General features: G+C 34.4%; 5 protein-coding genes across 7 annotated transcripts; all 5 read left to right on the top strand.

Moving 5' to 3' along the window:
- The first annotated feature begins 30,065 nt into the window (after positions 1 to 30,065).
- On the top strand, positions 30,066 to 45,666 carry LOC139890027 (uncharacterized). The gene is made up of 4 exons (XM_071872933.1): positions 30,066 to 30,091; positions 43,199 to 44,318; positions 44,486 to 44,819; positions 45,272 to 45,666. The coding sequence occupies exons 1-4, from the start codon at positions 30,066 to 30,068 to the stop codon at positions 45,664 to 45,666; spliced, it is 1,875 nt and encodes a 624-aa protein (XP_071729034.1).
- Positions 45,663 to 46,943, top strand: LOC139890026 (uncharacterized). Its single transcript, XM_071872932.1, has 2 exons — positions 45,663 to 46,092; positions 46,825 to 46,943. Exons 1-2 carry the CDS (start codon positions 45,663 to 45,665, stop codon positions 46,941 to 46,943), a joined length of 549 nt encoding a protein of 182 aa, XP_071729033.1.
- Positions 46,944 to 47,923: 980 nt separating this feature from the next.
- Positions 47,924 to 51,959, top strand: LOC139893515 (proline transporter 2-like). Its single transcript, XM_071876682.1, has 7 exons — positions 47,924 to 48,366; positions 49,120 to 49,344; positions 49,489 to 49,583; positions 49,703 to 49,892; positions 50,042 to 50,166; positions 50,661 to 50,876; positions 51,461 to 51,959. Exons 1-7 carry the CDS (start codon positions 48,258 to 48,260, stop codon positions 51,836 to 51,838), a joined length of 1,338 nt encoding a protein of 445 aa, XP_071732783.1. The 5' UTR covers positions 47,924 to 48,257; the 3' UTR covers positions 51,839 to 51,959.
- A 1,257-nt stretch (positions 51,960 to 53,216) lies between these two features.
- Positions 53,217 to 54,284, top strand: LOC139890025 (uncharacterized). Its single transcript, XM_071872931.1, has one exon. It carries the CDS (start codon positions 53,217 to 53,219, stop codon positions 54,282 to 54,284), a length of 1,068 nt encoding a protein of 355 aa, XP_071729032.1.
- Positions 54,285 to 55,864: 1,580 nt separating this feature from the next.
- Positions 55,865 to 60,768, top strand: LOC139893514 (syntaxin-81-like). 3 transcript variants are annotated; one of them, XM_071876679.1, is made up of 8 exons: positions 55,865 to 55,948; positions 58,215 to 58,316; positions 58,694 to 58,777; positions 58,897 to 59,001; positions 59,539 to 59,682; positions 59,884 to 60,144; positions 60,223 to 60,354; positions 60,490 to 60,768. In XM_071876679.1, the coding sequence occupies exons 2-8, from the start codon at positions 58,239 to 58,241 to the stop codon at positions 60,631 to 60,633; spliced, it is 948 nt and encodes a 315-aa protein (XP_071732780.1). In that variant the 5' UTR covers positions 55,865 to 55,948; positions 58,215 to 58,238; the 3' UTR covers positions 60,634 to 60,768. The 3 variants fall into 3 exon arrangements, with proteins under 3 accessions (XP_071732780.1, XP_071732782.1, XP_071732781.1); XM_071876681.1 differs by lacking the exon at positions 55,865 to 55,948 and adding an exon at positions 56,010 to 56,028; XM_071876680.1 differs by lacking the exon at positions 55,865 to 55,948 and adding an exon at positions 57,050 to 57,621.
- The last annotated feature ends 11,321 nt before the right edge of the window (positions 60,769 to 72,089 follow it).

The raw sequence follows: 72,089 nt of genomic DNA, 5'->3' as shown, positions 1-72,089 counted from the left end.
AAACATTGAAAAAGACTTCGACAAGTTGGGAATTAATCTCCATACTCCTTTGTGAAGATTGTGGAAAATGGGGATGATACTTTGTTTTGGAAAGATATTTAGCTTGATAATCAAATGTTGTGCGAGAAATTTAGGAGCCTTTTCAGTTTGGATATCAACAAGAATGTGCGGGTTTCGGATCAGATCATTCAGTCTGATATGTGATACAACTATCAAAAGGACTGGTTGAGACTCCCTAGCAGACGAACACACGTCAACTTCAACGCTCTTCTAAACATGTTGGCAAAATTTCGTTCTGCAGACAAAGAATAAGATGGTTGGTCATGTGTGTTTAATCCTAATGGAATCTTTACTTCACGTTCTCTTTTCGCGCTGTCCAACGATAAGGTACCGCCTTCGCCTCACCTTAATTTGGTCACTCTACGCCATTTACTTTTGTCGTCAACAGTCGAGCTTTTTAGTTGGCGGACAAGATTGGGAAGGCTTCTAGTGAAGGTGGAACTCGACAAACGAGGTATTAATTTAGACTAGGTACTTTGTCCGGATTGCAACAATGACATTGAGTCAATGTGCCACATGATTCTTTCTTGTCCAAAAGTGAAAGATGTATGGATTCTTGCAGGTGGAATACAAGCTTACCCATGTACATGAGTCGAGATAATCTTTTCTTGGGTAAAACCTCAGCATCGGACCCGATATCATACTCAAAAACTTGGAAAGTAATTGAATGTGTATATGATTATTTGATTTGGAGGAATCGCAACCTCATGATTTTCGAAAAGAAAGGTTGGAATGTTCCAATGAATTCAAATGAAATATAAGTCAAGAGCTTTCAATGAATCAATCATTCGAAGAAAATCTCGATGGATTGGAATACTTAAATGTCGAACCCAAGTACTTACGACGACCTTTGTTAAAGTTTTAGATCTTGAATTTCGTGTCTTTTAGGAGTCCAGTAGCTGCAGTTCAAATGTTCTTTTCAATTTTTTTTCCACAAGACCTGGACCAATTTTTACTTCTGTTCGAAATGTATTTGGCCTCATGCATATCTCAATGCATGTATGATGTATTTGTTGGGAAATTACGGCCTCACTAATTCCCAACACCCAGCCCAATGATAATAGTAAAGAAATAAGAATAATCCACAACATAAGAATTTAATGTGGAAACTCCAAAACAGGAGAAAAACCACGGGCCTCCAAAGAGAGAAATACACTATATCACAAATTGTTACAATGACATAGACAACTCTCTTAAGCCAACTACACTCTTCAAAGTATTTAACTAATACAACTCTCAAACAAGGGTAAGAAAGAAAGAAATAATCAAATACTTAAAGTGTATTGATTTGGTGCAAGTTGGAATGATGCCCATGACCTCCTTTTATAACCAAGTCATCCACCTCCAACTTCTTCCTCCCACCGATGTGGGATAACATCCTTCACAAAGTAACCATATCAATTTTTCTATTAAAAACAAAACCAACAAATCTCCACCTTTTTGATAGAAAAAGATAACCATACTTAAGGAAACCGACGCAGATGCTTCCTCGACGACAACTTCAAGATCCTCATCTTCATGCCGTTGACATTATCTCCCAGGAGACAAAACTTGCATCCTTATCGAACATTGTCTAAACCGACAATCATTGTCATAACAGACAATCATAACTCTAAACAGAATTATCATACTCCACCGTAAGAGTATAACCACTTAGAAGATCCCATTCTAAGAATTTCACCTCGGCACATGTTGAATAACCAGCTGAACATTTACGGTGCAACTTTCCCGTTTGGCTTTCCCTAAAGTTCCATCAGCTTCAACATCAATTTCCACCACACAACCTGCACCAATGTCAAACCAGTGCCCATGTGCAATTGTGGAACCGTAAACGAACATCCCTTTCCATGGTGGCGCGGACACACCATGAGGATGACGTGACTTCAGAGGAATTCGCCACTCTCCGTAACCACGGAGACATCATTAGCGCCTTTGGAGCCATTTGCCGAATTAGCTCCACCTGGAAAATTAACCCTTACATGCTCAGTTTTTCCGCACCTCCAGCATACCAGATTCTTTCCGTAGTTTCTTTTCCGCCTATCCGAACACAACAGTACTGTACTTTCTGATGACGAGACCCCGTTACCTTCCAGTCTTTTCTCCTCAGATGGGAGCTTGCTAGTAACGCCTTCAAACTTCAGAGTTTCTTTCCCATACATCAAAATAGGTTTCATGTGCTCATAGGATGATGACAAAGATAATATCAGCCTCAAAGCTTTATCTTCATCTTCCATTTTAACTCCAATAGCCTCCAATTCCGAAACAATACCATTAAGAATACTCAGATGATCTGAAATCTTTGAACCCCCATCCATACGCAAAGTATGAAACTGTTCCTTAAGATACAACCGATTTGAGATGCCCTTGCCCTGGTACAACTGCTCCAACTTATCCCAAAGTTCCTTAGCCGTTGATAACCCGTGCACATTTGCAAGCACGTTCTTTGCAAGACACAAACGAATCGCACTTGCTGCCCTCAAATCCATATCATCCCATTCTTCTTCATCGAACATCTTGCTAGAATCACTGCCGGGAACAAGGGTGGGTTTACCCTTCAAAGCTTTGTGTAAACCGGACTGAATCAACACATCCTTGACTTGAACCTGCCACAAGCCAAAATTGATCCTCCCATCAAATTTCTCTACATCAAACCTCATTGGACTGAACTTCGACATCGTATCCGTATCTATGAACAACACTTTCTCTGATTTTGCCCACGTTTCAACTGGCCGACAGATGTAGTGGAGTGGCGCACAGGATCCGTTAAATTGGAAAATCCAACACCCGGTCCACTACAAATTCTAGACACCACTTACTCCGAATCAGAAAAATATTGTCAAACCAGATACCCTATACGATCAATAGAACTCATTTCTGATGTGGACGATCCACTCCCGTGGCAACCACAGAGCATACTCCGACTCCTATAACCGAGACCCCCCGTCAAACCTGACACTTTGATACCAGTTGTTGGGAAATTACGGCCTCACTAATTCCCAACACCCAGCCCAATGATAACAGTAAAGAAATAAGAACAATCCACAACACAAGAATTTAATGTGGAAACTCCAAAACAGGAGAAAAACCACGGGCCTCCAAAGAGAGAAATACACTATATCACAAATTGTTACAATGACATAGACAACTCTCTTAAGCCAACTACACTCTCCAAAGTATTTAACTAATACAACTCTCAAACAAGGGTAAGAAAGAAAGAAATAATCAAATACTTAAAGTGTATTGATTTGGTGCAAGTTGGAATGATGCCCATGACCTCCTTTTATAACCAAGTCATCCACCTCCAACTTCTTCCTCCCACTGATGTGGGATAACATCCTTCACAAAGTAACCATATCAATTTTTCTATTAAAAATAAAACCAACAAATCTCCACCTTTTTGATAGAAAAAGATAACCATACTTAAGGATAACCGACGCAGATGCTTCCTCGATGACAACTTCAAGATCCTCATCTTCATGCCGTTGACATTATCTCCCAAGAGACAAAACTTGCATCCTTATTGAACATTGTCTAAACCGACAATCATTGTCATAACAGACAATCATAACTCTAAACAGAATTATCATACTCCACCGTAAGAGTATAACCACTTAGAAGATCCCATTTTAAGAATTTCACCTCGGCACATGTTGAATAACCAGCTGAACATTTACGGTGCAACTTCCCCGTTTGGCTTTCCCGGAAGTTCCATCAGCTTCAACATCAGTTTCCACCACACAACCTACACCAATGTCAAACCAGTACCCATGTGCAATTGTGGAACCGCAAACGAACATCCCTTTCCATGGAGGCGCGGACACACCATGAGGATGACGTGACTTCAGAGGAATTCGTCACTCTCCGTAACCACGGAGACATCATTAGCGCCTTTGGAGCCAATTGCCGAATTAGCTCCACCTGGACAATTAACCCTTACATGCCCAGTTTTCCCCACCTCCAGCATACCATATTCTTTCTGGAGTTTCTCTTCTGCCTATTCGAACACAACAGTACCGTACTTTCTGATGATGAGACCCCGTTACCTTCCAGTCTTTTCTCCTCAGATAGGAGCTTGCTAGTAACGTCTTCAAACTTCAGAGTTTCTTTCCCATACATCAAAATAGGTTTCATGTGCTCATAGGATGATGACAAAGATAATATCAGCCTCAAAGCTTTATCTTCATCTTCCATTTTAATAAAGTACCATTGATCATCGGTACACAGAAAACTTGCCCTACAATCCGCATCATAATCGTCTTTATAAAAGAACACAGACGTGAATTCACACGGAACTTTTTCCTTCAGAAAGGATAGCAAGTCTTGTAAACCAACATCACGAATGTCGATACCTTCAAACGAAATACTGTCGCCCCACTTATATTCCTTCATTTGATTACGGAAATCACCTCCGTAATGAACGTCGAATGAAACAATCATTGTAGGAAGTGTTAACATCTTGCAGTTTGGGAGTGTTTAATTTTGATTTTGAGAAAGGTGGAAATATAAAAGAAATATATGTTTGAGTGTATAAAATGAAGTATATGGTTGGTGTTTTTATAGTGTAAAAGTGACCGTTGGGATAGCCGTTGGAATTTTTTTTATTTTACTAACGGCTAAAAATTTGGGCAAGTTTCTGGGCGAAGATGGACGATGCCCGTTGGGGCCTCTCTCATGATATTTTCATTCGTGCTCTTCGAATAATCGAATTATTTTTTTTTTTCATATTACTCAATGATGATAAAACTCTATTTATCAACTCAATTTTCGTCATGAAAACATTTTTATTGTTAACCATGACGACCTCACTCAAATTTCGGGACGAAATTTCTTTAACGGGTAGGTACTGTGACGACCTGGAAATTTCCGACCAAATTTAAACTTAATCTGTATATATTTCTGACACGATAAGCAAAGTCTGTAATGTTGAAATCTCAAAAACTTTAAATTGTATTCCTGTATTCATTTACCCTTTGACTATTCCCGATGATTCACGAACAATTAATTGTAATTAGATTTGTGTGTATTTAAATATATATGTATATATAAATATAACAACTTAGAAATTAACTTTAAATTTAATATGAAATAAGAATGCTACTTAACTGCTAAAAATAAATATGTAAAATAAAATAATATAGGATGTAATGATAAATATTAGTACATATAAAGTATAGATATGAAATTTGACACATTCAATTTTTTTTATATTAATATCATTATTATTATTTATTTTGATAATCAATATTATTATTAATATTATTAGTATACCTAAACTTACTAAAATTCTTATAATTATTGTTATTGTTATAAAACAACTTATTACCACTATCCTTAATATTACTATTATTATTATTATTAATATCATTATTAATATTATTATTAATAAATATTATATTATTATACTTAATATTAAAATTGTTATTTCACAGATTTATAATTACTGATTATTAATAATAATTATAAATATAGATTAATAATGGAAATCAGTTACCCATCATATTCTACTTTTAAATTGTTGTATGATGGTATGATCGAATATCTTCCTGTCTATAAATCTTAACTACAAGACAACTGAAATTCACAAGACAAATCTAAGTCGACTTTTACATTCAATCATGGACCTGACTTGATATTTTTCTTCGTTTATCAATCTATCATATTTATTCTATCTTTCAACTTTCTCTATATTTTTTTTTATATACATACATAAGATGGCAGAGAGATAGAAAAGTATACAATAACCACCCTGAATATTCATGATTCAACTTCAATTCTCTTGAACAACCATTCTAACACCCGATAACCCTCCTCCAACGATTATCATCACCACTACCATGCTTGCTAGTCAGTTTTTGTTGGAAGCACAATCAAATCTTCACCTCCCTTCATTGTTTTCCTTTCCGTCTAATTTCCGTTTTGAAAACAAAAACAAACTACCATGATAATCACCTACATACTACTATATTAAAACCACAACACCACCTCTCTCTTTCTCTTAAAATGCATCGCGAAATTACCACTGTACCTATTATATTTTTTTTCTTTCTTTTTACGTGACCACACCAACACCCCATCTATGATCATCACCAAAACAACCATAAACCGTTTCCTTTACCACCTATATTGCTCAGGATTGCTATTACATTTTACTGCTGCAACCACGCTGCTACTGCAGCTACTTCACTTGTTTCTAACAGATTTAATTGTAGCTAACCACTGCTAGTACTGTTACGATTGTTACTACTTATGTTCCTGTCACAATCATGGTAATACCACCGGAACACCTTGTGCCTTCCTTCACTCGTTATCTAGGTTCTCTTTTACGTTTAATCAGACATATATACATGCTATTGCAAACCTTCTTCAATTAATATTCTATTATTGAATGAGTTGTGGATTGAATTATGAATTCATAGTGGATACTTTTTGTGTCTCCTTTTCCCTTGAATGGCCAACAACTTTAGAATAAGATAATCCCATTTTTTTTAACACACGATGGTTACAGCTGGATCTATGGACCACTATTTTTTTTTTTACCATGAGCTGGAAATTGTTTTTTTTTGCCGACACTTACCAATCAAGAGATACCCCACCTGCCAATTATTCTCGCTAGTGGGTTAAAAGAGAAAGTGTTAATATAATATTGGATCGTGCAGAGAACTAAAAACAAGAGTGATGTAATCGGACCCTTTAATTAAACACGACACATTATTTTATCATACGCTATAGTGATCTTTTGCTTGATAAATCACGGGGATGAGAGTAATGAGATATGTAAGGTTATAATGTGATGCCTGATATTGAACGATGAAGACGAGGCTACATCTGTCTTGTTTAATATTTAAACCGTTCCGTTCCTTCTGCTTTTCAGTTAAGATTCCGTTTAACACCAACAAGAAAACCCACGTAGAAAATTGCTTTTGTTCGGATGTTTTTAAAAGAAACATATATGCACGATGGGCTGTTGTTTCTGCTGTGTTCAAATCTCAGCCCATTTATCAAGTTTGGCCCAACTTACATAAGCTACTTATGATTATTGAGGGTGACAAGAATAATGAGTGATGATGTAAGGGAAAACGTTGATAATGATGAAAGTATTATGATTAAGATGGGATGATATAATGGGTATGATGATGATGATTAATTTATGCAGATGATGTATTAATATGATACATGAAATCATAAGTGAAGGTGATGTATATGATAATGATTATGATATATATCGTATATGATTTAGGATGGTTATTGATGTTAATGATAAAAATGAGTCTCGATGATATAAAGAAAATGATAATGATGATAACTGATGATGAGATTATGATGGTACGAGATGATGATGACGATGGTATATATGTTAAGAGAATGATGATGACGATATGCATACCATATGACGTATGATGATTTCGTGAAACATGAGGTTATGATTTATGTTGATGAACCAAGGACGTTTAGGTTATTACTGGGTTAGCGGGACATCGCGGGTTCAAACCCGGACTTGGGCATTTTTTTTTAAAGGGCTACTTCATTGAGGTAGTTTACTTATTACTCATTTTTATTATTATTATTATTATTATTATTATTGTTATTATTAGTTATTATTGATATTAGATTATTACTGATATGAAGAACATAATTATTAGTATTGTTAATACAATTAATATTATTATCATTATTGTTAGTATTAATAATATCACTATTATTATTATCAATTCTATTAAAATTATTATCATTAGTATTAAAATGATTAATAAAATTATTGTTATTATTATTACTAACATTGATAGTAGAATTAACATTATTATTATTATCACTTAGGTTATTATTATTAGTATCATTATTGAAATTATTATTAATACCATTTATATTAAAAATTGTCATTATCAAAAGTATCATTTTTATTTTCACTATTATTGTTATTATTACAAATGAATATTATTTTTCAAAAAAATTACATTACAAATATGTTAATATTATATATTACTAAATTTTTATGACATTAAGTAAGATATCTATAAAATATATTAATTAATATAAATATATATTCTTATCATATATAAACCTTGAAATAAATTTCTATTTGTAATATATAATGATAAATGATAAATATTATATTATTAAATTACTTTAATAAGTATTTACTATATTAATATTAATAAATGTAATGTAGAAATAAATATTAACTACCTAAAATACATAGGATAAATATAACTTAATTAGTAATATGATATGTAAATCATTAATATATCAACTTGTTAGTTGTTATTATATGTTTTAATATATATAGCTGATATAGGTTCGTGAATCCAAGGCCAACCCTATACTTGTTCATTGACGACATATGTATTTTTACTACAAAATACAGTATGGTGAGTTTTATTTACCTTTTTACCCTTTATATTTTTGGGCTGAGAATACATGCGCAACTTTTATAACTGTTTTACGAAATAGACACAAGTAATCGAAATTACGTTCTATGGTTGAATGATCGAAACTGAATATGCCCCTTTTTATTAAGTCTGGTAATCTAAGAATTAGGGAACAGACACCCTAATTGACGCGAACTCTAAAGATAGATCTATCGGGCCCAACAAGCCCATCCAAAGTACCGGATGCTTTAGTACTTCGAAATTTATATCATGTCCGAAGGAGGATCCCGGAATGATGGGGATATTCTTATATGTATATTGTGAATGTCGGTTACCAGGTGTTCAATCCATATGAATGATTTTTATCTCCATGTATGGGATGTGTATTGAAATATGAAATCTTGTGGTCTATTAAAATATTGAAATGATTGTTATGATAAACTAATGAACTCACCAACCTTTGGTTGACACTTTAAAGCATGTTTACTCTCAGGTACGAAAGAAATCTTCCGCTGTGTAATTGCTCATTTTAAAGATATTACTTGGAGTCATTCATGACATATTTCAAAAAACGTTGCATTCGAGTCGTTGAGATCATCAAGATTATTATTAAATCAGTTATAGTTAGATATATTATAAAATAGTATGCATGCCGTCAACTGACGTTGTAATGAAAGTTTGTCTTTTCAAAAACGAATGCAATGTTTGTAAAATGTATCATATAGAGGTCAAATACCTCGCGATGTAATCAACTGTTGTGAATCGTTTATAATCAATATGGACTTCGTTCGGATGGATTAGGATGGGTCTTCACAGTTGGTATCAGAGCGGTGGTCTTAGCGAACCAGGTCTGCATTAGTGTGTATAACTGATAAGACATTAGAATGCATTAGTGAGTCTGGACTTCGACCATGTCTGCATGTCAAAAGTTTTGCTTATCATTTCGTGTCAAAAATTTCCTGCTTATCATTCTTAGTCTAGACACATCTTACTGCAATGATTGCATGAATTGTGTATAGATAAATTCATATCTTAGCGTATCTGTTATTGTTACCTTTGTCTGACAGCTTCCGTAGATTCCTCCGTAACTTATGGAATTTTAGTATTATATATGCATATGTAAATTATGTATTGCAGGGTACTAATCTATATCCTATAATCTATTTCTTATCGAAAAGTCCTTCATCTGATCGTACGAGATGAATCCCTCAACCAGTTCGAATTCCTAGGATTCCGACAGCTATTCCGATATGGAATTTCACCTATCAGCGTCACCGGAATGACTCAACCAATCAATCATCCCCAATTCATCTGATGGGTTCGTAGTCGACTTAATCAATGGAGACGCGAAAAAGGCGATCCCTTCCATCAACCGAATTTACCTCTTGGCGATGAACCTGAAGCACTTATCAGCAAACCAGTCCGAAACACCATTTTCACCCTCAATTTCCGAGTATCTCGTCACAATTATATTCTATCCACAATTCTAAACCTTATTCATCCATTCTTCCGACCGACAATCATCCCGGAGGAATACAAGAAGTCAGCGAACTTCGTGCTCGAGTTGTAGCCTTGGAAAATATGGTGCAAAATTTACCAGCTTCAGCAAGATCATCGGCACCAACAGTACCATCAGTAACAGCACCAGTACCATCAACAATCCATGCCTCAACATCTCATTCTGTACCTCGAGTATAATCATCGTTCTACATGACGTTCTACATCATTTATCTTCGTTCGACATGGCGATTATGTATTCTCTAATGTTTTAGAGATTATATGTTCTTGTTCTAACGGTAAATCAAATGAGTCTATTATCATATTGACTCATTAAATCCATAATTACGTTTGAAGAAAATATATATGTATATATGTTTTCATAAAGATTGTAATTAAAATTTTTATTGTACAAACGGTTAATGATGAAAATATTTTAACGGGTAGGTAATACCCGAGGAATATTTAGATTTCGCATTAATAAGTTACACTGTACATTCTTCGAATCTGATTCAACAGTCATTTACTATCCTACTCACAACCACCGATATACGTATCCGTTTATCGCAGAATAACCATTTTCACTCAATTTCATATTTGGATTTTGACCTATCAGAATCCAACAAGTGGCATAATGAAGAAAACATTTGACGAAATAAAAATATGATAGAAACAAACAAATTAACTATGATAAATTTTGTTAAGAATCCACGCTAACAAAATTCTAGCTAACTGTTCCTAGCTAACTGTGGACTAATTAACTGAGGACTATCAACAGTGGACAATTAAAATGAATTAAAATATTGATTATAACATATGAAACTAAACAATACTTCAAATTTGCCACTTGATTTCACCTTAAACCCCAATTGTATCTTGACGATTACAATCTGCGTTCAAACCTTTCATGTTTCTTGAAAACACCTCAATCGATAGGATGAATCAACTGCACTTCATTTACGGAAGAAAAGATTTATGCATCTAGTTATGCACCTGAGGAACTCTCAGCAACTGAGTAAAAGTTTAACACGTAGCCGCGTCAGATCCTTTGGCATTTATTAGCAAAAATAACTTTGCGATCCCTTTTCAAAGTAGCAAATTTTGTCACAGCTCCAGCTAGTACATCGACCTTCCATTCGAATAAGTCTTATTATAACTTTGATATATAAGTTTACCTTTCATCATCGTTACTAGGGAACCGTTTATATTCCACCACATTATCAGTAAACTTACCAGCAACCTCATTGCTCCTTGGCTTAAACCTCTCCGATAAATCACTATATTTATCCATTGAAACCCTATCATATACTCATCCACATCTTGTAACGAGAACTGCCATAACAATTACCAGGAATCAGCAATCAGTACTTTGAAAACTCACAGCTTATCTACATCAACAGTTATATGTATGACATTTATCTCTTAGAATTATGATCTCTCGTTCTGAAATTCTGAAAAGCACTCAGTCACAAATCAATACTCTGAATGTAAAAAAAAATAAAAAAGAAAAAAAAAGAAAAAAAAAGCTGAATGAAGCAACAGAAATCATAGACAACCGTAAACGACCTTAATCATCGAAAGTTTGATGATAAAGAATAGTATGTTTGAAAAGCTCAGAAAAGTTGGAACTGGAAAACGGATTGAGCTAACCATGGAGGAAACCAAGGACAAATACAAGGACTAAACCCTATATTCAAAGGATTCAGGTAATTCTGGATCCGTTGAAATCTTTAGAGAATATATCTTGCTCCGAAGTCATGTTAAAATCTTGCGAAAAATCTTTCTCCATCAACCATCGAACTTAGAAATTCCAAAATATCATCACCAATATCTTCGATATTTCTGAGGATATTTTCCTAAATATTCACGTTCGAAATTATATACCTCCTCGTGCTTCCTGTGTATCATTATATTGGAAACATTCAATAGAAAATTTAGTACTGAAAAGCGGAGTATGCGAAACTATGAAAGAAGCTGTGGACAAATCACAAAGAATAAGTTTGACTTCAAAGAATCTAAATGATTCAATGTCTGCTTAAGTCTTTAGCGAATATTTTGCTCATTACTCTAAACCCTTACGGACAATAGTCTCCATCATCCTCTGATCTTAGATATTCAAAGATATTATCGTATCTTTCATTATAAATATCCTCAATATTTCTGAATATATTTTTATAACTAATACTATCTGAAATCATTTATCTCTTCGTGCCATCAGTGTTACATCATATAGAAACTGTTAGTTTCTATATTCTGTAAACTTTCGAGCTTAAAATATGAATGTTATTGAAGTAATGTTGGGAACTGATGCATGAGTTAGTATAATATAATGACACTTGATCAACGTGATTATATTATAGTAAGTCATGTTGAGTTCTAATGGGACATGATGGTTCACAGTGGATCATACCACCATCATGTATCATGTTACATAACTCTTTCATTCTAATTAACTTCGGAACATATCAAGAAAGTATATTCTTGATAGCTCTATTCTTAATGATTCTGGTAATTTGACGAATCAAATCGTGATATTACGTTCTTTCTTGATTATAACATTAAATTTATTCGAAACTCCATACTTACAAATTCTAGACCATTACTCGTTTTACTAGAGATCGAGAGGAGATTAAAAAGACGAAGAACTCCGAAACATAAAGGAAGATATAAAACTCGGCAAAAAACACTGAAATTACAATAATTAAAAATTAAAACATCACGACAATTAAAAATTAAAAGATTATAATCAAACTACTCACCGTCGTCAATTGTCATCTGCAAAGTAGCGTTCACCAGTCATTTCACCATCCGTGAGGTACTCTGGAGACATCGGTATTTCTCTTGATGCCTCAACTGCTGCTTCAACTGATTCATCGAAGTAACGATAACCCAACGTCTCTTCATCTTCAAGAACCGCATACAAAGAAATGCGTTTACCGCGATCTTCAATGGTATCTTTAATAAAGTACCATTGATCATCGGTACACAGAAAACTTGCCCTACAATCCGCATCATAATCGTCTTTATAAAAGAACACAGACGTGAATTCACACGGAACTTTTTCCTTCAGAAAGGATAGCAAGTCTTGTAAACCAACATCACGAATGTCGATACCTTCAAACGAAATACTGTCGCCCCACTTATATTCCTTCATTTGATTACGGAAATCACCTCCGTAATGAACGTCGAATGAAACAATCATTGTAGGAAGTGTTAACATCTTGCAGTTTGGGAGTGTTTAATTTTGATTTTGAGAAAGGTGGAAATATAAAAGAAATATATGTTTGAGTGTATAAAATGAAGTATATGGTTGGTGTTTTTATAGTGTAAAAGTGACCGTTGGGATAGCCGTTGAAATTTTTTTTATTTTACTAACGGCTAAAAATTTGGGCAAGTTTCTGGGCGAAGATGGACGATGCCCGTTGGGGCCTCTCTCATGATAGTTTCATTCATGCTCTTCGAATAATCGAATTATTATTTTTTTTTTCATATTACTCAATGATGATAAAACTCTATTTATCAACTCAATTTTCGTCATGAAAACATTTTTATTGTTAACCATGACGACCTCACTCAAATTTCGGGACGAAATTTCTTTAACGGGTAGGTACTGTGACGACCTGGAAATTTCTGACCAAATTTAAACTTAATCTGTATATATTTCTGACACGATAAGCAAAGTCTGTAATGTTGAAATCTCAAAAACTTTAAATTGTATTCCTGTATTCATTTACCCTTTGACTATTCCCGATGATTCACGAACAATTAATTGTAATTAGATTTGTGTGTATTTAAATATATATGTATATATAAATATAACAACTTAGAAATTAACTTTAAATTTAATATGAAATAAGAATGCTACTTAACTGCTAAAAATAAATATGTAAAATAAAATAATATAGGATGTAATGATAAATATTAGTACATATAAAGTATAGATATGAAATTTGACACATTCAATTTTTTTTATATTAATATCATTATTATTATTTATTTTGATAATCAATATTATTATTAATATTATTAGTATACCTAAACTTACTAAAATTCTTATAATTATTGTTATTGTTATAAAACAACTTATTACCACTATCCTTAATATTACTATTATTATTATTATTAATATCATTATTAATATTATTATTAATAAATATTATATTATTATACTTAATATTAAAATTGTTATTTCACAGATTTATAATTACTGATTATTAATAATAATTATAAATATAGATTAATAATGGAAATCAGTTACCCATCATATTCTACTTTTAAATTGTTGTATGATGGTATGATCGAATATCTTCCTGTCTACAAATCTTAACTACAAGACAACTGAAATTCACAAGACAAATCTAAGTCGACTTTTACATTCAATCATGGACCTGACTTGATATTTTTCTTCGTTTATCAATCTATCATATTTATTCTATCTTTCAACTTTCTCTATATTTTTTTTTATATACATACATAAGATGGCAGAGAGATAGAAAAGTATACAATAACCACCCTGAATATTCATAATTCAACTTCAATTCTCTTGAACAACCATTCTAACACCCGATAACCCTCCTCCAACGATTATCATCACCACTACCATGCTTGCTAGTCAGTTTCTGTTGGAAGCACAATCGAATCTTCACCTCCCTTCATTGTTTTCCTTTCCGTCTAATTTTCGTTTTGAAAACAAAAACAAACTACCATGATAATCACCTACATACTACTATATTAAAACCACAACACCACCTCTCTCTTTCTCTTAAAATGCATCGCGAAATTACCACTGTACCTATTATATTTTTTTTTCTTTCTTTTTACGTGACCACACCAACACCCCATCTATGATCATCACCAAAACAACCATAAACCGTTTCCTTTACCACCTATATTGCTCAGGATTGCTATTACATTTTACTGCTGCAACCACGCTGCTACAGCAGCTACTTCACTTGTTTCTAACAGATTTAATTGTAGCTAACCACTGCTAGTACTGTTACGATTGTTACTGCTTATGTTCCTGTCACAATCATGGTAATACCATCGGAACACCTTGTGCCTTCCTTCACTCGTTATCTAGGTTCTCTTTTACGTTTAATCAGACATATATACATGCTATTGCAAACCTTCTTCAATTAATATTCTATTATTGAATGAGTTGTGGATTGAATTATGAATTCATAGTGGATACTTTTTGTGTCTCCTTTTCCCTTGAATGGCCAACAACTTTAGAATAAGATAATCCCATTTTTTTTTAACACACGATGGTTACAGCTGGATCTATGGACCACTATTTTTTTTTTACCATGAGCTGGAAATTGTTTTTTTTGCCGACACTTACCAATCAAGAGATACCCCACCTGCCAATTATTCTCGCTAGTGGGTTACAAGAGAAAGTGTTAATATAATATTGGATCGTGCAGAGAACTAAAAACAAGAGTGATGTAATCGGACCCTTTAATTAAACACGACACATTATTTTATCATATGCTATAGTGATCTTTTGCTTGATAAATCACGGGGATGAGAGTAATGAGATATGTAAGGTTATAATGTGATGCCTGATATTGAACGATGAAGACGAGGCTACATCTGTCTTGTTTAATATTTAAACCGTTCCGTTCCTTCTGCTTTTCAGTTAAGATTCCGTTTAGCACCAACAAGAAAACCCACGTAGAAAATTGCTTTTGTTCGGATGTTTTTAAAAGAAACATATATGCACGATGGGCTGTTGTTTCTGCTGTGTTCAAATCTCAGCCCATTTATCAAGTTTGGCCCAACTTACATAAGCCACTTATGATTATTGAGGGTGACGAGAATAATGAGTGATGATGTAAGGGAAAACGTTGATAATGATGAAAGTATTATGATTAAGATGGGATGATATAATGGGTATGATGATGATGATGATTAATTTATGCAGATGATGTATTAATATGATACATGAAATCATAAGTGAAGGTGATGTATATGATAATGATTATGATATATATCGTATATGATTTAGGATGGTTATTGATGTTAATGATAAAAATGAGTCTCGATGATATAAAGAAAATGATAATGATGATAACTGATGATGAGATTATGATGGTACGAGATGATGATGACGATGGTATATATGTTAAGAGAATGATGATGACGATATGCATACCATATGACGTATGATGATTTCGTGAAATATGAGGTTATGATTTATGTTGATGAACCAAGGACGTTTAGGTTATTACTGGGTTAGCGGGACGTCGCGGGTTCAAACCCGGACTTGGGCATTTTTTTTTTAAAGGGCTACTTCATTGAGGTAGTTTACTTATTACTCATTTTTATTATTATTATTATTATTATTATTATTATTATTATTATTAGTTATTATTGATATTAGATTATTACTGATATGAAGAACATAATTATTAGTATTGTTAATACAATTAATATTATTATCATTATTGTTAGTATTAATAATATCACTATTATTATTATCAATTCTATTAAAATTATTATCATTAGTATTAAAATGATTAATAAAATTATTGTTATTATTATTACTAACATTGATAGTAGAATTAACATTATTGTTATTATCACTTAGGTTATTATTATTAGTATCATTATTGAAATTATTATTAATACCATTTATATTAAAAATTGTCATTATCAAAAGTATCATTTTTATTTTCACTATTATTGTTATTATTACAAATGAATATTATTTTTCAAAAAAAATACATTACAAATATGTTAATATTATATATTACTAAATTTTTATGACATTAAGTAAGATATCTATAAAATATATTAATTAATATAAATATATATTCTTATCATATATAAACCTTGAAATAAATTTCTATTTGTAATATATTATGATAAATGATAAATATTATATTATTAAATTACTTTAATAAGTATTTACTATATTAATATTAATAAATGTAATGTAGAAATAAATATTAACTACCTAAAATACATAGGATAAATATAACTTAATTAGTAATATGATATGTAAATCATTAATATATCAACTTGTTAGTTGTTATTATATGTTTTAATATATATAACTGATATAGGTTCGTGAATCCAAGGCCAACCCTATACTTGTTCATTGACGACATATGTATTTATACTACAAAATACAGTATGGTGAGTTTCATTTACCTTTTTACCCTTTATATTTTTGGGCTGAGAATACATGCGCAACTTTTATAACTGTTTTACGAAATAGACACAAGTAATCGAAATTACGTTCTATGGTTGAATGATCGAAACTGAATATGCCCCTTTTTATTAAGTCTGGTAATCTAAGAATTAGGGAACAGACACCCTAATTGACGCGAACTCTAAAGATAGATCTATCGGGCCCAACAAGCCCCATCCAAAGTACCGGATGCTTTAGTACTTCGAAATTTATATCATGTCCGAAGGAGGATCCCGGAATGATGGGGATATTCTTATATGTATATTGTGAATGTCGGTTACCAGGTGTTCAATCCATATGAATGATTTTTATCTCCATGTATGGGATGTGTATTGAAATATGAAATCTTGTGGTCTATTAAAATATTGAAATGATTGTTATGATAAACTAATGAACTCACCAACCTTTGGTTGACACTTTAAAGCATGTTTACTCTCAGGTACGAAAGAAATCTTCCGCTGTGTAATTGCTCATTTTAAAGATATTACTTGGAGTCATTCATGACATATTTCAAAAAACGTTGCATTCGAGTCGTTGAGATCATCAAGATTATTATTAAATCAGTTATAGTTAGATATATTATAAAATGGTATGCATGCCGTCAACTGACGTTGTAATGAAAGTTTGTCTTTTCAAAAACGAATGCAATGTTTGTAAAATGTATCATATAGAGGTCAAATACCTCGCGATGTAATCAATTGTTGTGAATCGTTTATAATCAATATGGACTTCGTCCGGATGGATTAGGACGGGTCTTCACACCCGTGGTAACCACAGAGCATACTCCGACTCTTATAACTGAGACCCCCCGTCAAACCTGACGCTCTGATACCAGTTGTTGGGAAATTACGGCCTCACTAATTCCTAACACCCAGCCCAATGATAACAGTAAAGAAATAAGAACAATCCACAACACAAGAATTTAACGTGGAAACTCCAAAACAGGAGAAAAACCACGGGCCTCCAAAGAGAGAAATACACTATATCACAAATTGTTACAATGACGTAGACAACTCTCTTAAGCCAACTACACTCTCCAAAGTATTTAACTAATACAACTCTCAAACAAGGGTAAGAAAGAAAGAAATAATCAAATACTTAAAGTGTATTGATTTGGTGCAAGTTGGAATGATGCTCATGACCTCCTATTATAATCAAGTCATCCACCTTCAACTTCTTCCTCCCACCGATATGGAATAACATCCTTCACAAAGTAATCATATCAATTTTTCTATTAAAAACAAAACCAACAGTATTATAGGCTTTTGTCTTGATCATAAAATAAGTCTTTTGCTTTTAAAGAAAAATGACACTTATATTATAACGAAATAATAACGCTCATATACAATACATAATTTTAATTTAAAAGCTATTTAAAAGAGAATGCATATATCATTTTTTTTTTCTTGGTAAAAATTTAATGGATGTGTGGGAACGTATTTATGAGTGGTGGGGTTTTGGCGGTGTCTCAAATTTCAGTATTGGAGATTCATTTCGAAGGAATGCCCCTCCGAGGCTATCAACTTCAGGAAGCCAATCATGGCAAGCAGTTGAATGGACGAGTACGTATTTTATTTGGCAAAATCGTAATCATAAGGTTTTTTCCAACAAATCGTGGAATGGGGGGAATGCTTTAATGGAAATTCAATTAAAGTATTTCGAGTGGATTTCGAAAAGCTACAAGAAAGGGAAGATTGATTGGCCCCAAAGGCTTTCGAATCCTACAAGCTGTCCAACAGAGTCTACTCCATAAGTGATCTGCGAGTTGCTTTGTCTGCAAGCTGCTTCAACTGGTTCTGCTACATAAGTGAGCTGCGAGTTGCTCTCTCTGCAACTGGAGTGTGACAAAATTCGAACTAAATGATCAGATGATGTAGTCATGTATTCATGGTGTTTTTGAGGTGGTTTCTCGTGTTTATGGTCAACATGTCGTACTCTAGAGTATTTCACGAACTCTCTCTGTATTGTTTCGAGTTTTAATGAAATGGCTTTTCGAGAAAAATAAATTTATCATATTTAACACACTTTAAAAGTTAGAATTAGATATTTTATAAAATAATACGAAGTAAACATAAACATATACACATAATTACGAACCGGTTTATAGATATAGAACATACTTACTTAAAATTACTATAAATTATATTCAAGATTTTTTAATAACAATCTTACACTCTAATAGTAACAACTAGTGTTCGAACCCTCGCATCGCGCCGGGGGTTCGATTTTCAATGTATTTTATTGCGTTTAGTTTGTAAAATTATTTTGTGGCTAACGATGATGTCGTTGAAGCGCAACTTGAGTCGAACTAAAAGGTATAATCCATGAAAGATTTAAATGTTATTTTAAATTAACAATATATGGGTATCTCCGCGTTTCGCTATGGAATTGTCGACTTTTAAAAATTTAACGCAAAATCAACGTGTATGAAAAGTACCTCAAGTATTTAGCGTTTTTTTAAAAATCGTCCGTTTTGTGTATAGTTAGTGATATTGTGTTCCTAAAATCATTTCGAGTTTAACAATGGTGTCGGAAAAATTTAACTTGTTGCGAGCAAGAAGATATGGCCCGTTTGAATATTTGGGTGGAGATTATTTAAGATTTTTTTTGAAAATGAGTATTTGACACTTTACCCCCCTGTTTGGGGGGTCGATTTTAATATTTGAACAAAGTATGGGGAATTTTTTTTGAAAAAAAAAAGTGAGAAAAAAAGTGAAAAAACGAAAACGCACCTAGTTACTATTCATCATTTTTGTCTATTACATAGTATATATAAATTTACTAATTTTTAATAACTACTTCATTTACTACCTTAATATATTACTCCGTAATTATTTTTATTTTAATTTTTAAAAGAAAAACCCTCATAAATATAATGTAACTAGTGGAAATGTTTCAATAGGAAATTCCCAAGAATCTAACCACTAAATCACTTATTGAGTTATTCTGAAATTATACATGCGCTATAATTTTGGTATTTGATACTTCGTATTATTTTGAGTAGGCTTAATTATCAAGGTTACCAGTTTAACATTTTTTAATTTCTTTTTTTATATAAAAATCAGATATTCCCTCCGTCCAATCTTAGGTGTTAACTGTTGATTTTTCAAAGTTTTTATTTGTCAAATTTGACTGTAAATATTTTTATTTGTGCTATATAATATTTGATGAAAATTATATGACTGAATTGAGTTTTAAATGTATTTTCATTCCATATAATTTTCATCATATATTATATAACATAGATAAAAAATATTAATGGTCAAACTTGAAAAAGAAAGACTCTGAAAAGTCAACAGTAGACACTTAAGATAAGACGGATGAAGTACTAAAATTAAAAGGGTGATGATTCGTACACCACCTATTTTTAGTCATACACCACCAAACATGTTTTACAGTGTTGTACTGTACAATTCTGTAAAGCACGTTAGGTGGTGCACGGTTAAAAAAGGTGGGGTACCAATCACTCCCCAAATTAAAATCGAACAAAAAGATCTAATTGTGTTAAACATGAATTACGTAATCGTACTCGTATTCACTACTCAACATTCATTATTTCATTCACTAATTTTGTCGTGACCAATAAAAAAGGATAAGGGAAAAAAAAACATGATCTCTTGCTTGAAACCTTGAAACACTGAAGCGAAACAGTTGAACTTTTGGCAACCAATCACAAAACATCAACGACCATTTCGTATCCCCTCAATTCCCTACCCTCTTCCTTTTTTTCCCAACAGATTATCTATAATCTATAATAAACATATAAAAGTTAACTCCTACATCCATTAATTACTCCTCCGTCCCTATATTATTGTCCACTATTTCATTTTGGGATGTCCCAAATTAATTGTCCACTTCCATAAATAGAAAGGAAAGAAGATATTTCATTGGTGGATCTGGAGAGAGAACATATTTCATTGGTGGAGAAATAAAGTTAGTGGGATTTCCTAAAACTGTGTGTTTTTTGTCTGGTGACAATAAATATGGGACGGAGGGAGTAGGTTATAACCAATGATCTTGACTAAGGTTAGTTTGTTAACCATCCATGAATAAACATGCTATTTATTGGTAAAGAAAAAAAAAACCCACACAAAGGCGCCTGTTAATTATAGTTCATTTTTTGCTATTTATTGGGAAAGGAAAAAAAAAAACCCACACAAAGGCACCTGGTGTTTAAGTTTGTCAAACATACGATATAATATCTGTAAACCTAAAAAACCACATCGGACCAAACAACCGGTGTCTTATTTCATCCGGCTCATCTCCACCGCTTCCTCACAACGTCGCACATGCAACATCCGGCATCCAACTGACGGTCGTTTAATCACACCTTCTGATCCTGCTGAGCATCAGATCTTTGATTCAACACCGTTGGTGTCGCACAAACTCCCATCGTTTGGAATTCATGGCCTTTCACATGCACATCCAAAACCAAACGGTTAGTTTCATCAATCTGAATTTTAAAACATTAAGTTCACCTGCAATCGAATTCAATTGAGACCCAAATTATGTCAACATTTATTAATTGTGTTTAATTGTGTTTAATTGGGTTAGTCGAATGAACTGAAGGAGTTTCACCAAATTCAACAACGATTCAGTTACAATTTAAATTCAATTACATTTAATCATGTTTGTAACTTCATGAATTAATTGAATTTACAGTGTTTTAGGCCCCTATATATTGTGGGTATATGGTTTATGGTTATGCATCACTCCCCAAAAAACAACAAGTATTACAATGGCCCAAAGTTCACAATCATCCAATGCAGCTGGAAACATGAGTTACGTGTACCTCAACCAACTTGAGGTTGGAAAGCAAGCTGTTGTCAAGGTAATGATATGCAGAATGTGGGATACCCACACACCATATGGGAAGTATTTAAGCTCAGATTTCATCGCATCTGATGAAAAGGTATACCATTATTGTTTAAAATTGATATTATTTTTCACACCTCATCATACACTTATGTGTTTTCAAGATTTTTTTGTGATATCATTCGTGTGTGATTAAAATAGTCAATGTTGTTGGTTGTGTAGATCGTTTGTCTTTTTATCTGCTCATGATGTATACTATTGTCTTTTTTGTTTGTAGATGGTTTTTAAATATTGTGCAACACACTTAGTACTGTGTCATTGTTAGGGTTTTTTCCTGTTTAATCCATTGCCATTTCATTCTTATACATTCACACTCTACTATGTATAAACACATATTTATCTATATGCATACATTATATATGATGGTTGTTTCTGGTTTTCCTTTAGAAGTAAATGTTTACGTATCTGAATATTAATAGTAGTCCCTCTGAATGTATGCTTTGCATAACAACGCATCAGTGACTTATGTGTTTTCAAGATTCTTTTGTCATATCATTCATGTGTCATTAAAATAGTCAATTTTGTTGTTTGTTTATATCTCTTGACTTCTTATGCGTAACAATGCCATGTCGAACATGTTATCTAATTTATTTAATCTATGTTGGAACTCCAGATTAGTTATATTATATTCTATCTCCTCATGATGTATACTATTGTGTTTTTTGTTTGTAGATGATTTTTGAAAATTGTAGCACCCACTTAATACTCTGTCATTGTTATTGGTTTTTCCTGTTTAATCCATTGCCATTGCATTCTTATACATTCACACTCTACTCTGTATAAACACATATTTATGTATATGCATCCATTATATATGATGGTTATATGTATGTGTGCTGCGCATAACAACGCCATGGTGAACCTGTTATTTAAAGTATTAAATTTAAATAGAAAGTATTGAATTCCTTTTGGAGTCATTTGTTAAGAATTCACACATACATGGAGTTTTCCTATTAGGCTGTTTACGTATTTGAATACTGATACTTTAGTCTACAAATGGATGTGTATGGAAGTTAGTTATTTAATTTTACAAACTTATAGACCTCCTTTTGCGGTCCTTTATTTCACACTTGCAGATAAGTACATGTATCGTATAACATTGTTTAAGCATCTGAATTGTAGTGTCTGACAATTTGTCATTTACCATGTACAACAGGGTAACGTGATACAACGAACCGCTAAGCATAACATCGCCCACCATTTCATCACCCGGCTGAAGGAAGGATCTGTGTACTTACTGAAGGACTTTGAAGTGGTGGCGAACCGAGACGAGTACCGTATCCTAAGGGCCAACAATGTCATCATCCAGTTGCAAGGTTCAACTTACTTTGACAGGCAAGCAATCGCTGCGACGGATGGTTATATCCGCCACCCGTTTGATTGCATAGAGATCGAAGACTTGGTCCCGACAGAGCGCAAATACTTAATCGGTATAATTTAAATTCTCCATATCCACCACTTAATCTCCGTAAACTTACTTTAGCCGACACACTAACTGGTAAACGTATAATGTAGATGTGGTCGGACGAGTTACGAACGTCGGCTCAGTCAAGCCACAGCGCAACGGTTTCTCAACAATGGAGTTTGAACTTGCGAACGAAAGGTTGATTCTACAATTAACCCCATTTCTGGAATGTTTTGACCCCGCGTTTGTATATTACTTACTAATTACAGCTGTAACCACGTTTCTTTTACAGGGGCCATAAGATCCCTATGACACTTTGGGGTGGTCTGGGTCAATCGTTGCTCAATAAGCTACCTGAATCACCTGCGTTGCGGTGCATCATTCTAACATCGGTGTCCGTCCGAAAAAACTACTTTGGTAAGACCCACGCTCTTTGGATACCTAGGTGTTTACGTTTGCACAACCACTAAACAACCTGTTTCCGCGTGCCTTTGCAGACGTTCTTGCAGTTTCAAGCTCCTCAGCAACCATGATCATTGATGACAGCACCATACCCACCATGCATGACTTTGTTGAGAAAATGAGGTACCGCACCCCCTAATATAATACAAACACCCTTACAACATATATATCAGTTTGCTAACAGCTTAAAAATGACATGAATTGTGCAGTACAATCGACCTTCCTGAAGATGGAGAACGTCGTTCCCCAGTACGCCATTTCCCCTTGCCAAAAGAAGGAACCCTGGCTGAGCTTCTGGATCTGGTTCGAAAAGGGAAACACAACATTGTAACGTCCGGTCCCTTTCTTCAATTATTTATATCACTCTGTATTATCAAGTAACCAACCCATCTAACCTATAACTACTCCCATTGACTCTAAAATTTGCAGCTTGATGTTTTCAAGCTTGAAGTAGAACTCGCCGGCATCCGGCTGTAAAATGGTTGGTACTACACCACGTGCAGCATTTGCAAGTCGAAAAAGGGAACGACGAGAAAGAATCGAGGTTTTTACTGCGAGTCTTGCAAAGATAACGTACCAGAACCCATTACTCGGTATTTACTATGAAAATACCTTATTAACAATGGTTTTCGAGCCCCGCTTTACCCACGTTTCACTACTTAACCACGGGCAGAATTGTATCTTACCCCTAAGATTATAACTTGACAGGTTCAGGATCGAATTTGATGTCAGGGACGCAACCGATGAGACTGTAGTGGTTGTATTTGACGAGTTGGGGGAGCAATTAACGAATACAACGGCACCAGCTCTTTTACTTGAGCTAGAAAAGGTTAGGGTATGCTTCTACATTGTGTCCACTTGCAAAGTAAAACTGCGTAACTCACCTCTTCATATATGTATATAGGCTACATGTAGAACTGTATTGCCCAATGCGCTGGCCAACCTCATTCACACCAAGCAAGTACTATTGTTGAAGGCACACTCATACTACCACCACGGTATATTTGAAAGCTTCAACTGCATAAAAGTCTACACAGACGTGGTCGTTCCCGAGACTCCACCAACCACACAGGCAGACCAACCCCCTGCACCAACAATCACTGCAAACCCCGACAAAGAAATCACCAAGTTAGGCTCCACAACAGCAGGGAAAAAGAGAAACATTGTTGTTCCAACTCCGAGCAAAGATTTAGAACGCACAAACCGGCGCAAGTAAGCTCTTAACTACTTTAACATAGTATGTAAATCCCTGGCCGTTCCCAACGTTACCCTACTTATTTCCTGCAAAATTTTCAAATATTATAGGTTTATTGTAACCAGTGACTCAGAAGAGGAAAGTGAAAAAGCAGGCGAAGATGAGAGCAATGGGGCAGAGGCATCTGATCCATAGGACGTTTTCTAGGCTTAAAGATAAATAACTCAAACTATTTAATTATAGTTATGCTTAGTTATATTTGTTGCCCAATATTAGGGCTTTTGTTTTTGAATATGCATTCCCGAACGATTTGAATTTTGGTTTTCAGTTTTGGTTTTCGAAACTATCTGCAATAATATAGCCCCTGGTTTTGGGCTTATGGCTACATTTTTGTTCCAGCACATCCACTTATGTTTGAAAAATGTTTAATATTTATTGTTTTACTCATGTTGGTAATTTAATATCCACTAAATCAGTTTCATTTTAGTACTTGGTTCTTTATGTTGAAACTATGGATTTGGTATACACCATGCATTGTTAGTCCGTTGAAAACAATTCCTGGCAGGTAACTACCACTTTCTCTCTTTGCTAGCAAACCATTTGGCTGTCATTTGTTATCTCTCCTGCTGCCGATGTATGAATGTCTACTAATTTTGTCGGTTCCTTTATATGCATTATTAGGTACCGTTACCAAGTGATTTCTGGGGCATTGTTGCTCCTGTGGGGAAGCTTGCGGGGTACATACGACTGCTAGCAGGGACGCAAATTATGTAGTCCGTGGAGAACATATATTATGTCATGAGATGGAAAGGGTAAAAAACAATGAATCATTGTTAGAGTTATCATGTATGTAGCCTGCTTTTTGCTCTATTTGTATAAGTTCCATTTCACGAGAATATAATATGTAGATGTAGATGCTGATGTCGGGCAGATTTTATTGACTGTTATTTTTTTAAAAAAAATTTAAATTTTGGAGATCTTTGAATTACATCACCTAGCATAACTATATTTGTTATTCGATTTACGTGTGTCACTATCATTTTATGATTGGTATCGAATGTTTTTATGTTTTATCCCAAGTGCTCATAACAAATTCAATTACTTTCTTCAGTAAAAAGATATGTTTACCCAGTTCTGTGAAATGTGATATTTCATATGTGTGTATCAGGTTCCAGAAATAAGAAGTAATAAAACAAAGGCGATAAGGAGCGAAACAGATTCATACGGTGAATTTCAGTCAGCCGAGTATATGTACATCACCCACATGGTAGTACTAAAAGTTACGCCTCCAGAATTCTCCATGATGTCCTGATTTGGTGAGCATATCGCTTTAAAACCTTTTAACGAGTTAAAATAAACTATGACCAACCTTTGACTATATTCCTTATCTAACAAAAACTTTACAATCATATTGTGTAACATACATAGGGCAATTTTAACCTACTAACCTATGTTTCAGTCAAGCTGGTCCACGTAACCCTAATTGCATATAAAGTAGAGACTAATAACACATATTTCATGGGCATTCAACGTAAAAGTTTTCCTGAACCTTCCTACCTATATGTGTAACTGTTTATGTATGTATGTATATATATATATATACATACATATGTATATGTATACATATATATATATATATATACATGTGTATGTATGCATATACACAGATATATGTATATGTGTGCATATATATGCGTATGTATGTATGCATTTATACAGTTATATGTATATATGTATATGTATATATATATATATATATATATATATATATATATATATATATATATGTATATGTATGTATATAAATCAATCTATGTTTGTATATATATATTAACTATCTATATTAATTATCCAGGCCTTTGAACTTCCACTTCTGGACCCTTTGCTCTACCACCCACACAAGTTATGTGCAACTATAAATGAAGTTCAGTCAAGTTGTATTTCCTCACCTTACAATGTCTACAACTGAAAAAGCCACCACTTCTACGAATATCTACCCAGGTATGACTGTCATTCTCAAGTGTTGAATATATTTACTAACATTCCACGAGTTTCACCTTGCTTTCTTTAAATTGCAAAAGGTCAAAGCAGCATACGCATGTCACAATTCCTAAATGGTCCTTTATCAATAAACTCATCAACGACACTCACGCGTTATGGGAAACGACAAACGTACCATGGGCTCATGATAAGTGACACGTGCACCGACAGCTCAGGTTCACCTATATTCCTACCAGCATATTATAATTGTAGATTTAACATGCCACAAATTTACTTTCGGAACGCACAATTGTGCAGGAACGGCTCTCAATACAGATATCCCCGGTTTCAGCAACATGCTAGGGCATTCAATCATGATACATTCTAGAAATTCAACAAGCAATAATGCCACACACCAGTTTATTAGCCTCAAACTCATTGGCCCAACTTCTCCAGTATCATTCGGTAAGTACATACTACCAAATCAGTGTCCTAACAAATTGATCAATAACGTACCTGTACACATATTTGGCATAACATTCGATTCAGCTAATCAACCAGACTTACAATGTATTTATCGCCACAGGTGAAACCCCTGCACATGTAAACTGTCGTCAGGCGACCGGCTCAAAAAGTAAGTAGATTATTAAATAATGTACCTTTCATGCAGACTGTGAAACTATTTTAGTAAACCATTTTAATATTGCAGACACCATACGGTCTCACTCAGATCGTACCAAAAATGCCATCCAAAGGCGTGCAGCCAACTCTTCAGTAACACCTTCCGACATCCACTATTAAATAACCGGTATTTATTTATGAATGGGATTGCAGAAGGGATTTTTCATTGACTTGTTGGCCAACATGTGAAAAAAATAACTTTTGCTCAGAAATTATTTATGTCATATTAACGCTTGAATGTTCCGACTTTGCCAGGTATCAACGTTGAATATGATAATCAAGGACCACCGGCATTCAAGTGTCCTACTTACAACGCAACTATGTGGTATGATGAAAGAAACAACAAACCAAAACATACCAAAAATCCAACATTCTCTATTTGCTGCCAAAATGGAAAAATACTCCTGCCAAAACTCAAACCCCCACCTCCACTCTTGAGGGCATTACTTGATTATACTGACACATCAACAGCAAGGTTTCGAGAGCAAATAAGGGTTTATAACAGCATGTTTTCATTCACATCTTTCGAAGCACGCATTGACCACAGTATCAACCGGGGCCGCGCTCCATACACATTTAGAATAAGTGGTCAAACATATCATAAGATTGGTTCACTCTTACCGGAGGATGGAGGATCACCGAGGTATGCGCAGCTCTACTTTTATGACACACAAAATGAGGCCGCAAACCGCATGTCGGCTTTTTTAGATAGTGATTCAAGAGAGACGGTAGACAAAACGTTAACTAACAAATTGATCGCAATGCTCGATCAATTTAGTGCAGTTGCACAGGCTTTTCGTATGGCACGAGATTGGGCCATTAACAATAGATCGGCCGACTGCGCACTTCGATTGATTGCAAAAATTTCAAACTCCCTCCAGTATAACGCACCAAACGTTGGTGAGGTGGCAACTCTTATCACTAGCGACTTTGGCCACTGTAATTCAACACGTGATATTATTGTACAACAACGTAACTGCGCACCCCAGAGAATCTCTGAGCTTCATCAATTATATATGGCGTTACAGTACCCACTACTTTTCCCATACGGTGAAACCGGGTATCATGAAAACATACCCTACCATTGTAACAGTGGAAGAAGGAAAACTTTGCTGGGTTACATCACCATGCGAGAATTTTACTGCTACAGAATTCAGCAACGGGAAAACGAAGGTACAACCCTCCCAAGGGGTGGAAGGTTATTCCAACAGTATTTGGTTGATGCTTATACAGCTGTCGAAGAACAACGTCTAAAGTATCTCAGAAATCACCAAAACGAACTGCGCACCGATCTATACAACAACGTATGTGATGCTGTAACAAGGGGCGACACCAAAGCCGCTTCAATTGGAAAATGAATAATTTTACCATCGTCTCATACAGGCAGTCCGCGCTACATGCTTCAAAATTACCAAGATGCTATGGCTTTGTGTCGCGAATTCAATAACCCAGACTTATTCATCACCTTCACTTCTAACCCAAAATGGCCTAAAATAGAAGGTATGTTATGCTTTATCGAGGGCCAACGAGCGCCCGACCGTCCAGAAATTGTAGCCAAAATCTTCAAGCAGAAGCTGGACAACCTCATGAACAATATAATGAAGGGCAACATCTTCGGGACATGCGAGGCAGGTATTATATACACATCATTCCCAAATTTTAGCATCAACATGTGCATAACTTATTTGCATGTTAGTGACACCCTCCAACTTCTTTACCTATTTATTACGGTACTGGAATAGTTAGCCGATTCTTTCTACCGTAGGTGTTACATGCTATAACTACAGATGTCTAAACTTCCTGCAACATGATCAAATTTATTTTATTGTATAATATAATTTTTCCTAACGTATATGCCATTAAAGGTATACATGTTTATACATGAATATAAATAAATTAGCTTATTAAAGAAGAGTACTTAATGAAGTAGCATTTAGGAAAAATCACCTTTAATTTTTCTGCAGTACGCCTTCAAGAAAATGCCCGTTGATTCATTAAATACGTGTTTTTATATAATCTATTTTCATGAATAATAGGAAACAGGAAATCATATGTTATTTACGTTAATCAACCTTGAATTGTATACTTGCAGGTCCATATATTTTGTATGTTTGTCAAAATGCCAGTTATTATATAATACTTGAATCATCCTCATTAGTTTAAAAATTATTTAAATACCTGCACATGTATAATGCTGACCAAAATTTCTAACAGTGCAGATAAATAATCCCTAACATTGTCTACCTTGCCTACAACATACTGGATTTAAATAATTATTTGTAAATTTGGAAAGTAATACCTATTGTAATATGATTGTCCCAACTTTGTAATAACACATTTGCTACTATAATGACCCGTGAATTGTCTCCTGTCAGGTATATGTAGTGACCCGAACTTTTCCATGTTTATATATATTAATTGAGATTGATTTTTACATGATTAAATGTTTCCAACATGTTAAGCAATCAAACTTGTTAAGACTTGATTAATTGAAATAGGTTTCATATAGACAATTGACCACCCAAGTTGACCGGTGATTCACGAACGTTAAAACTTGTAAAAAAAAACTATATGATGACATATATATGGTTATATATATAGTTAACATGATATTATGATAAGTAAACATATCATTAATTATATTAACAATGAACTACATATGTAAAAACAAGACTACTAACTTAATGATTTTGAAACGAGACATATATGTAACGTTTATCGTTGTAACGACATTTAATGTATATATATCATATTAAGAGATATTCGTACATCATAATATCATGATAATATAATAATTTAAAATCTCTTTTGATATTATAAACATTGGGTTAACAACATTTAACAAGATCGTTAACCTAAAGGTTTCAAAACAACACTTACATGTAACGACTAACGATGACTTAACGACTCAGTTAAAATGTATATACATGTAGTGTTTTAATATGTATTTATACACTTTTGAAAGACTTCAATACACTTATCAAAATACTTCTACTTAACAAAAATGCTTACAATTACATTCTCGTTCAGTTTCATCAACAATTCTACTCGTATGCACCCGTATTCGTACTCGTACAATACACAGCTTTTAGATGTATGTACTATTGGTATATACACTCCAATGATCAGCTCTTAGCAGCCCATGTGAGTCACCTAACACATGTGGGAACCATCATTTGGCAACTAGCATGAAATATCTCATAAGATTACAAAAATATGAGTAATCATTCATGACTTATTTACATGAAAACAAAATTTCATATCCTTTATATCCAATCCATACACCAACGACCAAAAACACCTACAAACACTTTCATTCTTCAATTTTCTTCATCTAATTGAACTCTCTCAAGTTCTATCTTCAAGTTCTAAGTGTTCTTCATAAATTCCAAAAGTTCTAGTTTCATAAAATCAAGAATACTTTCAAGTTTGCTAGCTCACTTCCAATCTTGTAAGGTGATCATCCAACCTCAAGAAATCTTTGTTTCTTACAGTAGGTTATCATTCTAATACAAGGTAATAATCATATTCAAACTTTGGTTCAATTTCTATAACTATAACAATCTTATTTCAAGTGATGATCTTACTTGAACTTGTTTTCGTGTCATGATTTTGCTTCAAGAACTTTGAGCCATCCAAGGATCCATTGAAGCTAGATCCATTTTTCTCTTTTCCAGTAGGTTCATCCAAGGAACTTAAGGTAGTAATGATGTTCATAACATCATTCGATTCATACATATAAAGCTATCTTATTCGAAGGTTTAAACTTGTAATCACTAGAACATAGTTTAGTTAATTCTAAACTTGTTCGCAAACAAAAGTTAATCCTTCTAACTTGACTTTTAAAATCAACTAAACACATGTTCTATATCTATATGATATGCTAACTTAATGATTTAAAACCTGGAAACACGAAAAACACCGTAAAACCGGATTTACGCCGTCGTAGTAACACCGCGGGCTGTTTTGGGTTAGTTAATTAAAAACTATGATAAACTTTGATTTAAAAGTTGTTATTCTGAGAAAATGATTTTTATTATGAACATGAAACTATATCCAAAAATTATGGTTAAACTCAAAGTGGAAGTATGTTTTCTAAAATGGTCATCTAGACGTCGTTCTTTCGACTGAAATGACTACCTTTACAAAAACGACTTGTAACTTATTTTTCCGACTATAAACCTATACTTTTTCTATTTAGATTCATAAAATAGAGTTCAATATGAAACCATAGCAATTTGATTCACTCAAAACGGATTTAAAATGAAGAAGTTATGGGTAAAACAAGATTGGATAATTTTTCTCATTTTAGCTACGTGAAAATTGGTAACAAATCTATTCCAACCATAACTTAATCAACTTGTATTGTATATTATGTAATCTTGAGATACCATAGACACGTATACAATGTTTCGACCTATCATGTCGACACATCTATATATATTTCGGAACAACCATAGACACTCTATATGTGAATGTTGGAGTTAGCTATACAGGGTTGAGGTTGATTCCAAAATATATATAGTTTGAGTTGTGATCAATACTGAGATACGTATACACTGGGTCGTGGATTGATTCAAGATAATATTTATCGATTTATTTCTGTACATCTAACTGTGGACAACTAGTTGTAGGTTACTAACGAGGACAGCTGACTTAATAAACTTAAAACATCAAAATATATTAAAAGTGTTGTAAATATATTTTGAACATACTTTGATATATATGTATATATTGTTATAGGTTCGTGAATCAACCAGTGGCCAAGTCTTACTTCCCGACGAAGTAAAAATCTGTGAAAGTGAGTTATAGTCCCACTTTTAAAATCTAATATTTTTGGGATGAGAATACATGCAGGTTTTATAAATGATTTACAAAATAGACACAAGTACGTGAAACTACATTCTATGGTTGAATTATCGAAATCGAATATGCCCCTTTTTATTAAGTCTGGTAATCTGAGAATTAGGGAACAGACACCCTAATTGACGCGAATCCTAAAGATAGATCTATTGGGCCTAACAAACCCCATCCAAAGTACCGGATGCTTTAGTACTTCGAAATTTATATCATATCCGAAGGGTGTCCCGGAATGATGGGGATATTCTTATATATGCATCTTGTTAATGTCGGTTACCAGGTGTTCACCATATGAATGATTTTTATCTCTATGTATGGGATGTGTATTGAAATATGAAATCTTGTGGTCTATTGTTACGATTTGATATATATAGGTTAAACCTATAACTCACCAACATTTTTGTTGACGTTTAAAGCATGTTTATTCTCAGGTGAATATTAAGAGCTTCCGCTGTTGCATACTAAAATAAGGACAAGATTTGGAGTCCATATTTGTATGATATTGTGTAAAAACTGCATTCAAGAAACTGATTTCGATGTAACATATTTGTATTGTAAACCATTATGTAATGGTCGTGTGTAAACAGGATATTTTAGATTATCATTATTTGATAATCTACGTAAAGCTTTTTAAACCTTTATTTATGAAATAAAGGTTATGGTTTGTTTTAAAAATGAATGCAGTCTTTGAAAAACGTCTCATATAGAGGTCAAAACCTCGCAACGAAATCAATTAATATGGAACGTTTTTAATCAATAAGAACGGGACATTTCAGTTGGTATCCGAGCGTTGGTCTTAGAGAACCAGAAAATTTGCATTAGTGTGTCTTATCGAGTTTGTTAGGATGCATTAGTGAGTCTGGACTTCGACCGTGTTTTCTTTAAAAATGATTGCTTAACATTTTTGTTGGAAACTATATATTTTTAACATATGAATATTATGTGATATATTAATCTCTTAACGTGTTTGATATTATGTGATAGATGTCTACCTCTAGAACAAGTCCCATTGACTCACCTAATAATAATGAAGAGTCAAATGTAAATTGGAATGATTTGTGGACTGATTCACAAGTTCCCGAAGAGGAACCGGAAGAAGAGTCGGAACCGGAAGAAGAATCGGAACCGGAAGAAGAATCGGAACCGGATGAAGAAATAGAACCGGTGGGGGAAATAATAAAACGGTTAAGTAAAAGAAAATCCTCAACCAACCGACCAAAGTTAATTATGGTCAATGGTGTTTCCGCCAAGGAAGCAAAATATTGGGAGGATTACCAATTCTCCGATGAATCGGATTCCGACGAGAATTCCGATGATGTTATAGAAATTACCCCAACTGAATTTAAAAAAGCAAAAGAAAATAATAAGGGAAAGGGCATAAAAATAGAGAAATCTAATTCCAACCCCGATGAACTTTATATGTATCGTCAACTCCCGAAGTCCTTAAGTTGTAACAATGACCCGGGAACCTCTAAACCACCAGGTTTTTCTAAACCAATGTGGACAACGACGGCTCGTATTAGGGGAACATCATATATCCCTAGAAACTTGGCAAAACGAACCAAAACCGAAGAAGAAGAAACGAGCGAGTCGGAATAAGATAGTTGTATTCGTGTGGTGTAATATATGTAATATAGTGTTCTTATGCTTTATGATATATGTAAAAATTGCTTGTATTAATAAGTATTTTTTTATGAATCTAACTCTTGTCTATTTTACAGTTTAAAAACACAAAATGGATAGACAACCCAATATTTTAAGAGACCTACCCGGAGACATGATTGATGAAATCTTGTCTAGAGTCGGCCAGAATTCCTCGGCACAACTATTTAAGGCGAGATCAGTTTGTAAGACATTCGAAGAACGTTCCAAGAATGTCTTGGTTTATAAGAGACTTTCGTTTGAAAGATGGGGGATATCACATTGGGAAACCCATAAGTTACGATGTGTTTACTTTGACGCATATATTGCGGGGAACCCAAATGCTATTTTACGCAACGGGTTAAGAAATTATTTTGACTCAATATATCCGAATATTGGACTTCGTGATTTAGAAAAAGCGGCTAACATGCAACATAAAGAAGCATGTTATGCTTACGGATTAGTAATGTTCGCTTCTCACCAAAGTGAGAACAAGAACATCGGGCTACAACTATTAAACAAAACATTTCCACAAGTGACGGAGTCGGTAATTGGGGTAAGAAATGAGGTTTTTAGATTATTACGGGACTGTTGGACATTACGTAACCCTCGTCCTTTTGACGACGTTACAACACGCTGTCTTATCAACGGCCATAACGGTTATGTTGCACAAGACCAAGGATGGGAAGTAGTCCTAGTAAAACCAGAATGCATGACTTGTTTCTGGACGTATGAATTACGTGTCTTTATTGCCTTTGCTGAACGACTTGTGTACTAGCTAGAATTGTCTTCACAACTATCTTGTATCAAAGTTAATGTGTGCTATATTTCATGCTTTATGTAAAATAAGCGGTATTGTAAGTTTGTAAAATATTGTATAAAAGTTTGAACGCGAAATATTATTATAATCAGTTTTTCATATAGAATTGTAGTAGTTGAATTGTATATTAGCTACTAAGTATGAACTTAACGGGTAGGTACTACCCGAATTTAAACTTATAAAACGCTAATATGAAGAAAAAGCTTTTATAAATGAGTTCATATTATGCTACGAAATACTATTAACTACTCTTAACATTCTGTATGATTAACTTGTTCCATTTGACTATTTTGAAGGAAATGGCACCGACTACTCGACACACCGTGAATATGAATGAAGAGGAATTCCGTACTTTTCTAGCTTCAAACATAGCCGCAGTACAGGCTGCGCTACATACCAACAATAACCTTGGATCTAGCAGTACAGGAAATCGTGTAGGATGCACCTACAAAGAATTCACTGCCTGCAAACCTTTGGAATTTGATGGAACCGAAGGACCGATCGGATTGAAACGGTGGACCGAGAAGGTCGAATCGGTGTTTGCCATAAGTAAGTGTACTGAAGAGGACAAAATGAAGTACGCTACGCATACCTTCACAGGTTCTGCGTTAACATGGTGGAATACCTATCTAGAGCAAGTGGGACAAGATGATGCGTACGCACTACCTTGGTCAGCATTCAAGCACTTGATGAACGAGAAGTACCGTCCCAGAACTGAGGTCAATAAGCTCAAGACAGAACTTAGAGGGTTACGAACCCAAGGATTTGATATTACCACATACGAAAGACGATTCACAGAATTGTGCCTATTGTGTCCGGGAGCATTCGAAGATGAGGAAGAGAAGATTGACGCGTTTGTGAAAGGATTACCAGAAAGAATCCAAGAAGATATAAGTTCACACGAGCCCGCCTCCATACAACAGGCATGTAGAATGGCTCACAAACTCGTGAACCAAATTGAAGAAAGAATTAAAGAACAGACTGCTGAAGAGGCTAATGTGAAGCAAGTCAAAAGAAAGTGGGAGGAAAACGGTGATAAGAATCACCAATACAACAACAACAACAATTACAACAATAATCGCAACAATTATCCCAACAATCGCAACATCAATCGCAACTACAACAAACGGCCCAACAACAACAACAACAACAACAGCAACTACAACAATCATCCCAACAACAATAATAACCGCAACAACAACAACAATCAGAAGCAGCTATGCCAAAGGTGTGAAAAGAATCACTCGGGGTTCTGCACCAAATTTTGCAACAAGTGTAAAAGAAATGGTCATAGCGCGGCGAAGTGTGAGGTCTACGGACCAGGGGTTAATAGAACGAAAGGAACAAATGGTGTCGGAACGAGTAATGGCGGAGCAAGTAGTGTCGGAGCAAGTTATGCCAATGTAGTTTGTTATAAATGTGGAAAACCAGGCCACATTATTAGAAATTGCCCGAACCAGGAGAACACGAATGGACAAGGCCGTGGAAGAGTTTTCAATATTAATGCGGCAGAGGCACAGGAAGACCCGGAGCTTGTTACGGGTACGTTTCTTATTGACAATAAATCTGCTTACGTTTTATTTGATTCGGGTGCGGATAGAAGCTATATGAGTAGAGATTTTTGTGCTAAATTAAGTTGTCCATTGACGCCTTTGGATAGTAAATTTTTACTCGAATTAGCAAATGGTAAATTAATTTCAGCAGATAATATATGTCGGAATCGAGAAATTAAACTGGTTAGCGAAACATTTAAGATTGATTTGATACCAGTAGAGTTAGGGAGTTTTGATGTGATAATCGGTATGGACTGGTTGAAAGAAGTGAAAGCGGAGATCGTTTGTTACAAAAATGCAATTCGCATTATACGAGAAAAAGGAAAACCCTTAATGGTGTACGGAGAAAAGGGCAACACGAAGCTACATCTTATTAGTAATTTGAAGGCACAAAAACTAATAAGAAAAGGTTGCTATGCTGTTCTAGCACACGTCGAGAAAGTACAAACTGAAGAAAAGAGCATCAATGATGTTCCCGTCGCAAAAGAATTTCCCGATGTATTTCCGAAAGAATTACCGGGATTACCCCCACATCGATCCGTTGAATTTCAAATAGATCTTGTACCAGGAGCTGCACCAATAGCTCGTGCTCCTTACAGACTCGCACCCAGCGAGATGAAAGAACTGCAAAGCCAATTACAAGAACTTTTAGAGCGTGGTTTCATTCGACCAAGCACATCACCGTGGGGAGCTCCTGTTTTGTTTGTCAAGAAGAAAGATGGTACATTCAGGTTGTGTATCGACTACCGAGAGTTGAACAAACTTACCATCAAGAACCGCTACCCACTACCGAGAATCGACGACTTATTTGATCAACTACAAGGCTCGTCTGTTTATTCAAAGATTGACTTACGTTCGGGGTATCATCAAATGCGGGTGAAAGAAGATGATATTCCAAAGACTGCTTTCAGAACACGTTACGGTCATTACGAGTTTATGGTCATGCCGTTTGGTTTAACTAATGCACCAGCTGTGTTCATGGACCTTATGAACCGAGTGTGTGGACCATACCTTGACAAGTTTGTCATTGTTTTCATTGATGACATACTTATTTACTCAAAGAATGACCAAGAACACGGTGAACATTTGAGAAAGGTGTTAGAAGTGTTGAGGAAGGAAGAATTGTACGCTAAGTTTTCAAAGTGTGCATTTTGGTTGGAAGAAGTTCAATTCCTCGGTCACATAGTGAACAAAGAAGGTATTAAGGTGGATCCGGCAAAGATAGAAACTGTTGAAAAGTGGGAAACCCCGAAAACTCCGAAACACATACGCCAGTTTTTAGGACTAGCTGGTTACTACAGAAGGTTCATCCAAGACTTTTCCAGAATAGCAAAACCCTTGACTGCATTAACGCATAAAGGGAAGAAATTTGAATGGAATGATGAACAAGAGAAAGCGTTTCAGTTATTGAAGAAAAAGCTAACTACGGCACCTATATTGTCATTGCCTGAAGGGAATGATGATTTTGTGATTTATTGTGACGCATCAAAGCAAGGTCTCGGTTGTGTATTAATGCAACGAACGAAGGTGATTGCTTATGCGTCTAGACAATTGAAGATTCACGAACAAAATTATACGACGCATGATTTGGAATTAGGCGCGGTTGTTTTTGCATTAAAGACTTGGAGGCACTACTTATATGGGGTCAAAAGTATTATATATACCGACCACAAAAGTCTTCAACACATATTTAATCAGAAACAACTGAATATGAGGCAGCGTAGGTGGATTGAATTATTGAATGATTACGATTTTGAGATTCGTTACCACCCGGGGAAGGCAAATGTGGTAGCCGATGCCTTGAGCAGGAAGGATAGAGAACCCATTCGAGTAAAATCTATGAATATAATGATTCATAATAACATTACTACTCAAATAAAGGAGGCGCAACAAGGAGTTTTAAAAGAGGGAAATTTAAAGGATGAAATACCCAAAGGATCGGAGAAGCATCTTAATATTCGGGAAGATGGAACCCGGTATAGGGCTGAAAGGATTTGGGTACCAAAATTTGGAGATATGAGAGAAATGGTACTTAGAGAAGCTCATAAAACCAGATACTCAATACATCCTGGAACGGGGAAGATGTACAAGGATCTCAAGAAACATTTTTGGTGGCCAGGTATGAAAGCCGATGTTGCTAAATACGTAGGAGAATGTTTGACGTGTTCTAAGGTCAAAGCTGAGCATCAGAAACCATCAGGTCTACTTCAACAACCCGAAATCCCGGAATGGAAATGGGAAAACATTACCATGGATTTCATCACTAAATTGCCAAGGACTGCAAGTGGTTTTGATACTATTTGGGTAATAGTTGATCGTCTCACCAAATCAGCACACTTCCTACCAATAAGAGAAGATGACAAGATGGAGAAGTTAGCACGACTGTATTTGAAGGAAGTCGTCTCCAGACATGGAATACCAATCTCTATTATCTCTGATAGGGATGGCAGATTTATTTCAAGATTCTGGCAGACATTACAGCAAGCATTAGGAACTCGTCTAGACATGAGTACTGCCTATCATCCACAAACTGATGGGCAGAGCGAAAGGACGATACAAACGCTCGAAGACATGCTACGAGCATGTGTTATTGATTTCGGAAACAGTTGGGATCGACATCTACCGTTAGCAGAATTTTCCTACAACAACAGCTACCATTCAAGCATTGAGATGGCGCCGTTTGAAGCACTTTATGGTAGAAAGTGCAGGTCTCCGATTTGTTGGAGTGAGGTGGGGGATAGACAGATTACGGGTCCAGAGATTATACAAGAAACTACCGAGAAGATCATCCAAATTCAACAACGGTTGAAAACCGCCCAAAGTCGACAAAAGAGCTACGCTGACATTAAAAGAAAAGATATAGAATTTGAAATTGGAGAGATGGTCATGCTTAAAGTTTCACCTTGGAAAGGCGTTGTTCGATTTGGTAAACGAGGGAAATTAAATCCAAGGTATATTGGACCATTCAAGATTATTGATCGTGTCGGACCAGTAGCTTACCGACTTGAGTTACCTCAACAACTCGCGGCTGTACATAACACTTTCCACGTCTCGAATTTGAAGAAATGTTTTGCTAAAGAAGATCTCACTATTCCATTAGATGAAATCCAAATCAACGAAAAACTCCAATTCATCGAAGAACCCGTCGAAATAATGGATCGTGAGGTTAAAAGACTTAAGCAAAACAAGATACCAATTGTTAAGGTTCGATGGAATGCTCGTAGAGGACCCGAGTTCACCTGGGAGCGTGAAGATCAGATGAAGAAGAAATACCCGCATCTATTTCCAGAAGATTCGTCAACACCTTCAACAGCTTAAAATTTCGGGACGAAATTTATTTAACGGGTAGGTACTGTAGTGACCCGAACTTTTCCATGTTTATATATATTAATTGAGATTGATTTTTACATGATTAAATGTTTCCAACATGTTAAGCAATCAAACTTGTTAAGACTTGATTAATTGAAATAGGTTTCATATAGACAATTGACCACCCAAGTTGACCGGTGATTCACGAACGTTAAAACTTGTAAAAAAAACTATATGATGACATATATATGGTTATATATATAGTTAACATGATATTATGATAAGTAAACATATCATTAATTATATTAACAATGAACTACATATGTAAAAACAAGACTACTAACTTAATGATTTTGAAACGAGACATATATGTAACGTTTATCGTTGTAACGACATTTAATGTATATATATCATATTAAGAGATATTCGTACATCATAATATCATGATAATATAATAATTTAAAATCTCTTTTGATATTATAAACATTGGGTTAACAACATTTAACAAGATCGTTAACCTAAAGGTTTCAAAACAACACTTACATGTAACGACTAACGATGACTTAACGACTCAGTTAAAATGTATATACATGTAGTGTTTTAATATGTATTTATACACTTTTGAAAGACTTCAATACACTTATCAAAATACTTCTACTTAACAAAAATGCTTACAATTACATTCTCGTTCAGTTTCATCAACAATTCTACTCGTATGCACCCGTATTCGTACTCGTACAATACACAGCTTTTAGATGTATGTACTATTGGTATATACACTCCAATGATCAGCTCTTAGCAGCCCATGTGAGTCACCTAACACATGTGGGAACCATCATTTGGCAACTAGCATGAAATATCTCATAAGATTACAAAAATATGAGTAATCATTCATGACTTATTTACATGAAAACAAAATTTCATATCCTTTATATCCAATCCATACACCAACGACCAAAAACACCTACAAACACTTTCATTCTTCAATTTTCTTCATCTAATTGAACTCTCTCAAGTTCTATCTTCAAGTTCTAAGTGTTCTTCATAAATTCCAAAAGTTCTAGTTTCATAAAATCAAGAATACTTTCAAGTTTGCTAGCTCACTTCCAATCTTGTAAGGTGATCATCCAACCTCAAGAAATCTTTGTTTCTTACAGTAGGTTATCATTCTAATACAAGGTAATAATCATATTCAAACTTTGGTTCAATTTCTATAACTATAACAATCTTATTTCAAGTGATGATCTTACTTGAACTTGTTTTCGTGTCATGATTTTGCTTCAAGAACTTTGAGCCATCCAAGGATCCATTGAAGCTAGATCCATTTTTCTCTTTTCCAGTAGGTTCATCCAAGGAACTTAAGGTAGTAATGATGTTCATAACATCATTCGATTCATACATATAAAGCTATCTTATTCGAAGGTTTAAACTTGTAATCACTAGAACATAGTTTAGTTAATTCTAAACTTGTTCGCAAACAAAAGTTAATCCTTCTAACTTGACTTTTAAAATCAACTAAACACATGTTCTATATCTATATGATATGCTAACTTAATGATTTAAAACCTGGAAACACGAAAAACACCGTAAAACCGGATTTACGCCGTCGTAGTAACACCGCGGGCTGTTTTGGGTTAGTTAATTAAAAACTATGATAAACTTTGATTTAAAAGTTGTTATTCTGAGAAAATGATTTTTATTATGAACATGAAACTATATCCAAAAATTATGGTTAAACTCAAAGTGGAAGTATGTTTTCTAAAATGGTCATCTAGACGTCGTTCTTTCGACTGAAATGACTACCTTTACAAAAACGACTTGTAACTTATTTTTCCGACTATAAACCTATACTTTTTCTGTTTAGATTCATAAAATAGAGTTCAATATGAAACCATAGCAATTTGATTCACTCAAAACGGATTTAAAATGAAGAAGTTATGGGTAAAACAAGATTGGATAATTTTTCTCATTTTAGCTACGTGAAAATTGGTAACAAATCTATTCCAACCATAACTTAATCAACTTGTATTGTATATTATGTAATCTTGAGATACCATAGACACGTATACAATGTTTCGACCTATCATGTTGACACATCTATATATATTTCGGAACAACCATAGACACTCTATATGTGAATGTTGGAGTTAGCTATACAGGGTTGAGGTTGATTCCAAAATATATATAGTTTGAGTTGTGATCAATACTGAGATACGTATACACTGGGTCGTGGATTGATTCAAGATAATATTTATCGATTTATTTCTGTACATCTAACTGTGGACAACTAGTTGTAGGTTACTAACGAGGACAGCTGACTTAATAAACTTAAAACATCAAAATATATTAAAAGTGTTGTAAATATATTTTGAACATACTTTGATATATATGTATATATTGTTATAGGTTCGTGAATCAACCAGTGGCCAAGTCTTACTTCCCGACGAAGTAAAAATCTGTGAAAGTGAGTTATAGTCCCACTTTTAAAATCTAATATTTTTGGGATGAGAATACATGCAGGTTTTATAAATGATTTACAAAATAGACACAAGTACGTGAAACTACATTCTATGGTTGAATTATCGAAATCGAATATGCCCCTTTTTATTAAGTCTGGTAATCTGAGAATTAGGGAACAGACACCCTAATTGACGCGAATCCTAAAGATAGATCTATTGGGCCTAACAAACCCCATCCAAAGTACCGGATGCTTTAGTACTTCGAAATTTATATCATATCCGAAGGGTGTCCCGGAATGATGGGGATATTCTTATATATGCATCTTGTTAATGTCGGTTACCAGGTGTTCACCATATGAATGATTTTTATCTCTATGTATGGGATGTGTATTGAAATATGAAATCTTGTGGTCTATTGTTACGATTTGATATATATAGGTTAAACCTATAACTCACCAACATTTTTGTTGACGTTTAAAGCATGTTTATTCTCAGGTGAATATTAAGAGCTTCCGCTGTTGCATACTAAAATAAGGACAAGATTTGGAGTCCATATTTGTATGATATTGTGTAAAAACTGCATTCAAGAAACTGATTTCGATGTAACATATTTGTATTGTAAACCATTATGTAATGGTCGTGTGTAAACAGGATATTTTAGATTATCATTATTTGATAATCTACGTAAAGCTTTTTAAACCTTTATTTATGAAATAAAGGTTATGGTTTGTTTTAAAAATGAATGCAGTCTTTGAAAAACGTCTCATATAGAGGTCAAAACCTCGCAACGAAATCAATTAATATGGAACGTTTTTAATCAATAAGAACGGGACATTTCAGTATACACATTATTGAGTTCCAAAAACGTGGGTTGCCGCATGTCCATATCTTAATCTGGTTGACACGTGCATACAAATGCAAGACACCCGAAGACATCAACGATCTCATATCGGCCGAAATTCCTAACGAGGCCCACGATCCCGAAGGATACAAGGCTGTCACCGAGTACATGTTACACGGCCCTTGCGGTTGTAAACACAAGGACGCTCCATGTATGATTGATAACCAATGTTCAAAGCATTTCTCTAAGCCATATTACGCTGAGACCACAATCGATGAAGACGGTTACGCTAACTACAGACGCCGCAACAACGGTGTGAATGTTACTAAAGGCAAAAGCACACTTGACAACAGCTTTGTCGTTCCTTACAATAGATATCTGTTGATCCGATACAACGCACATATAAATGTCGAGTGGTGTAATAGATCTCGCGCCATTAAATATCTATTCAAATACTTAAATAAAGGGCCGGACCGAGCTACAATTGTGATACAGGAAAACGTACCCACACAAAACTCATCAGGCATTCCGGAAAAAATTATTGACGTTGATGAAATCAGGAATTATTTGGATTACCGCTATTTATCTCCGTGTGAGGCTGCTTGGCGATTATTTTCTTACGACATCCACTTCTCTAAGCCTTCTGTAATTAAGCTATCATATCATCTACCAAACCAACAGTCACTCACTCTACACGATTCCCAACATCTTCCGGCCTTGCTTCAAAGACCAAGCATCAAAGAAACCATGTTCACCCAATGGTTTGAACTTAATAAACAAGATCCAAAAGCACGGAGCCTTACATACTCAAAGATCCCCAAAGAGTATGTCTGGAATAATGATACAAAGGAATGGGCCCACAGAAAGCTGAGACCCTCTATTGGTCGTATTGTCTACTCAAATCCAGCGTCAGGTGAACGTTACTATCTAAGAATGTTATTAAACATTGTTAAGGAACCACGTTCATTTGAAGAACTCCGTACAGTTGACGGCACGTTACACCCCACATTCAAAGACGCTTGCTTCGCATATGGTTTACTCCACGATGATCGGGAATGGACAGAAGCTATTTCTGAGGCAAAACTCTGGGCTTCAGGTGCACAACTTCACGATTTATTTGTAACCATGTTACTCTTTTGCAACATAACTAACCCACTAGCACTATGGGAACAACACTGGGAAGATTTAGCCGACGACATTCTTCATAAAAAAGAAAAATCTTCAACTTCCCAGAATTGACCCTAACCGATTCTCAGATTAAAAATTACTGTTTGGTAGAAATACAGGGAGTTTTGCATAAACACGGGAAGTCACTCTCTGATTTCTCGACTTTACCACAACCAGACCCATCTTTACTAACACAACTGGACAATCGCTTGATCCGAGAAGAGTTAAATTACAACATCAAGGAAATGAAGACCTTGCATGACAACCTATTCAGATCGCTTAACCCTGAACAACTCACACTATATGAACGGCTAATCAAGGCTGTAACAAATCAGGAAGGCGGGCTCTATTTCTTATATGGCCCAGGCGGGACTGGGAAGACTTTTTTATACAATACTATTCTAACAAAACTCAGATCTGAGAAAATGATTGTTCTAGCAGTTGCATCATCAGGTATTCTTTTTTTTTTTTTGGAGCTAATTTTTTAATTACTTTTTCCCAAACATTATTTGTGGCAGTTATTCAAAAACTATCGTGAATCAGTAGGTTTAGAACCACCATACAACCTCTTTTATTATATCATATACTATTTTTTTAAAAAAAAAAACCTTGGATTATGTGTAGGCAAAAAAAAAAACAGTACTCACTATGTCTAAAACCAGCTTAGATCCTCTTTTATTATATGAATTTTCCGTTCGACAACCTCTTTTATTATGTCATATATTTAAAAAAAAACCTTGAATTAAGTGTAGGCCTTTTTAAAAAAATACAGGACTCAATATGTCTAAAACCAGCTTAGATCCTCTTTTATTATATCATTTTTCCGTTCTACACACATTAAACAAATAATACATTGGCGTGTTGTTTACACTACCTTACCAATACATATCAATGGAAAATTTCAGGAATCGCTTCATTGTTACTACCCGGGGGCCGGACTGCACACAGCCGATTTGTTATCCCACTCGAGCTCATGGAAAATAGCACCTGCGGTATAAAACAGAAAACACATTTGGCTGCCCTAATGCACGAAGCAAGACTAATAATCTGGGACGAAGTTCCTATGACTCAAAGATACGCCTTTGAAGCATTGGATAAAACTCTAAGAGATATTTTGGGATCTAAAAAAGAGGCAAATAGAGATAAGTTATTTGGTGGTATGCCAATTTTGCTTGGGGGGACTTTAGACAAATCCTCCCAGTCATTCCAAAAGGTAAAAGGCAAGAGGTCGTTAACGCATGCATCAATAGATCAGAATTGTGGAAATTCTGTCACCTACATACACTCTCACGCATTATGAGAGTCAACGAATACACTTTAGATGGCCAAATAGATAGTCGAAAACGCGCATTCAATAAATGGGTTCTAGATGTAGGGGATGGTAACGTGCCTACATCATCTAAAGAGGGAGATGATGAACCATCATGGATAAAGATCCCCGAAGAATTCATTGTAAAACACGGAATAAACCCAATTGAAACAATTGTTGATACCATATTCCCAGAATTCCAATTGAGGCAGGACGATGAAGACTATTTGCGAGAAAGGGCAATATTGACGCCCAGAAATGATGACGCAGATGCGATTAACAAGCACATGTTTAAGAAACTACAAGGAGAAACAATGACATATAAGAGCTCGGACGAAATCTGCAAAGGCTCCACCGACTCCATCGAACAGCAACAATCATATCCAGTGGAATATTTAAACAAGCTCGATTTTCCAGGTGTGCCTCCTCACAAATTAAAATTAAAAATAGGGCAGCCAATAATGTTGTTACGGAATCTACACCCAAGTGGCGGGCTATGTAATGGTACACGACTGATCATAACCGCGTTTCAAAAGTTTGTCATCCAGGATCGCATCATTACCGGATCACATATAGGTACAACAGTAATAATCCACAGAATTGTCCTCACCTCTGCACAAACAAAGTGGCCATTTGTTATGCAGCGAATCCAATTCCCGGTCAAACCGTGTTACGCTATGACAATAAACAAAAGCCAGGGCCAATCACTTAATTTGGTCGGCCTCTACCTGCCTAAACCAGTTTTTAGCCACGGTCAACTGTATGTCGCATTTTCACGTGTCACAACCCCAAATGGTCTTAAAATAGTCATGATCGATGACACTGATGAGCGACTGAAGGGCCACACCCGGAACGTTGTTTACAAGGAAACGTTCTTCAACCTCAACCAAACATTGTAACGGTAAGTTTCAGCCAATGATCTCTAAGACATATGTTTTTTAAATTATATATTCAATGTGAACTATGGCCTACCAGAATTATGTGTACTTGGCAAATCTTATTAGAATTTTCCATTCGTGTTTTAGGTACACGTGTTCAGCAGCCTTAGACATGTCGAGGTACTCTGGATATCAGATTCTTGGATGAGCAATTGAAGGTAAATTCAAACATTTCTACACCTCTAATGTCTTATGCTGGGTTCATACTCAGGCGATGTTCACAATAAAAAAGGATATCGTGACGGTTATAAGGGTAACCTGTTTGTATTAGCCATTGAAAACACACCACATGAAACTGGAGTCAACATTGTCCATTCGTTAACACGTTAGTTCAGCTGGGCCACAGCTGATAGTGTTGGATACTTTATTGCGTGAACCCTATTTACCATCCATTTTGGCCTTTTAGCTTACTAAGGTTCCCAAAACAAAATTTAACAGGATACTTAGTATTGTGTTTGATACATATTTGAACACTACGCATTCATCAAACGGCCTAATATTGCTATTGTCAAACCATCAGCACACGACTTTCATGGCTGTTACTAAGTATTTACAGTTGCTGCAGGTTACAATTTCAGCGTCACCACCAAAGAACCACAACAGAGATTACGCTAATATATGTTTCCAGCAACATGTTCAAACGGCCTAATATTGCTATTGTCAGACCATCAGTGCACGACTATCATGGCTGTTACTAAGTATTTACAGTTGCTGCAGGTTACACTTTCAGTCACCACCAAAGGACCACAACAGAGATTACGCTAATATATGTTTCCAGCAGCATGTATGATTTAACATAATTGGTGTATTACGCATTTCCGTCCCCTATTTTATCAACTACATTGTAACAATTCATGTATACTATAGTTGTAGCATTTATAATTATCAACCGTTTACTTCAGTACCGTTCGCACTGGCATCTGACTAAATATTGATATTTACTTTCACTACATCCACTCGAAACTTTACAATATAAGCCCCCATTTGTTTTAGTGCAGGCCTTTTTTATAAACTAAGTTATTGTTACGACCACCACAAAACACTCGAAAAGTACACAAACCCAAGCCATGTACGTGCAACGCACGGGCATTGTGTACTGGTATATATTTATTGTGTAATGTGTAATGATTAATTAATCAAATCAATAATCAATCAATCAATATCAATTATAATTATAATTATTATATTTATATTTATATTTATTGTCATCTGTCACAATTGAATCCCCATACCGCATATCACACCTCACAAATTGCCTTGAATCTGCTGCTAAAATAAATTATATTTATTTTATTTTTTCAGTCAATTACTATATTCGCGTCAATAAATAAACATATCTACAGCATGTTTTGTTAATGCAGTTTTTAAGAGCCGTAAATCGTAATCATTCACCAGTAAACATCCGAATTCAATTGCATACTTGATTTGAATAATTCAATCGTTGAATTTAGCATTTTGCATTCACACACACAGAATCAGTATCTGTGTGTGTGAGAGAGAAACAATACATATACTCTGTATATATACGCATAATTCTCGCTGGCTAATTATAGAGAAAACGTACCGAATTTGGGAAGTGAAGAAAGAATATATCTTTTAACCTACTCATCAATTGAAGAAGGAGGGGTTAATTTTGTAAATTGGATGGAGGGTCAGCGAGACGACGTCGTCTCGACTAATGGTCCTAGAAAGGTTTATTCTGATGAACAATTAGCTATTCAAATCCCTGAAACTGCTCATCAGATTAGCACAGGTTACTTTTCCTTTTTACTGATTATGAATAAAGTTTACTTTTTTTTTTTTTTTTTTTTTTTTGAAATTGGAACATATAGATTTGTAAAAAATTGGAACATAATTTAAAATAAGGTGCTATGTTATTATTTAAAATATTTGAATAATAGGAGTTTAGAATTAGAACTTTGATGGTACATATTCTTGAAGTTATATGAATGCAATTTTCTGATTTGAAAAATGCTAATTATGAGTATAGTTACTTACAAATATTAAAGAAAAAATGTTAATTTTAGAATAAACAAATCAATGCAGTTTTCATATATAAAGAGATTTTAGATATTACGTTTGAAACTATTGCAATAAAAAAAATGATGATCAGTAGCTGGGATTGGCATGAATTTTAAAATTATTTTGCTTACAATTTTTTCTTGGGCTTTTGAATAAATCTGATTATTTTGAACAAAATTTATAACAATTCACTTTTGATCCAAACATTCAGGAACTAATTACCCAAAGATTTGAATCTATGGTAAAGTTTGTCGCTTTTGTATTTTTTCAGGCTAAGATAATTTGTGCCTGCAGTAAAAGTTGCAGATACTGATTTTGCTTGATTAAATATCTTCATCTTACATAATTGAAGGCCGTTATATATAGCTGATTAATGAACATATGCCTTTGTATGTTACTTGTTAGTTATAAATATAATATAATTAATAGAGTTAACTGTATCTTTAAGATATGGAGATCTAACTGCTTGTTTTTAATGATGTAGATTCATGGTTTCAAGTCGGTTTTGTTCTTACGACTGGTATCAACAGCGCTTATGTGTTGGGATATTCAGGTGCGGTCATGGTTCCTCTCGGTTGGGTCGGTGGAGTAGTCGGTTTAATCTTGGCTACAGCAATATCACTCTACGCAAACGCACTCATTGCGTATCTTCACGAGTTTGGTGGCAAAAGGCATATTAGATACAGAGACCTTGCAGGATTCATTTATGGTAATAAATATAACCAGACAATTAATTAAATATATTGCTTCACGCGCGTGCGCGTGCGTGTGTGTGTGTGTTTCTATATAAATGTTGATGGCTACTAAATTTACAAAAATAATGTGACGCGTTTTGGATATTTTTATTTTGCAGGCCCAAAAGCGTATTCGCTTACATGGCTGTTGCAATACGTAAACCTTTTCATGATTAATGTCGGTTATGTCATCTTGGCTGGTCAGGCTCTTAAGGTAGATTCCATTAATCAAGACACTTAATTTTTTGTAACACTTCCTTTTTTGGGAAGTTTTTAAATTAAAGTTACGTAAATAAACATTATGTAAAGACTTTTGGTTTGATTTTTTTGTAGGCTACTTATGTACTCTTTAGCGATGAAAATACAATGAAGCTCCCATATTTCATTGCGATCGCAGGGTTTGCGTGTGGTCTATTTGCAATTTGTATCCCTCATCTTTCGGCTTTAAGGATTTGGCTCGGCTTTTCAACTTTCTTCAGTCTAGTATACATTGTTGTTGCGTTTGCCCTGTCTCTTTGTGATGGTATGTTCTCTTGTTCATTTCAACCACTTTAATAAATTTATTTATTATATTATGGTAATCATTGTTTTTCAGTTTACAAAACTCGAACCCTTTTTAATTTGTCTAATAAAATATAAAAAATATATAAATATTAATTAATCCAATAATAGGAATTCGGGCTCCACCAAGGGACTACGGCATTCCAGGGTCACACATAAGCAGGGTATTTACAACAATTGGTGCTTCTGCAAGTCTTGTTTTTGCTTTTAACACAGGGATGCTACCAGAAATACAGGTGAAACTGCATAATCCATTACCGTTTAAAAAAAAAAAAAAAATCTTTTTTAAATAAAATTCTCAGTAGAGGTGGCAAATGGGCGGGCTGGGTAGCTAGTTGTTATAGGCTGGGTAAACCCAAAACACTTTTTGTCCAAATTCTTATAGTAATAAATAATCAGTTTTCAAATATGGTAATAAAATAAAATAAAATTTCGTATTATATTAATAAGAATCTAGTTTTTTGAATAAAGTGGTATAGGAGATTTTATATATTACAGTAACAATTAACAATGTACCTTGGGGGACCTTAAATCATCTTAACTATTACCTTTTTTAGCTAACATTTCAAATGTACCCATTTTCGTTTTGAGTCTAGAGAGACTGAGAGAGAACATGGTCTGAATCGACCCGTTCAGACATAAACGGGGTGAAAAGTTCCATCTCGATTGGTGACATTATATTAAAGGATGCTTTTAGGCTCTCTTTACTAATAATATTTTGATGTTATAGGCAACAGTAAGGCAGCCGGTTGTTGGAAATATGATGAAAGCGCTCTACTTTCAGTTCACAGTTGGTGTTTTGCCATTATACGCCGTTGCATTTATGGGGTATTGGGCTTATGGAAATGAAACGTCTGCTTATTTGCTCAGCAGTGTTAGCGGGCCAGTTTGGGTCAAGACATTTGCTAATATATCTGCCTTTCTTCAAACTGTCATAGCATTGCATGTAAGCTCTAACTTTTCTTTTTTATTTGGTTTAATTATCCTTCACCAAAAGTGGCAAAATGGGTCTGCAGTCTGTTTGGGTTGGGTAGGAATTAGAATGAGTATTTGTGTATATGGGTAAACACTGTTTTGGTTAAGCGACCCACATTCTCTTGCCTCTCCACATTCTCTTGCCTCTCCTTTTTTAAGTTTTAGAACACCAAATGTATTAAATATAATTATAATGTTATTTTATTTGTATTTAGGAAATCAATTTAAAAGACTGAAAAAACTTGAATAACACCTAGAACACATAATGAATTGAAGATGCAGTTTTACTACTTTTTTACGAAACAAGATAAGGATGTGACGCAACACAATGAATCAGTTCTTCCTAAAAAGATTAGCTTTTGCATTCAGTGCATGTGTTATATAATCAACCTTTCAGAACAAGATTCTTTATGTCATTATTCAAAGATAGTCAAACATACAAAAGTAGATGTTTAACTGGTCAATCGTGTTGTGTGTTTTTCACATACTTCACTCTTGTATTCTACATATTCTGTGTCAGTAAGCTAACCTTAATACTTTGTTTTGTTTTGATAGATTTTTGCTAGTCCGATGTACGAGTATTTGGATACAAAATACGGAATCAAAGGAAATGCACTAGCTGTAAAAAACTTGTCATTCAGAGTGATGGTGAGGGGCGGTTACCTAGCGGTGACCACCTTACTGGCGGCAGCACTACCGTTCATCGGAGATTTCATGAGTCTAACAGGAGCGATTAGTACATTTCCGCTTACATTCATACTTGCAAATCACATGTATTTGGTGGCTAAAAGGAACAAGCTTAGTTCGTTTCAGAAATTATGGCATTGGCTAAATGTATTATTCTTTGGGTTCATGTCGGTTGCAGCAGCAGTTGCTGCCTTAAGGCTTATTGCTGTTGACTCCAAAAATTACAGCATATTTGCTGATATTTAGTTTGTAGGTTTCATTGGAATTGGAATTGTATTATATGGTGGGATATTTAAAATATGTCCCATTTTAATTTATTTTCATATTGAATATTGGTTTGAATAGTAATATATACAAAGTTTGCAATTGTTTTATGTGGTAAATAATCTATAAATCTCGGACATGATATCCCCGGAGAGCAAAGTTCGATGTTAAAGACTGTGAGTTTAAGTTTCGATATAAGTACATCATAAAGGTGCGAGTTCATAATGATTCAGTTTTAAGTAATAAAATAAGCTTGATCCAAGATACTTTTGAACACCACCAATTTTCATATCGTATATGATCAACATGCTTTCAAGTGTTACTACATTGTACAACATCATAAATAATGGTTGGTGGTGTATAGATTAAATTTGGTGGTGTACCGATTAATCCATTATTTAAAATGTTTAAGAGTGTCTAGTTAACCTCAAATCAGTGTTGTAAACGACGTATGTGATGCCTGTTGCGGCGTTTTCGTGACTAGCCCGTCTCGACCTCGTCCTATCTTTTTATAAGTCGGTCAACAGTCAAAAGTCGGGTCAAATGCGAGAAAGGTCGGGCAACGCTGTCAAAAGTCAAAAATTCGGTTAAAATCGGTCAAAAGTCGGTCAAATCGACTAAAATTGACGTGGTTTAGTGTTACTTTTTTGTATTACATTAACGATAATAGCAATTACAGATACAAACCGGTCAACGAAGGTTTTTTTCACTTTAAAATACGTGTATATATATAAGTCAACATCCGTCTCGACCCCGTTTCGACGTTTTAAGGTTGCGACCGTCTCGACCCCCTCTCGCGCCTTTTTCAGCTTTGTCTCAAATAGATAACTTTACAATTACATTTAATTTTAGTGAAAATAGGCTTGATACCATACACCTCACAATACGTTTTGTTAGTGATAAAAGATGATGGCCATAGCCATATAATTCGTAGGCTAATGAAAAGTTCTATATACATTTGTGTAAAAATCGTGTGATTATGTCGTTCATTGTAATTAAAATATTAGATTTAATTCTAAGACCATTCCCATCGGCACGTGATGGGGAATGTCATCATCAAGTTCGTGGGAGGGCGCCGATGGCAATGGTGCCGCCCTCGGCCGCCCTCCACCGCCCTCGGCCAGCTCGCCCTGTAATTTTTCATGGATACGCATAAACGAGGACGAAGCAAGAGTGTGTTTGTGGCTGTTTAAACGGCTATATAGCCGTTGTAATAATTTTTTTATATATTTTTTTTTCAATACCTCCACTATATATATACACTACTATCCCCATATTATATACATCACACTTTTACTCTCATCCCACACCAATATATATCACACTTTAAAACCCTCAATATTACTAAAAAATCACTAAAATGGGTCCAAAATTGGATAGTCCAAAATATGCAATACATGCTGCAAGTTCGGATTTTGGTAATGTCGCACTCAATCTGCTGGATATGATAGATCTAGAAGAAGAAGAAGAAATCGTCGAAACGATCCCAAGAGCGCCTAGAAGATTTTTATTAAGAGATCGAGAGGGAACTGGTATGCACTTATGGAATGATTATTTTTCAGAGAATCCCACTTTTCCCGGGGATTATTTTCGCAGACGTTATAGAATGAGTCGGCCACTCTTCATACGCATTTGCCAAGGTATAATTAATTATTCTCAAGAACCTATTCCAGATTATTTTTTATATTTTCATCAAAGGCGGGATGCTACCGGGTTGCTTGGTTTCAATATTTTTCAAAAATGCACATCCGCGATACGACAATTAGCGTACGGTACTGCACCTGATGCTTTTGATGAGTACTTACATATGTGTCAACAAACGTCATACGATTGTTTGAATAATTTTTGTAAAAGTGTATTTCATTTGTACGCTATTGAATATTTGAGAAAACCGACTCCACAAGACGTACAACGTCTTATAACTGCGCATGCTGAAGTACACAGTTTTCCGGGCATGTTGGGTGGTCTAGATTGCATGCATTGGGCATGGAAAAACTGCCCATATAGATACAAAGGTCATTATACAATAGGCGATCATGGATACCCAACAATCATGTTAGAAGCGGTTGCATCGTATGACTTATGGATTTGGCACGCTTATTTTGGACCCGCCGGTTCAAACAACGACATTAATGTGCTTAATCAATCCGATTTATTTAACGACCTACTTCAAGATAATGCACCTGCGTGTAATTTTTCGATTAGTGGGTGTGATTTCACTAAAGGTTATTATTTAACCGATGGGATATATCCTGAATGGGCGACTTTGGTTAAGTCTTTCAAAAGTCTACCTACCCCTGAATGTGCAAAATTTAAAAGGTTTCAAGAGGCTGCCCGAAAAGATATTGAACGGGCCTTCGGAGTGCTTCAAGGTCGTTGGGCAATAATTAAAAACCCTTCCCGACAATTCTATGTTGAAAGAATCTGAAGAATTATGCACACTTGTGTTATATTACACAACATGATCACCGGGGACAACAGAAGGGCAATGAGTGACCTTGAAGAAAACTATAGGCCCGCTCGTCGTACAAGGAGATCAATTGAAGAAAGGGTTCAAGCGCACATTCTGGTTAATAAAGAATTGTGAGATTCCACCATTCATCATCTACTACGACAGAAGCTCATCGAACACATTTGGAATCTTCCTGCAAATTTCCGTGTTCGACACGTACCACAAGTTGGGCCTTCCGGTACAACCTCCAATGATGACGAAGACGAGGACGAGGACTACGAAGAAGACGAAGACGAGGACAACGAAGAAGACGAAGACTGTTACAATGATGATGAGTATTTTTAATAGTGGTTTTTTTTTTATGTTTAAGTTTATGTAATTTTTAATTTATGTTCAAGTTTATGTCGTTTTCCTTTTAAAAAAATGTAACCGTATTAATCTATGTTGTTTAATAAATGTGATGTTCAAAAACATTTTTTTATTTGTTATATAATAATAATAATAATAATAATAATAATAATAATAATAATAATAAAATTGAGGAAGTATGTCATGGTTGACAATGGTGTGTTATGAGAGTGTTATGGGAGGAAGTGGTGAGAAGGGAGGAGAGAGAAAGCTGATGTGGCGCTGAGGAAATGCCCATGACGGCGTCATGGTTGGGATTGGTCTAAGACTGCTTTTATCCCAGCGTCAGATGCCAATATCAAGATGAGTTGTCAACAAGTGACGGAAGGAAACCTTGATATTGCAGCGTCACTTTTTGACGCTTTTATCCTTTAGTCAAAAAAACTGACGGTATCTTGACGGTACAACCAACCAATTATCAATTAATATTAAATATATTTTTGTTATTTAATTATTTTTACCACCCAATTTTCAATCAGATTTTACCACCTCACCCTCCAAATATTTGACACAAAAACTTGACATTTTGGGTTAACGGGGGTCAAATACAGTCACAGTCAAAAACCCACTTTTTTTTATCAAAAAGTACACAATCCGACTCTGACGTCACAGTCAGGGTTGGAAACAGTCTAATAAATTTGTTTAAAAAAACATGTTTTTAAACATTCTAAGTATCCGGAGTATTTTTTTTATTGTTTATGTATTGATTTCAATATTGTTTACAGTTGCTTTAATAGTTATTTGCATGTTAAGTATATCGTAGGACCTAGACTTATCGAGTATGTAACAATTGCAAACTTTGTATTGGTTTAAGAAAAAATTTCATTCATCGTCCTTAAACTTTACATCAAATTTGACTCTTCGTCATTTTTTGTGCATTCCTCGTCCCTAATGTATCACAATTCTACATCTCTCGTCTTTTTTCATTACTCCTCGTCTTTTTTCTTTCTGTCAATTCTACATCCCTCGTCTCTAAAAAGAACGAGGGATGTAGAATTGTGATACATTATGGACGAGAGATGAAAAAAAGAAAAATGACGAGGAGTCAAATTTGATTTAAAATTTACGTTTTTTTTGGTAAAAATAAAATAAAAAAGTAAAAAAGTAAATATACACTTTCCAAGTAGCTGTTGCAACCTGGTTTCGGAGTCTCGGTTACAGCAATTGCAACCGATTTGACACTTTCTCCTTAATTAATTCTGCGATCCTTCAAACTCAAAACTTATACACAAGTAAGATTTTCAATCTCAATCTCGATCCTCATCTTTCTGTAATTCCTGCTAGGGTTTCATATATTCAATTGCTTTAATAGGTTCTTATGTTACATCGCTTTATTTCTAGTTTTTTATGTGATATACCACTTAAATCAATTAGAAAATCGAGTCAATTAGATCGATTTTCTGTGCTACAATTTAGAAATCTATATAGATACATAGCATCATCATTTAGGACGGTCTTTCATTTTGACTATGGATGTCAAACATATTGCAGTAGTTTAAACAATGGTATTGATTTAATAGTATTTTTTGAGATATTTTTGCATACTAAGTTCATGTTAAAAGTATGATATGTTTTGATATTCATGCTGAAAGTATTGATACATGTATTTTTCATGAAGTCCTTCTTTAAAAGATAGTTTTACTGCAAATACTCATGAGATTCAGTTATGCGGTGGTTGGTAGTGCTGAAAGTTAAGTCATTCTGTTACCAAGAAGCACATACTATGGTAATCAAATTTGATCAGGGGCGGATTAATGTGGGGACAGGGGCGCCCGCCCCAAGTGGATTTGCAATTCTCAGTGTAAAAATTTTGGATTTTTCGACTTTGCCTCCGGTGGGTTTTTTTTCTCTCCAAAACCTACATAATTTGCCCCAAAACCTTCAAATTTTATCCAAAATTCTCCAAATTTTGCCCTAAAACCTTCAAATTTTGCCCCAAAACCTCCATAATTTGCTTAAAAACCTCTATTTTTTGCCCCAAAACCTCCGCATTTTGCCTAAAAAATGCTACAGTTTTAAAATTTATTTTGCCCCTGGTGAAAAAAAAATCCTGCATCCGCCACTGAATTTGATGTATGGTGGTTGAAGCTATTGGACTAAAATTGTAAGCGTGTTGCAAATTAATGAATGAGATAGGAAATATAGACGCGAGTGACATCTAAGAATCCATAATTGTTTTTTGCACATATAAGAGTAATAAAGCATTGGAAATGAGTTCATGATGATTAAATAAAAATGAACAAAGCTTATATGCTTACAAACTAGTACTCACATACTTTTACGTTGGATCTCTTTTGTCATCTTTTAGGTGCTACTTAAATTTGTCTGAAATGGATTTAGACAAGTTATTCGTTGTGGCTCACTTTTCAGATGAGTAATTCTAGTTGGGTTTCTATTTTTTTGATGTGTTTGTTCATATATGCATGATTGAATAACAAATGCATTAGACTGACAGTTGTTGCTAAGGGTGTTATGATATGATTGTTTTGACTTTATCATTAATCTTTATCAAACACTCTTATACAAAATGACTCGAAAGATTGAAACTCAAGCTTATTGTTTATTTAGATTCAGTGAAGAAATTACAGATTTCTCGACAGGGGTATCTTGAATTAGAGAAAGAAGTTAAAATCTATAAAATGATATGTACTATGTATGAATCTTGTATTGATGATCTAAAGAAAAATAATAAGGACATCGAAGAGAAGAATAGAAGTATACGAGCAGAGTTTTCTTTTTGGAAAGATTCTGCTGTGATTTTGGCACTACAACTGTGGTCCTTATTATCGCCAAAGATATGGTTGTAAAATTGATACTCGAAAGACTGAAGCTGGAGTGTCAATTTTACAGCATGATCTTTCAAAAAAGAATACTCTGCTTGAATACCTTTATCATTTTCTTTGAGGTCCTTGTTGTTTTTCTTTTGATCATCATTACAACCTTCATACATGTTACATCTCATTTTATACATTTTAACCTCTTTCTCTAATTTTCTTCACTAAATCTTTTCCCAATTTCATCATTTTCTCATCAAACACTCTTATTCAAAAGAAAAACATGCCAAAAAAGAAAAAAAAACTAATAGTTAAAAGTCTCAGTAATACTTTTCCCCTGTATACGTATGGAGAAAGCGGTAAGTTCATAGTGAGTCATTATACGATGTAGAGAGTTAAGCATTTGAAAAGCCAAGAAGTTGTCATTATATAATTTTGGATTATAGACATTTGTTCATGCCTAAACACATCTTTGGAAGTTTGGATTTTGCTTCGAGCTCTTTCCCCAATAATACCTATAACGTCAGCTGCTTATCTATATTTAAATTTAAATAAACAATGATTATAGAATGAGAAATTTAATGGTTTATGTATTAACTGCCAATTCTTAGTTTTATTTTTTATTTTTGTCAATCAGAATTCTGATGTCATGTATATGTATGGATATAAATAGGATGATACTTCTTTTGATATAATTCCCTCATATCTGAAATTATTGATGAAGGTGATTGGTGGTGGATGTTAACCCATGGCTAAGATTAGAGATCGGACTGAAGACTTTAAAGATGCTGTCAATAGGAGTGCTTTGTCTTTGGGATTTAATGAGGTTAGTTTTAATTTTTTATGCTTATTTACCGAATCTTGATGTAATGTTTTTTATAAAGTATTAAAAAAAATTATACATATTGGCCAGAGGTCCACTCGGAAGCAATCTCTTTATCTGTCGAATAGAGAGGGATGACTTTCTCTACTTTTGAGAGTGTTTTCACTCTGGGTGAAGAAATGACTTTTTTTTTTCTCAGATAGGGGAAGGATTGTCTACATCTCACCTCCCCCATACACCACTCATGTGGTATTGGGTTTTGTTGTTGTTGTGATATGTTATTGGTTTGTTAATCTAATAACATCATAATGTATTTGATTGTATTTAAACTTAATAACCATGACAACATGTTGTTTCTGATGGGTATTAAATGTTGACAGGCCAAAAGAGCTGCGCTAATGGCATCTTTTATTATACACAAACCTAGGGAAAGATCACAATATACCAAGGCTGCATTGAAGACGGTATACAAATCTTGATTACCACATGATTTTTATGTTAATCCTGTTACAGACATATTTTGTATCTTAATTGGTCTCATATTTGTTGAGTTTTTTTTTGGTATTTTTATGTTTATTTTCAGCTAGAGAGCATAGAGACTCTAGAACAGTTCTTGATAAAGCATAGGAAGGATTATATAGACCCTCACCGTACCACAGAAGAAGAGAGGGACAGCATTGAGCATGAAGTAATTTTAAAAGCTACCTCAAACTAATTTACAATACTAATTGTTTCCTAAAAATAGCAAAATTTATTATATAAAACAATGGAGCTCACTTTATGCTTTTAAAGACTGGTTTTTTGTTTGCACATTAGACAGAAGCTAGTTTCGCAAGTAATGGCTAATGCTAAGTTTTATTACTGGATGTGGTAATGTCGACCCTTTAGTCCTTTACTTACAAACTTTGTCAAAAATAATTTCTGTTTTATCTCATTTAGGTCAAATGGGTTGTCAGCCAGTCAAATTTTGAAAGATAATGCATAAAGCATTCTAAGTTATTTAATAAAAAATTAAGTAACATTGTAATATTATTGTTTTTGAAACAGAATGGACTCATTAATTGTTGATAAGTTGATAGATAAAACTGTCTTTGTGGGTGAATGCAGCCAACGTATCCCGGTCCACTACAACCTGTGCTAGGAATGATCTGTTTCAACCGAAACCTGTTACCTGACCCGCCCATCTTGACACCTCTATTTGTTTATCCCTGACCTTCTTTTGCAGGTCAGCATATTTGTTAAAGCTTGTAAAGAGCAGATTGACTTTCTCCAAAGTAGCATCACGGATGAAGAAGTAAATTCAAAGGGCTGGCTCGGTATTAGTCGTGACAATGCTAATGCTGATACTATTGCACATAAACATGGAGTGGTATGCATAATTTTCTCACACATTTATCCATATTTAGGCAATGTTTGAATTTATATATCAAAATTGATTATGTGATTTTCGTAAACTAAAAGTTTATTACTGTAGTTCTATGTTTCAAATTAGTTTTTTAAAGCAAATTCAGACACCCCCATTATGTTTCCGTTGAAGGTTGTCATTACATTTATGCTGCAATTATTTCAGGTTTTAATTTTAAGTGAAAAGCTTCATTCAGTGACATCACAATTTGATCAACTCAGAGCTGTACGTTTTCAAGAGGCCATTAATCGGGCTATGCCTAGAAGAAAACCAAAACGGGCTCCTGAAAAAACTTCTGCTGATGTCACTCGGTCTAGCAACAATTTTGAGTTAACAAGTTCAGATACCAGGGACCCTGGTGAACTCCAAACCGAACCCTTGAAAGTCCAACAGCAACTTTTAGATGATGAAACCCGTGCTCTTCAGGTACATATTTATTTAATCAAGTTTGTAGTTTGAAATCTGAGATTATGGGTCGTAGTTGAACAAGTTTATTTGGTTCAGGTGGAGTTATCGAGTCTTCTAGATGCTGCACGTGATACAGAAACAAAGATGGTAGAGATGTCAGCATTGAATCATCTGATGTCAACTCATGTTTTGCAACAGGCACAACAAATAGAGTATTTGTATGACCAGGTAAGATTAAAATATCATGAGATTGTAGTGTTATGTGTATGTGTTGTAGAAATATGATTTCGTTTAGGTTATACGGAGTATATGTTAAGGTATGTTGATGCTAACACGAGATTTATTATTATATATTATATACAGGCGGTTGAAGCAACGAAGAATGTAGAGTTGGGTAACAAAGAATTGACACAAGCCATTGAGCGAAATAGCAGTAGTAGAACTTTTCTTTTGCTTTTCCTTATTGTCCTTACCTTTTCTGTTCTTTTTCTTGACTGGTACAGTTAAAGTTCTATCAGTTAACCTACATTTATATATGTTTTTTAGTTCTGTTTAATGAGTGCAAATATTTGAACCGTGTTACTTCCAGAAAACAATTGATTATAGCTTATTGTTATCCATTTTGTTTGTTGTTTTTGTAAATTCTAAAAGGGTTGTGCAGCTGCATGTGTTGAATCTCAGTAATGCTATATGTAACACCTTTTGTGTCATGTTAAACACGGTTCACATTGTTGGTATAAGAAGACTCAAGTGCAGACTAAGGGTGGGTTTGTTTTTGACACCTGAATTACAATCGACGATGAATCATTAATCAACTTGTGTTGAATCATTCAGAGTTAAATTAGTCTCTTAATCATAACACCTTCATTTTCTTTAACATTCTTTTTAAATTGTACAACACTTATCAAACAATTATATTTATAATAATTCAATTCAACCTCATAAAATTCGTCATCTACTCTTTCGTTGATATGATTTCTAGGGTTTCTGATTGATTCATCTCTCCACTTTCGTCGCCTATGCAACGGAAGGAAAGTTTTTTTTTTCTTTTCTTTTTCACTTTTTATTATATTTTGATGGGTATGGTTATGGTAATATTGATGAAATTGTTTGGACAATTTGATCGGTTTTTTATAAGTATTTTGATTTGGGTTATTTAATCGAAATTTGAGTTATTTTAATGAGTTATTTATTTTAAATTTGATTTGGGTTATTTAAATGAATAATTATCTTTTTGTGGTTCATTTAATTTGAATATCGAGTTATTTTACATTGATATTTTTGATAAAATAGGAAAAATGTTTTGTATCAATTATCAATTATAAAGTTTATATATAAATTTTTATTTGACACTAAATCTAATAAATAAATTTTCTTTATTTATTTATTAATTGTTTTAATTTATTGAATTATATTATTCTTTAAAAAAGTAAAATATATATAAAACTAACACCCTAAGTGACTTACCTCTAATTCTCCACTTTTTTCTAGTTCGTGTGAATCACTGTCGTGCTCTATATTGAAATTACAGTGAAGGGCAATCCCGATAGAAATACATCAAAACAATGAATGTTTCAACAACCAAGCAAAAAAGAAAAATCAATCATTTCAACGAATAACCACTATTAACAAAAGCTAACAAGAGTAAAAAACTATTTTCTCCAAATAGTCCTTGTTATCAAAGACAATATGACAGTGAGAACACACGAGTATATTTAAGTAATCCTTATTCATAGCAAAATTCAAATAATAATAAAGAAACATTTTTAACTACAAATATTTCATTCCACTTCTCCATGATTAAGTGTAACGACCCGACTTTTTCGACTTGCCTTTGTGCCTTGTATTTTTGCGAAACTGCGATTTTGTGCGTACTATGTTACTTTATATTCTGGAAACTTGATATACGTGGTTTACTTCCGTTTATATGTTAAAACGTGCCTTAGAGTACGTAGGATACTTAACTTGTTCACCGGATGCCTTTATAACCGTTATAACCGTATAGGCTACAAGCATAGTTTTGCAGAATTTTCCTTGCATATATATATATACAAATGGTGTGAAACCCTTCCGAAGAATTATCCATATTTTATTTTTTTGGATTATTATGTAGGCCAATACTTGTAGATGAATCTTTTATGTGCTACATATGCCTATGAAATCCGTCTATAACTATTGGAAATTTATATGTAAGTATAGCATTGTTCCATGTGGTTTACCCAAAATCTCACTGGTTGTCTCTATCTTTTAAAAGCTATACTGGTAGTCGCGGTTTTAAAACTGCTCATCACTGGTCCAATTCCCAACTCCTGTTAACTTAGTCCTTTAAATGATGGTATGTGCCGGTCACATGATGGTTTAAAAACGCAACTTAGTCTATAATGTCAACTCATTTATTATCTAACATTTGTGCATTTTGGGGAAGAAATAGATGGATACACAATACATATATTACACATACATACATATAACAAATAAACCATTGTCTCCCCTTCCACCATTCTCGGACCCAGAATCCCGACCCACAATCCCTCTAAACCCCTTCCTAGTTCTTCCCCTCTCTTTTTATCTCTCCTCAACAACAATAACGCCAGCTTCTTCTTCAGGTACACATTCTTTTGATATCTATACAGTTTTTTCTATGTATGAAGACAACGACGAAGATCAAATATTAGAGGGCAATATGAATAGAACCAAAAAAATAAAAGGTTTTGTGATCTACCCACAATTGAGACAATAGAAAGTAAGTATTATTTCCAATTTATTATGGTGAAAGTTATTGTACATTACCCAACATCGCTAGCATAGTCTGAACTTCGAGAGGGTGGGGCACAAAACATCACATAAGGATACTTATGGTCCCGTTTAACTCCCTTCAAAGTTGGATTGATACCCATGTTAATAAGTTCATCATGGTGGTCAGTAGTAATTGTCTCCCCTGTAACTTCGCATCCTGGATGTTCTTACCAGCATAATGTAATGTGAGTTGGTGTTTAATTCACCAAATATGCAAGTCCCTTAAATAATCCAATAACAAAAAGTGAATCAAAGAAGTAGCAAGTACACAAAAACTTTTTCAGGTGGAGAAAATAAAAACGAGAACCATCACGAAAACCTAGAATTCAACCTAAACGCCATCATGAAGATGGCGATGAAGATTATGAAGAAGACGACGATGTCGGTCTCGATCAACAATCTACCACTACCTGAATTTGATGATGACCATAGTAATTCACCTGATCCGCCTTCAGTTACCGGGGGAAGAAATAGAAAAGAATTGATCCATCTGCATATATTTTACCCGAAAAACACTTGACCATTTCGAATTAATTGGATAAACGAGTCGTGATTCGAGTATCTCATGTCGATTTAGGACCATTTCGAATCAAAATAAAAACACACGATAACTTATCTATTTCTTCCCCAAAATCAAAACACAGGAGAATGTATATGTGCAGATGTTGGATAAATGAGAAGATATACACTATAGACCAAATTAAATTTTTTGCCCATCATATGTGATCAGCACAAGACATCATCTAACGGACTGAGTTAACAAGAGTTAGGATTTGGACCATCGATGAGCATTTTGAAAATCACAAGGATAACTGGTATAACTTTTAAAATATAGTAGACTGACCTGTTTTCAATTTTGAAAAGTTCTGTTAGGTTCTTAGTAGCAATCGGCGACATTTTTTTTTTTCTTTTACTTCACAAAGCTGTGGGATTTTGGGTAAACCACAGGGACCAACGGTATAATTAACTCTATTTATTTTAGTGGTCCTTATGTTTTACCTCAAATTTCACACGTAGTCCCTGTAATTTCTTTTTACTTGGGTGATCACTGTGATTTAATAATATTACGTGGGTGGTCCCTCTGTCAAACGTCCGTCCAAGTCAAACGTTAACCACTAATATGTGCCAAGCACACGAGAGTACTTTTGTCATTTTATCTCAAAAAAATTACTTAGGTGGTCCTTATGTTTTACTCAAAATTTCACACGGAGTTCATGTGTGTTAGGTAGTCATTGTGATTTACCAATGTTATGCGGGTGATCCCTCTAGTAATTTTCTAATAAATGATAAACACTTAACATTAACCCTAAATAAATAAGCGAATTAAAAAGAAAGACTATTATTTTACTAAAACACACAATATTAATTGTTATTGTTATTCTTTATTAATTAAGTCGAGCTTCTCATAATTCAAAGGTCTAGTTCCTTACAAATGAGCGTTAAAGTTAAATTGCATATGATGACATACGTAATACATACATAATTATCTTATATTATGGTACTATATATCATATGATATTGCTTAATTTATACATACTTTTTGTCCCAAAACATCAAGGTTTCTGTAGATTTAAAGAGTTCTAGCCCGCATTAGTGAAAAGATGTTGAGTTACATTAGTAAGTGCTTACTGAAGCTTTTTGTTTGAGTTGAAAGATGTTTAAATGAAGATTTCGTCAAAACAAACAAAAATTCAAATGTTGATGGACGATGTGGTGCATTACTCTAGCAACTTTTCTGGAAGTAAATGTATTTACATGCTGATTAAGCAATTACTACTATGATCCAGTTGATATCCCTCCGATCTACCTGTTTTGTGATTGATATAGATGAACTTTATCGGATATGGATTCAGATATAGATGAAAAATTTCATCCACGTATATATCAATTTATATCCTAAATACATATACAAATACATAAATATAGATATATGCTTACATATTTACTATTACAAATTCATTCACCGTTAAATTTACATTTTGCTTTTAACCTTATAATGATGAAATAACTATAATATATTATAATAAAACATATATATATATATATATATATATATATATGATGAGGATCCAGTGAGAACTCCACTTTTGTGAGAACCGTAAGAACTGGCGGCCGAATAAAAAGGGGGAATTCGAACAAAAAATCATGCAGGCGAACAAATAAATTCATGGTCGAACAAAAATGAAAAATGTAGAACGAATTCGTTCAGGTTCTACATTTTTTTGTTCGAATTCGTCCAAAATTGTTCGACTTTCACAAATTTTGTTCGAATTAGAAAATGTAGAACGTTCGAAATATATATATATATATATATATATATATATATATATATATATATATATATATATATATATATATATATATAACAAAATAAATATATTAATTACATATTTAATTTTTTCATAATCTATGTTTAATAGTAAATTCAACAAATTATGTTCTATCTTCGACAAAGATTACACTTTCTTCTTGTGGATATATTTTAATTACGTCATGTTATATTTATATATATATATATATATATATATATATATATATATATATATATATATATATATATATATATATATATATATATATATATATAACAAAATAAATATATTAATTACATATTTAATTTTTTCATAATCTATGTTTAATAGTAAATTCAACAAATTATGTTCTATCTTCGACAAAGATTACACTTTCTTCTTGTGGATATATTTTAATTACGTCATGTTATATTTATTTTTGTTATAGAACTTTTTTGTTTTCATCACATATTAGGAAATAATATAACATATAACATTATTTTAATATCAAATGAATATCCACTAACCCGTTTAATCTATTGGATATGAATATCGATAGATGACATGAAATTAAATGGATATGGATATGGATATGGATGAACGAAAACTAAATAAGCATGGATATGGATACGGCATCACCCGATCCATTGTCATTCCTACTCGTGGCATACTTTAAGGTTTATTTAATGATCTAAAAAAAATTAAATATAAGAATTTGTATTTAATCTACTTATATCTACTCTATACTTTAAAATAAAACCTTAATTAGCTTATTCAAGAAAAAATGGACACTTTTAGCCCGTCAGATCAAAATTTTCGATAGAGATCTCACCAGTGGCGAGTATAGTAGTATACCCGTGGGGTCACGAGACACTACTAGTTTGGAATTTTTTAGTAGAAAATACTTTTTAAATTGTATAGGACACCGCTAAATTTAACCGCATGACCCCATATACTTTTCAAATTTATACTTCTTCTTTTAAATTGTTTATGACACCACTAAATTTAACTACTCAGACAACATATATTTTTCGAGTTTTAAGTTTTTTGAAAGTAGATTACCACTAAAATAGCATTCAAATATAATTAGTAGTAAAAAAAATTCGGGATCTCATTGCATTTTAATCCTGGGATCACCACCGGATCTCACCATCAAAAAATGTGCTTATCTGGTGGCTATTGCCATCCGTAATCACGAGGACATACATTTGCCAATCCCGTTTGGATTTATAATGTAAGACTATATATAAAACGGATAAGTTTTTTTTTTTTGAACTACTTAAGGACAATGAATATTTATGACTACTTATGACCTATTCTATTCTATTCTTATAAAAGGCTAACTTCATGATGTTATTAAAATGACTTTTCCAAGCTTATAAAAAATTCAAAATAAAAAAGAAAAAATCTTAGACATCCTTAATGATGTCATTAATATTAATATAATTATTATTTAACTTAAATAAAACTCCATCCATAAATATCTTCTCAATACAAATTGGATTATATGAGATCTCTGCAATTTTAAATTCAAAATTTTCTTTCTTAGTAGCCATTTGATTTTATCATCATTTTATCATCTACGAAGTATACTTTTTAATTTACAGGAATATTTTCATCTTCTATGAGCTTCATTTCTTCTACTGCTCTAAACCTTTGATTTAACCTTTTTAATCTTCCTTTCATAAGCAACTGGACGTTGCTATGGGAGCAATCAGAAAACCTAATTGGATTCTTTACAAACCTTGAAAACCCTTAAACAACTCGCGACCAAAAACGATCCCAAATATTCATCCTTCAGCGACGAAAAGCATCACAAATCTTCATCCTCCAGTGATTTTTGAAGTCAGCCTCAATAACCAGACGATTCCTTCATCATTCTTTCAGAGACGCCTCAAAAACAGGTTAGGGATGGATTATTTTGATATGAATGTCACGTGCGTGGCTCGTGACCTGTTTAAATGAAGACCACGTGCAACGCACGTGCCAACAGCTCAACTCAGCTCAACAGCCATTCAACGGTTTTTCCCCATTCAATTTAATAAATTGTTGATGCCAATTTAAGGCTTTACCTGACATGTGAATTGAGGCAACTCTAACCTTTTCTTCATCTGGCATGTGATCCACAGCAAAAAATTGTTTACTTCTATACAGCCATCCTTTAACATCAATTCCATCGAATTTAGGGAATTCGAGTTTGGTTAACCTAGTCCACTGTAGATTCCAGTTACCAGTACCGCCACCATTACCGGCGTTACCGCCATTACCGCCGTTACCGCCACTCAATTTCTGCAATTCATTCTGAAAATGAGTGTGCTGAATGAATAAACTCGAAATTCGTTCATTCATTTGATCTTGCGAAGCTGTCATGTTACGATTCATAGTTTCAATGGCTGACCGGAGTGATTCAAAGGAATTCTCTTCTCCGGCGATCATACCACTTCTTGTTGGTCCTACCATGGCGTATGAACTGAATTGATAAGTGTGATTCCAGGAACGTTCGGCTCTGATACCACTGATACAACAGTTTAACTTGGATCAATATTACAGATCTGTATTAAACTTCAATTCGAATCTTAAGACCTAAAATTGGAGAAAAGTCTTGTAATAACGAATTGTACTAAAATTGAACAACAGATTTACAATTGGGAGAGAATGGAAGTGATTACAACAAACGAAAAACTGAATTACAACAGAATTAACTACTCTATTTATTTGGAGAAGACGACTAAACAAATGGCGGGAAAAACCGTTGAATGGCTGTTGAGCTGAGTTGAGCTGTTGGCACGTGCCTTGCACGTGGTCTTCATTTAAACAGGTCACGAGCCACGCACGTGACATTCTTTGAATATTGATGATCCTTTATCTGAGCTTAAAAAACTGAAACAAACTGGTTCAGTTAGTCATTATCATGATGAGTTTGAAAAGCTACTTAATAAATTGGATATTAGTGATAAAAATGCAATTAGTCTGTTCCTGGGAGGGTTAAGAAAAGATATTGAGCTTGCTGTAAGAATGTTCAACCCAAAAATTCTAGAAGATGCTTTTTCTTTAGCCAAGTTACAAGAGGATATGAGTGCATACATTGGTTCTAAGTCTGGTGCTATTTTACCAACACCTAAGTTTAGTTCATATGGTTATACACCAAAAACTGCATTTGTGGCTAATAGTTCAACAAAAGCTTTACCTAGCACACCCTATAATACCTCTGAAAAGAGAACCTTCAATAATAACCCTAATAGGAGGCAATTAACTCAGAAAGAAATTGAAGAAAAAAGGTCAAAAGGATTATGTTTTTACTGTGATAGTAAGTATGTTCCAGGCCACAAGTGTCCAGGTCAATTGTATTCATTGGAGGTTTTGGCTGATGAAGAGTGTTCTGAATTTGTTACTGATGGAGATTATACACCTGTTGAAGAGTGTATTGACCAATATGACAACTATAATGACAATATGCCACACATTTCTTTGAATGCTTTAACTGGAACTAGTACTTACCAGACTATGAGAATTAAAGGTCAGGTTAATAAAAGGAATGTGCAGATCTTAATTGATTCAGGAAGCACACATAACTTTTTGGATATAGCAGCTGCTAAGAAGTTGAGGTATCAAGGTGATAAGATGACTCCTCTACAAGTTTTTGTTCCAGGTGGTAACCAGCTTTTAAGTGCAACTAAATGTGATAAGTTCAAGTGGCAACTTAATGGCATACAGTTTCAAAGTGATATATTATTGCTACAAATTGGTGGATGTGATATGGTGTTAGGGATCCAATGGTTGGAAACTTTGGGAGACATAGTTTGGAATTTTGAAAAATTGAAAATGGTGTTCATGTATAAGGGTAATAAGGTGGAATTAAGGGGTCAACAAACTGTAGCAACCATGGTCAATGGTAAAAATATCTCAAGGGCAGTGGCACAACCACATGTACAGATGCATGCAATGAGCTTATGTGTTTATCCACTCCTACTATGCAACATGGAAACTGGGTCAAATAAGGAAGAGCAAGTTGTTCACCCTCAGATTGAAGAGGTCAAACAACACTATGCTGATGTGTTTGCTATTCCAAAGGCATTACCACCAAGAAGGAGTTTTGACCACAAGATACTGTTAAAAGAAGGGTCACAGCCTGTCAATATTCGCCCATATAGACACCCTCCCTCACAAAAAGATGCAATTGAAGCAATGGTGAAAGAATTATTAGAAACTGGGGTAATCAGGCCAAGTCAAAGTCCATTTTCTTCTCCTATTGTGATGGTCAAGAAAAAAGATGGTAGCTGGAGAATGTGTGTGGATTACAGGGAATTAAATGCCAAAACAATTAAAGATAGGTTCCCAATCCCTATAATAGAAGAGTTGATTGATGAATTGCATGGATAAAAGTTTTTCACTAAACTGGATTTGAGATCAGGCTATCATCAAATCAGAATGGCAGATGAAGATATAGCTAAGATAGCATTTAGAACCCATGATGGCCATTATGAATTTTTGGTCATGCCATTTGGGTTGACCAATGCACCCTCTACTTTTCAAGCCTTAATGAATGATGTATTCAGGCCTTTTTTGAGAAGGTTCATACTGGTTTTCTTTGATGATATACTAGTTTACAGTCCTACATTGACATCCCATGTTGACCATTTACAACAAGTTTTAGAAGTGACGAGGAAAAATACTTTGTTTGCTAAAGATTTCAAGTGTGTGTTTGCAACTGATAAAGTGGAATATTTAGGGCATGCTATTTCAGCTCAGGGTGTTTCTACTGATCCATCTAAGATACAAGCTATTGCACAATGGCCTCAACCAAAAACACTCAAGCAACTAAGGGTTTTTTTGGGACTTACTGGTTATTACAGAAGATTTATCAAAGGCTATGCTTTAATCAGTCAACCTTTGACCAAGTTGTTAAGAAAAGATGCATTTAAATGGACTGATGAAGCTACAGATGCATTCAATAAGCTTAAACAACTCATGCAACAGTCACCTGTTCTTAGTTTGCCTGACTTTAATCAAGAGTTTACTATTGAAACTGATGCATCAGGCATTGGTATTGGTGCTGTTTTGCAACAACATGGACACCCTATTGCCTTTTTGAGCAGGGCATTGGCACCAAAGCATCAAGCTTTATCTACTTATGAAAGAGAATTTATGGCTATTATTTTAGCCTTAGATAAGTGGAGGGGGTATTTACTGGATAGACATTTTAAGATCATCACATATCATGTGAGCTTGAAATACCTGTTGGATCAAAGGTTATCCACACCTACACAGTTAAAGTGGTTACCTAAACTCATTGGTTTTGACTACGAGGTACAGTACAAAAAGGGAAAGGATAATGGGGTAGCTGATGCACTGTCTAGGGTTGAGGGGACAGCTAATCTATTTCAAATTTACACCACTAATGTGGTTAGTAATATGGTGGATAAAGTAAAGACAAGTGTTCAAAATGATGCTGATTTACAGATGGTTATACAAAAGGTTCAAGCTCAAGATCCAAAATTTCACAATTATAAAGTCAAAGATGGTCAACTGTTCAAAAAAGAAAGATTGGTGGTAGGAAATGATGAAGCTTTGAGGTTGGAAATTATTGCACACTTTCACAATGATTCAAATGGAGGTCATTCTGGTATTTCTTCCATAACTCAAAAGATTTCTACTTGTTTTTATTGGAAAAAATTGAAGAAATATGTGAAACAGTTTGCTAGAGAATGCACCATTTGTTAAAGATGTAAAGCAGATTTGAGTGCATATCCTGGATTATTGCAACCACTACCAATACCTACTAAGATATGGACCAACATTTCTATGGATTTTGTTGAAGGGTTACCATTATCAGGGGGTAAATCTGTCATTTTTGTGGTGGTAGACAGATTGACTAAATACAGTCATTTTATGCCACTAAGTCATCCATTTACTGCTTATGCAGTAGCTCAATGCTTTCTAGACAACGTGTACAAACTACATGGGCTACCAGAGGTGATTGTCAGTGACAGGGATAAAGTGTTCATTAGCACTTTTTGGCAAGAACTATTTAAAATCTTGAAGGTTAAACTGCACTTGTCTACGGCTTACCATCCTCAAACAGATGGTCAAACAGAGGTGGTCAATAGGTGTTTGGAATGTTATTTGAGATGCATGACTTGTGATAAACCAAGGGAATGGTTGAAGTGGTTGACTTTGGCTGAATATTGGTATAATACTAATTTCCACACTGCAATACAAACTACACCTTATGAAGCTGTGGATGGGCAACCACCTCCAACACCAATTACTTATACTAAGGGAGAAAGTAGAGTTGAAGATGTGGATAGAACTTTGATTACAAGAGAAAATGCTATTTCAATTCTCAAATTTCATTTGAAACGTGCACAAGATAGGATGAAAAAGTTTGCTGATTCACACAGAACAGATAGGGAATTTGAGGTGTCAAGTTGGGTCTATGTTAAGCTTCAACCACACAGACAAGTTACTTTGAGATCAGGAAGGTATAACAAGCTATCTCCTAAGTATTATGGTCCGTTTCAGATAATAGATAAATTGGGTCAAGTTGCCTATAAATTGGAGTTGCCTAGTCAAAGTCAAATCCACCCTGTGTTTCATGTGTCTCAATTGAAAGCATACTGAAACAACCCCAAACCGTTTAACCAAAAACGGAGTACTTTTTTTTTTTTTTTTTTTTTTGTTAGGTCCCATTAATATAATACATTTTCAACTCTGTTTTAATCGAAACATAACATCATAAGGATACGTTTAACAATCTATCATGACCCTTGGCACACAAATTACACTTTACAAAATCATTTGTAATAATGACCCGATCACAAAAAATACGGGTTAAGACTCAATTGCCCAACCCGATACCAAGAGCATAATCCCGAG

Source organism: Rutidosis leptorrhynchoides, chromosome 2 (genome assembly GCF_046630445.1).
Source record: "Rutidosis leptorrhynchoides isolate AG116_Rl617_1_P2 chromosome 2, CSIRO_AGI_Rlap_v1, whole genome shotgun sequence".
NCBI classification, from domain to species: domain Eukaryota; kingdom Viridiplantae; phylum Streptophyta; class Magnoliopsida; order Asterales; family Asteraceae; genus Rutidosis; species Rutidosis leptorrhynchoides.
The sequence above is the reverse complement of the archived record's forward strand: the minus strand, read 5'-3'. Positions and strand labels throughout refer to the sequence as shown.

Coding starts and splice junctions, on each gene's coding strand:
- LOC139890027 (XM_071872933.1), top strand. CDS start 30,066: ATGACCCGTGAATTGTCTCCTGTCAG. Junction 30,092..43,198: donor CGTGAATTGTCTCCTGTCAG/GTATATGTAGTG, acceptor GGGACATTTCAG/TATACACATTATTGAGTTCC. Junction 44,319..44,485: donor CACAACTTCACGATTTATTT/GTAACCATGTTA, acceptor GTAGAAATACAG/GGAGTTTTGCATAAACACGG.
- LOC139890026 (XM_071872932.1), top strand. CDS start 45,663: ATGAGAGTCAACGAATACACTTTAGATGGCCAAATAGATAGTCGAAAA. Junction 46,093..46,824: donor AAACAAGCTCGATTTTCCAG/GTGTGCCTCCTC, acceptor GTTCATACTCAG/GCGATGTTCACAATAAAAAA.
- LOC139893515 (XM_071876682.1), top strand. CDS start 48,258: ATGGAGGGTCAGCGAGACGACGTCGTCTCGACTAATGGTCCTAGAAAG. Junction 49,345..49,488: donor CCTTGCAGGATTCATTTATG/GTAATAAATATA, acceptor TTTATTTTGCAG/GCCCAAAAGCGTATTCGCTT. Junction 49,584..49,702: donor TGGCTGGTCAGGCTCTTAAG/GTAGATTCCATT, acceptor ATTTTTTTGTAG/GCTACTTATGTACTCTTTAG.
- LOC139890025 (XM_071872931.1), top strand. CDS start 53,217: ATGGGTCCAAAATTGGATAGTCCAAAATATGCAATACATGCTGCAAGT.
- LOC139893514 (XM_071876679.1), top strand. CDS start 58,239: ATGGCTAAGATTAGAGATCGGACTGAAGACTTTAAAGATGCTGTCAAT. Junction 59,002..59,538: donor GGGACAGCATTGAGCATGAA/GTAATTTTAAAA, acceptor CTTCTTTTGCAG/GTCAGCATATTTGTTAAAGC. Junction 59,683..59,883: donor TTGCACATAAACATGGAGTG/GTATGCATAATT, acceptor CAATTATTTCAG/GTTTTAATTTTAAGTGAAAA.